We start from the raw sequence: 72,089 nt of genomic DNA, 5'->3' as shown, positions 1-72,089 counted from the left end.
CCTTACTCGTCTTTTGACATATGTATTTATGTTAAAATATTCTTAAATTTTTAAAAATATTTCTTTTCTTATTAGTTTTATAATATGTATATATGTGTTCCCATGATTTCATTCATTAATCATCTCTCTGTGTAATATTTTAATGATACTTCATTACTAGCAATACAAATTTTGTTCTAGAAATCATTGATGCATAGAAGCACATTTTATATCTTATTTTTTAAATTTATTTATTTAAGAAAGAGAGAGTGTGTGAAAGTGAGGGGACAGCCAGAGGGAAAGGGAGAAACAGACTTCCCCCTGAGCAGGGAACCAGGATGTGGGACTCAATCTCAGGACCCCAGGATCATGACCTAAGCTGAAGGCAGCTTTTTAACCAAATGAGTCACACAGGCACCACTATATCTTATTTTAAAATGTGATTCATAATTACCAAAACTGGGGCCCACTATTTGTGTATTTATGTCATTATAAAATATCAAGGAAATATTTGTATTTAATGTTGAAATATACATAAATTATACATATATAACTATCTATCTGTATATATCTATGTAGATATATAGGTAATAGACATGCAGATATACATAAACTCATTTTTAACTCAGGCATTTCCACATAAAATCCTAAGCATAACTGATATTTAGTAAGTTTTCTCACTTAACTTCCATAGTGTTTGTTAAACTCTATTTCAGTGTCCAGCTTGAGAACTCCATCTGGGATTCAACCTGCTTTTCAGAACTCCTCTGAAATGTAGAGCTGCTATTTATTTGAGATTTGTTAATGTCCTCACAGAGTCAATCCAAAAAATAAAAAATGCTGTGTTTGTGATTTTTGCATCAGAAAGCTGCTGGCACTGAAAAATGAAGAACAAACCCTTGCATTCTGGCAAGCTGCTAACAGAACTAGACTATTAACACCACATCATTTTGAGCCAGACTCACTTTCTTAAGATTTGATCTTTTTCCTGAAATGATGTGGTTTGTCCAAAAATATATACAGGTGCATTTTTAAAGAATGCAAGTAGATGTGAAATTCTTTTATCAAAGCGGCCATACTCTATATACTTTTATATTAAGATTCCTTAATATATAAAAGAAGCAAATGCTTCTTTTGACAGAGTTAGCTTCACTGTTGTAATCTTTTGATTTTGACATTGAAATTCTGATACTACTAAAAGTAGTCTCTCTCTCTTGCTCTCTTTTTTTTTTTCATCTGGGATGTTCTATTTTGCACGTTAAATAGAAAGCAACATGAAGTTGTATAGTTAGTATAAGCAGACACATGCCAATTCTATCAGAAAAAAAAACGTTGACTTTAGAAATAATCTGAAGTAACTTCTTTGTTACATAGCTGTGTGTGTGTGTGTGTGTGTGTGTGTGCGTGTGTGTTTGTAAAGGTAACTTTAAAAGGATTTTATCACAGCCGTGGTACCATTTAAAGTGCCCTGTATTCTGACTAGTCACAGAACAGCAGCCAAGTGGAAATGACAGTGAGTGACAATTACAGAAGAAATAAAATGGCTTCCAGAAGTGCACTGAGACCTGTAGACCTCAATCAACTGAACTACAAATCCATTAAATGACTTAATTTTGTGTATCCAACTGTGAGATATATTTACCACTACATCGACAGGAACTGTAGATAATGAATGCAGTTGTGATGCAATCCACCCACTAGAAAGTATGTTCTCAGTGTTGAATAACAGTTTTACATTGTTTATGAACAACAACTGATAATGGATGGTGGTGCTCAAAAGAAAATCATGACTAACTAAGGCAAAGGACTCCTATCACTTGTCTCCAAAGAAGGCAAACTTCAAGTGAAAAATGTTAATCACCACAACCACACTAATCACTAGCATCAAAAAGATAATGTTGAATCATTTTGTTTATTATTTACATTTTACAGAGAGAGAGAGAGAGGCATAGGAAGGGCGAGGAGGAGGGAGAGAGAGAGAATCTTAAGTGGGCTCCCTGCTGAGTGTGGAGCCCCACTCCTGGCTGATCCTGGCTGATCTTAAGATGCTGAGATCATGGCCTGAGCTGAAATCAAGAGTCAGATGCTTTGCTAACTGAACCACCCAGTTTGCTCTGAGTTAAAGTTGATTTTTTCAAAATTAATATTGATTAAAATTGGCAAGTTCCCCAAAGAGGAAGGGATGACCATTAACTTTGAAACAGGATTGTCTAAATTCCATGTGTCCTGGAGACTGGGACGTGTTGGACATTTGCCAAGGGATAGGTTCCCTAAAGGAGAGATAGCATATGCCATAATTTGTGCTAAAAGCTTCAAGTTGGCTATTTGTTCTTTAAACATCACATATAAAAGGAATTTACTTGTGGTAGAATAAGTCAACAGTTCAAAAGTTTAAAACAGAAAGAAAATCTTAATTCACTCACTCATTTATCCATTGGAAAATATTAATAGAGATGTCACTGTCTGCCAGGGTTTTGTAGGGGAGTCATGACTGAAAGAATCCATGTGAATACCTAATAGGATTTTTTAAACTGCTTTTTAAAATAACAATGAAATTTCATTCATTCAACATAATAAAAATTATGCAGAGAAAATTTAAATTTTAAGATTGTATTTTTTTTCAAGTATACACAATTCAAGTGCAAACAATGCAGACAGATGAAAACTCTGCTTGGCTTTCATCAGTATTCTTTATCAATAATTTTATTTGATGAATGTATCATTTTGGGTTAATTTATTTGACTATTTTTCCAAAATACCTATTCTAGAATTTTGGCAATTATCATCAATTTTTACCTCAAAACCTGCAAATATACAATTTACTTTGACATTGTTACTGCTGACTGGGAAGCAAAATAATCAGCCTGCAGCTAATGCACGCAGCTCCTACGCAGGAAAGAAGCATATATGATTAATTGTTATAAAAACCTTACAATAAAATGAGCTGTAACTAAAAAATGAGTGAAAATTGATCAGCATAAAGTTTAGGGAAAATCTAAAATAAGCATCTATTATAATCCCTTATAATCTTCCTTAATTGGAAGACAAATGGGAAGATATGAATGTTATAGTAAAAGTATGTAGTTAATTACAGAAAGTGAATAACTTGGAACCACAAAAAAGAAAATATAACAGGACCACAAAGTACATATATGATACATATTTCAAATAAGTTGTTTAAGCACTGTACTTGCATTTTCTATATGTTTATAAAAATACATGCTATATACATCATATATACACTATATAATATATAGAACACACACACATATATACACATACACACACATATATATACTATATATGTAGTGTATATATATATGTGTGTACATATGTACATATACATGCGTGTATATGTATATATGTATATAAACATATTGTATGGAACACACACACATATATATACACATATGTTTGATAATAACAATTTATGTTATGGCTATTTTATTTGCTGAACTTTTTTAAAAATACATTTTCTCTACCTGTCTTATATGTCTTTCTGGAGTGTGACTGCTTGAAAAGAGTAAATGTTCACCTAATATTTATATATTATACTATATAATCATACTTACATAACATTTTCTGAATGCTTTGCTAGGGAGATAATAGAGTTTTATACTTTTACAAATGATACTAGGAATAGGTGCTCAAAAGAAATAAGATGTTCATAAAAAATAGTGTTTGGTCTGCAATTAAATATCAAATCAAAACATGATGCAAATATTGTTTTAGAAAAAAAATATGAGAGGAATTCTCAGAAGAAGCTAAGTTTATTAAGTACATACTATTTTTTTTTTAAAGATTTTATTTATTTATTTGACAGAGAGAAATCACAAGTAAATGGAGAGGCAGGCAGAGAGAGAGAGAGAGAGGGAAGCAGGCTCCCTGCCGAGCAGAGAGCCCGATGCGGGACTCGATCCCAGGACCCTGAGATCATGACCTGAGCCGAAAGCAGCGGCTTAACCCACTGAGCCACCCAGGCGCCCCTATTTTTTTTTTATTTTTTATTTTGACAGAGAGAGATCACAAGTAGGCAGAGAGGCAGGCAGAGAGAGAGAGAGGGGGAAGCAGGCTCCCTGCTGAGCAGAGAGCCCGATGCGGGACTCGATCCCAGGACCCTGAGATCATGACCTGAGCCGAAGGCAGCGGCTTAACCCACTGAGCCACCCAGGCGCCCCAAGTACATACTCTTATTTGAAAATATTGCATAGGTACTTTCAAAAATATTTTTCAGGGAGAGCATTATTATTTTCTTCATTACATAGTAAAAGAAAGTTAAGCCTTGGAGAATTTAAATGACTTCTTGAATTTGATGGAGTTAATGCCTGATACAACCAGAAAACAAACAAACAAACAAACAAACAAATAAAAAACATTAATGAATTCTAGTTCATCAAATTGGTATCTGTTGTTAGCAGGTTTGTTGTCCTGACTTCTGTCAAAGTTCTGCTTGCTTTCTCCACTTCATTTCTACCATCCACTGAAACTGGGAAGCAGAACAATTGTGAAACAAAAATACAAAGATGGAGATACGAATCCTGTGAGTGCCCATGATCTGAAACTCTTCGAACAAGTGGGCTTGTTGATAGCAGTGATCCCCCTCAGGGCTCTTTCCTCACATCCTGCATGGAAATATGACCCAGAAAACACCCAATAAATAGTTGTATTTACAAAGAGTTTGTTTTATCTACACTGTACATTATCAGTAATTTCTATCTTGCTGTCAAAGATAAGCTATATTGGGCGCCTGGGTGGCTCAGTGGGTTAAAGCCTCTGCCTTCAGCTCAGGTCAAGATCCCAGTCCTGGAATCAAGTCCCGCATTGGGCTCTTTGCTCAGCAGGGAGCCTGCTTCTCCATCTCTCTCTGCCTCCCTCTCTGCCTACTTGTGATCTCTGTTTGCCAAATAGATAAATAAAATCTTTAAAAAAAAAAAAAAGATAAGCTATATTCATTACAAATGAATTACAAAAGACCAAGCTAACTCATATTATAATAAATGTCTATCTTTAATCTTTGATTCTCATTGGAAAATAGATTTTTCCCCCCCTGGTGTTACAATACTTATTTTAAAAGTCATTGTTTTTAAACCTTATATAGGGTATTGCCTTTATAATTAAAATTTGTATACATTATCTTAGCATGTACATTTACCTTTTATATATACAATTTAGGAATCTATGGAACTGAGCATAATTCTTTGATTAGTACATTTTTCAGTGTTCTTTATTGTTTATTCATCCTATTTAATTAACATACATAAGCAAGCATTTAGTACTAAATATGGTCCACAAATGCTTGTATGTAAACAGTCAACAATGTTAACCATAAAAAAGTTATGGTTAATAGTATAAATTAAAAACAATTTTATTTAAAGTTGTACTGAAAAAATAACCATCGTTAGGTACTTTCCCAATAATTGGATACAGATAGGACTATGTAATAGAGGATTTGACTTTAAAAGGGAGTCTTTATTTTAGGGGTGGTTAAGCATCTTTGATATAGCAAATTCCTCTCATAGTACTAAGTTACTAGGGAAGACAAAATGCTTGATTAAAATGTAGCTTTGTGAAAGGATGCTTTTGTTTCATCCCATAATTTTATACTCTAAGGAAAAAAAATTCCAGTTGCCCTATTACATATACTCCAACATTCATATCCACCAGCACATTAACCATGTAATAAGATAATGTCGGGTAAGTAGATATTAGCACTTTCAACCGATATCTAATGTATTTTGTAGTTCATGAAGAATATATTTATGTATACTGTTGAATGATATATCTCTCCTTGATTTTAGTAGACTTTTATATATGCTGAAATTCTATATTGCTTTGATGGATTATGTTTTATGTTTATTGCTTCTCCATAATCTACAATCACACAGGTGAATCTTATCAAATCTCAAAGCCACATAAATGGCATCTGTAAAGATACCCTATAAGTAAATAATCAGGTTCAAGATGCTTTCATGCTTTTGTTTCAAGGAAAATCAACCCACTCCTTCCTTGTTTTTAGGGTTTATATTAGTTTAGGGACTGTTTTCAGGTATTTAAACTCTGCAGTGATTTGTGTTGTCAGCTTGTCCCAAGGAGTGAAATTTTTGCATAGGAGATTTTTAAGTTTTAATTATGTTTTCAGCATGTGCAGTAATGACAGGAAAGCAAATTATCCTATGAATGGAATATATTAGAAGTTTTTCATAGTTTTTAGAAAGGAAAATGAAAGAGTAATCTAGGATAAGTTTTTTAAAACTTTGATTATATTTTGTTTTAATATGTATAATATATTGCAGAGAATTAGCTGGTCAACAAAAACAGCAAAGTAAGTATGGATTCCTATAATTTATTAAACTATTTCTAATAAGGTAGAATTGTTTTCTTTTGCTGTAACATTGGGACAGGGTCAAGCAGGGCTCCTCAGCCATTAACTCAAACCAAGAATCAGTTTTTGTCACCAGGAAAAGCACAAGTCTTCATTGGTAGCTCGTCTCATTGAGGTATCTCCTCGCTGGAATTGTAGTCCTCATTGCTTCTATAGACCACTAATGGATGGGTTTAAAAACATATTAGACATACAGAGAACATAAAAATAAAAATAAATAAAACATATTAGACACGAAAACAGTTTTAGTGAATTAAAAGTTGAGACAGGTCAGAAAATATACTGAAGCAAAGGAACCAAAATAATGAAAAAGTATGTACAGAATGAAAGACAGGGGTGCCCCGGTGGCTCAGTTGGTTAAGCATCTGCTTTTGGTTTAGGTCATGATCTCAGTGTCCTGGGATCCAGCCCACATAGGGAGTGAAGGGCTTGTGGGACAAAGCAAAAAGGTTCACTTCATGTAGCTTAAACTCAAGATGGAGAAGATGGAGAAAATGAGGCCAAAGCAATATACTGTTAAATAAGACTTGATGAAAAGTAATCAACTCAGGATTCAGGAAATTCTCAAAGAACCAGATGAGATAAATATATTGCACATCACACCTGGGTATATCATAATAGAACAAATGAAAACCTGAATCAGAAAGAAGCTTATAAAATGTGGTCAGAGCCAAAAAAAAAAAAAAGAAGGAAAGGTGCACTTTATTATCCTTTCCCCCAAAATAATAGTAAGTCTGACAACTGTCTTGTGAACAGAAAACATGAAAAGCAGAAGACAATGAAAAGACATTTTTAATGAATTGAAAATAATGTCAACAAGAAATTCTACTCCTACATCCCAAAAAGATCCCTGCAAAAATAAAACATTCTTTCAGATAAATAAAAAAATGGGGCGCCTGGGTGCTCAGTGGGTTAAGCCACTGCCTTCGGCTCAGGTCATGATCTCAGGGTCCTGGGATCAAGTCTCACATCGGGCTCTCTGCTCAGCAGGGAGCCTGCTTCCCTCTCTCTCTCTCTCTCTGCCTGCCTCTCCATCTACTTGTGATTACTCTCTGTCAAATAAATAAATAAAATCTTTAAAAAAAAATCTTAAAAAAAAAAAGAACATTATTTATCATTGTACTACCCCAAAATGTTAATCATCCTTTTGGCAGGAAAAAAAAAAAAGAGAAAAATATCTGAGAGAGAAATAGGAAAATAATGTATGAAGTAAAGGTAACACAAGCTATGAATATATAAAATAATAAATCAATATATAAATAGTTATGAATATATAAATGAAAATAAATAAATAAGAAATAAATATACTCAATATTTAGATATTGATAAAATAACACAGAATTAAAATTTATAAGAGCAATAATACCAAAGGCAACAATGAGGTAAATAAAAATCAAGTGAATTAAGCCTCTAGCATTTTGCAAAATAACATAAAATATAATTATTTATATTGAAATGTAGTCAGTCTTTATACTGTAATCTCTAGGCAACCCTTCAAAAATTATTTTAAAAATAAGAAATTGCAGTTAGTAGACAGAAAACAAAATAGTAGTGAAGAGTTGAATTTAAAGAGGAAAAAAGAGAGACTATTTAATACAAAAATACAGGTCAATTACTAAACAACTAGTTTTATAGTCGATATGAACTACATTATGTAAGTAACTACACAGAATATAAAAGAATAAATAATAAATAAATGAATAAACATTCAAGTACACAACTAAAATGGCCAAAGTAGGGAAGATACCAGAATCCATGGATCTGATGTACACAGGAGGCACATGGAAGGAAAGTCAGAAATAAAACTGGAAAAAGCTATACTTTCCAAACTCTACCTATCTCCTCCACCAAAAAACACAAAAAACAAAACTGGCATAAATATACTCATATTTGATATAGTAGACTTAAATGTTCATAGTATCATACCATGTGAACAGAGAGTATGTAATTAGACTCAGCAGAAATGTCTCACAACTTGAAACATTCATTCACACAATAACATACCTTCAAACACTTTTTAATTGACAGAGTTAAAGTGGATATAGAGAACTCAAGAATCTTAAGAAATTCTCTTCAAAGTAATACATGGGCCAAAGAATAGAGCACAGTGGAAACGAAAAAAATAGTTTTACATGAATGACAATATAGGTTTAACGTATCAGTACTTGCCCAATATACCTAAAGCAGTATTTAAAAGTAAGTTTATCAGTTTAAGGGTATATATTTGTATTAATTCAGACTGCCAGAACAAAATACAATACACTTGTGGCTTTAAAAACAGGAATTTATTTCTAACATTTCCGGAGCCTGAGAAGTACAAGATCAAAGTGTTGGCTAATTGGTTTCTGCATGAGGGCTCTCTTCTTGATTTCTTTCCTTTTTTATTTTTTTTAAGATTATATTTATTTGACAGAGAGAGAGCAAAAACAGCGAGAGAGCGAAAACAAGCAAAGGGAGTGGCAGAGAAAGAAGAAGGCTTCCCGCTGAGGTGGGAGCTGGATGTGGGACTGGATCCCAGGACCCTGGGATCATGACCTGAGCAGAAGGCAGAGGCTTTCACCCACTGAGCCACCCAGGTGCCCCAGGTCTAGGGGATTCTTAATGAAGAAGCAGTTTGTGGGGTCTCATATGGTATCAGGAGCTATAAAGTAGATCCCGACACAGGCATTAGTGGATTACCAGGTGATAGGAAGGGGAATGATGTGGGGACCTGCAATACATTTTTCTGCCCTTGATCAAAGGAGACTTATCACTACAAGTGTTAGAGACAAAGAACTGGCAAATTTTTGCACAGATGCTTGCACTGCCAGCCCCTGTGACCCTCTACTACCCTCCTTCCAAAGTTACTGCTTTTGGACATTGGATCTGAGTTGCAATGCCATTTCTTGAGGGAAGCCTTTCCTAATTCCCTGTCTTGTCCTTTGTTGTATGCATTCTTTGGAAGGTGCTCCATTTTTTTGTTACCCTTATCTCACTGTGCTATTACACCCTTATTTGTGGGATTAGCTAACTAATGCCCCCCCCCCACTTGTACTCTCCTGGCTTAGACAGTCTCCCCCACCTTATTTTTTTTATTAACATATAATATATTATTTGCCCAACAGATAAAGTCTGTGAATCATCAGGCTTACCCATTTCACAGCACTCACCATAGCACATACCCTCCCCAAAGTCCATAACACAGCCACACTATTCCTACCCCCACCCTCCAGCAACCCACAGTTTGTTTCATGAGACTAAGAATCTTTTGTGGTTTGTCTCCCTCCCAATTCCATCTTATTTTTTCCCTCTCTAGCCCCCACAACTCCCCACTCTGCCTCTGAAATTCCTCATATCAGAGAGATCATATGATAATTATCTTTCTCTGATTGACTTATTTCACTTATACCCTGTAGTTCCATCCACGCCATTGCAAAAGGCAAGATTTTGTTTTTTTGATGGCTGTGTTGTATTCCAGTGTGTGTGTGTGTGTGTGTGTGTGTGTGTGTGTATGTGTGTGGGTGTGTATACCACATCTTCTTTATTCATTTATCTATTGATTGACATCTAGGTTCTTTCCATAGTTTGACTATTGTGGACATTGCTGCTATAAACATTCAGGTGCACATGCCCCCTTGGATCACTACAGTTGTATCTTTAGGGTAAATACCCAATAGTGCAATTGCTGGGTCATAGGTAGCTCTATTTTCAACTTTTTTAAGGAACCGCCATACTCTTTTCTGGCGTGGCTACACCAGCTTGCATTCCCACAAACAGTGTAGGAGGAAAATCATCAAGATCAAAAGCTTTTAAGCATCAAAGTAAACAGTCAACAACATCAAAAGACAACTGACAGAATCAGAGAAGATATTCCCAAATGAAATATCAAATAAAGTCCTGGTACCAAAAATCTATAAAGAACTCATCAAACTCAACAACTTGAAGGCAGAAGATATGAACAGACATTTCTGTAGAGAAGACATCCAAATGACCAAGAGACTCATGAAACAGCTTTCAACATCACTTGGCATCAGGGCCAAACAAAGTAAAACCACAGTGAGATATCACCTCACTCCACTCAAAATGGCTAAAATTAACAAGTCAGGAAGTGACAGATGTTGGTGAGGATGCAGAGGCAGCTCTCTTTTAGGACTCTAATCCCATCATCAGGGTCCCACCTTCATGACCTTATCCTACCGTAATTAGCTCCCAAACATCCATCTCCAAATACCACCACATGGGGGATAGGGCTTTGTTGGATATGTTCACTGAGAGAATGTGACTGTTGGTAGACATGAGAGCTAGCCCTGACCAGTCAGGCTCTTGATTCTTTTCCCTGTGCTAGGAATGTACATTCTTTCCACCATGCTTGAACTAGATGCCACCTCAAGGATGCAGTCTTGAAAGAATAATGGATTATTGATATCATCTAGATGGCATATGCGACTGTATATAAACTCTTCTAAGATTCTAATGAACAGGTACAGAGATCTACTAGTCTTGCAGTGGCCCAAGGCAAACCTCATATGTAAGTCCTCCTGCTTATTAAAATCACCATTTACCAATCAAGAATGGTCAGCTTCTTACTTCAGCCTTTCTTTGCCCTCTGTATACATGGATCGATTTTAAATTTCACCCTGACAACTCTTAAGGTTTTTGAGCCACCAATTGATGAGGAAGCCAGGAGACTGAAGGAAAAAAAAGGGGAGGGGGGTCTTGGGAAAGGAATATCCATGGGGGAAATCTCAAGTTGGCCTTTGAACTCTCTGTGGGGTGGAGTGGCCTGTATGTTAGATGCTTGTGGTCCATTGCATGAGTATGGAGATGCTCCCCAAATGCTGGTGCTTTTTTGAGGAACTGCACAGAACTTGCTGTGGCAGGAAAGGGAAACACATAGCCACTGTGTGGGCAGTCTGGCAGCCAGCAATGCCCAAATAGAGGCTGAGGATGAAGCTGGAGTTAGAAGCTGGAAGAAGAGCTGAGGTTGGAGAAGAATGTGTGGTGTCCACTACTCTGCTAGCTTTGGGACTGACAGGTGGGGAGCAGGAGAATAAGTTGGAGATCTTAGTATTCTGTTTTGCAAAGCTAGATGAGCAGAAATGCCACACAGCCTGGAAAAATTAGGAAAATAAAGAGTAGGACGCTATGATGATAGTGAAATGGATCAAGAGGTCCAAGCCATCTTTCATCCTTAGGGCAACAGGTGAATAGCAATTATACCTGGGGAAGAAAAAAGTTAAAAATAAACATCTTTACTCTTGGGAAGGAACCAGTCCCAAAGATAAACCCACGGGTACAAGCTTTTTGTAAAGGAGCCCTTATATTTCTAGGTACTTTTTTCTGCACCATTTAATGTTGCCACAATAATCCTTTATAATAACCTACCCCCAAACTCAGTGGCTAAAACATGGAATATTTATTATTGTTCTCAAGAAAACTCTGGGGTGACTGATGGTGTTTCTGGTCTTAGTTTAGTTTCACTCACTCATCTGCAGCAAGACATTGATCTCTTAGATAGCTCTCCAGATCTTGGTGGAGTTTTTATTTGGGGATTTAGTCAAATCTTTAATTCTCTGGCAGCCCAGGCCAGGTGTCTTAGTCCAGTATGAGATATAATCATGGCAAGGTAGAGATACAAGAGAGAAAGCATAAGCCCATAAAAAGTTTTAAGATCTTTTAGAACCTTGAAAACTGGCAAATTGTCATTTGTTTCACCTTCTATTGACCAAGTCATAAGTCTAGTGTGAATTTAAGGGTTGTGGGACTAGATTCCATCTTGAAGACAGGAGCTGAAATTTCATGTGGCCAATCCCATTAATGCAGTCAGTAATTGAGGGAGAACTGTGTCATGAGTCTACCAAAATGTTGCCGAAATGGGGTTTCTTTTGTTAAGATAGAGAATGGAGGGGTCCATGAGGGCCCTTATCTGTTGCTGTGAATGCTATGTTTCTTGCTCTACATAATGCTCATATGAGCATCTTTACTTTGGAAAATTAATCAAGCTACAAACTTATAATTAGTCTGTTTTCTATAAAGTATGTTATACCTCATTAACAATATGTAAAAAGGAATAAAAACTATGTTATTGAAGAAGGATAATTTCTCATGATCTGAGATGAACAAATTGTTCAAACTGATGATGCCATGCACAGAATGCAGAAATAGTATAACCTTTGTATTAAAAAAGGAATAACAACTGTGGAGATCTCAGGTGGGCCTAAGAGTTTGTTTCAAAACAGAATGGCATCCACTACATTTCTAATAATCTCAGGCAGAGGAAATTTGACAAAAGCATAATACTGTAGGTACTTTGCAATTATAGGCATTTCAAAGAGAAATCCGTGTTTCTCAGTTTCCTCCAATGAAAATAAGTATATTCAGAGACAATACTTTACAGTATTTAATATAAATACATTTTTAAAACTATCATTCTGGATAATACTTTATTTACACTGCGCAAAAATGAACTAAGCAATTCTGGGAATGCAGGCAAATAGTTGATTAAAAAAGAAGGTGAATAGGCATTTCTAAAAGTCATGAAAAATATATGTATTACAAATATATCAGATGGAATTAATGGGAGGCATCCTAATATTCCAGAGTGTAAGTGATTTCAGATCAACAAAGCAAATTATTTTGAGTATGGGAGAAAATAGTTTTTTCTCAAGAAGACAGTTGAGATATTACCCCTAACAAGAAAAGTCCAGGGTCATGTATGAGTTCCAGATTAACTGAGTCAGACATTGATTCATCCCATTTCACATGGATCCATGTCTTCCGTTCTGCAACATTTCCTTGACATACTTAAATAAGCTATAATTCTAAATGATTTTTAACTCCACCAGCCATCAAGGAGATGTTTAAGACCTTCAGCTATTCTTTGCTTTTATTTATTTATTTATTTATTTATTTATTTATTTATTTATTAGTGTAATACTCCACACCCAACGTGGGGCTTGAATTCATGACCCTGGGATTAAGACTCAGACGCTCTACCGGTTGAGCTAGTCAGGTAACCCTGAGATTTTAAACCTCAAGAGTTTTAGAGTAACTCAAAAGCACTATAAACAACCATCCCTTTTCAGTCCACTTTTACAGGACACAGTAGCATCCTCTTAGTCTCTGAAATTCTAGTAGTACATCTATTCATCTACTTTGAATAAAAAGAGAATTATGGTCAATACACAGCTATGTACTGATGATGGACCATGACAGTTTCTACACCCAGATCATACAAGTTTTTGGGAGTTCATACTGAGCAAGATCAATACATAACTAAATGCCAATGAACTTAAATTGCTTGAATGAGTCAATAATTACCTCAAAATTGCTGTATGATAATGATGATAATAATAATAACAATAATACACTTTCAATGTGATATTGAATGGCAAAGCTAAAATATGTGGGCTCTAACTGTGCCATCCCTTGGAATATAATTTTATTGGGTTATAAGGGAAAATCATTTAGTAAAGTCATCTCAAAGCAAAATGGCTTTTTTTGACTATAAATCCTATTTTGATGGCTGCATAGTATTCCATTGTGTATAAATCCCATAGGTAAGAAACACAAGCTTGAACAACCTAATTACATTCTGGTTGTAAGTCCAAAAGAGAAGAAACTTGAGTTAAAACCCAGAAATGGCTCAATTCAGAGCCCTGGAAAAATAACTATTTTCTTTCTTTTTCCACTCTGATTTAGTAATTCCCCACAAAAACATTCATTAAAAGCAAACATCATAAATATCACTTGATACAGTGAACATACTTGATAGAAACAGTAAATTCCTATGCTTTCTACATTATAAATCTCAATTCACTATTTAAGATCTGGTACTAATGTATCTCCCACTAAGATGGATATATCTTCTTATTTCAATGGTTTCAAAAATACTTTACAAATTTAATTTTTAATTTTTTCACCTGATATTGTAACTGTTTATGGATTTTCTTATATTTCTTCTCCCCCACCCCAGTATAGTAAATAGAACATGGAATATAATAAATTGAAATGAATATAATAAGCTTTTTATCAAAGGCTTACTTTTTCAATAAAAATGATTTTGAGGGAATTTGCAAAATGAAAATAATTAAATCAACTGTGGTGATTCTACATGTGTGTCAGTGTGAGTATAAAAGTACTTTGTAATCTAACTAAAAAATGATTAAACATTAGATGTTTTTAAAATAGCAATTACTAAACTAACCCCATTAAATCATATTTTCCTAGAAACAGAACATTACAAAGTAAACTTAGGAGACAAATCAAAATCAAATACATATATATCTATATTCACCTGTGTATACATTCCCACATAGTTGTTGTATTGGGAAATATAAGTATTCTTTTCTTCTGAGAATTCCAAAAGTTATTAAGCTGAGTGTGCTATTACATGAGTTAGCCACTTTTTTCTTTATGACTCTCTATTTTATTAGTCTTTTAAATTTTGATTTTGTATAAATGGATATCAAAAACTAGCTTTATGTATACACATATGAAATGAGAGAATGAGGGATTTTGACAGCTCACATAAACCACTGAGACTGCATTTAAATAACCACTGAAACCCTGACTCTTTAATAGGTGGTTAGTCATTCCTGAAAATCAGATTTTTCATTTTGATTCAATGCAGCAGTCGTTCCCACAAAAGCTTACATTTCAGAACTTCTGATGGATTTGATAGATCATTGAGAATTGTATTATATGAACTGAGAAATGTAGTAAATGTGCATTATATTTCATTATTTATTTTGTATAAGTAGTTTTAAGTATGTGTGTGTCTTTTATAAAACATAATTGCATCATAAATATTTGTACTTAAAATCATAATTTCTTAGGAATTATTCAAGAGTAAAAACAAATAGTATTTTTGAGCAGCCAAAAAGAGTTTCCCTGTAGTTACTTAAATCAAAAACGCCAAAATACATTTCCCTCAAACTTCCTGAATTATTTTATTCTAGGTTAAGAACCAGCATGATGAAGTTTATCCCCAAAGGTACTCAGTGGAAAAGCTATAAGCCATGGAAAATGGGGTTTAAATTCAAAGTGCCATCTCAGAAAGCATAATAAAAATAGATTTTCAGTCTACCCCAAACACAAATAGTAATGCCATAAAATATGAAATATTGGGAGTATGGTATTGCCATCTTTAATTTTTATAGTCGAGTTTTTCTCAGATCTTCCTCTATGCTAGAAAATAACCTTATATCCTGTGAAAGTCATCCACTTCTTTTAGCAGACCGACAAACTTGGATGAAGTCTCAAAATATGTGAAGGAAAATATGTGGTGATTTTGAAGATTAGAATATACCACTTCAAATTATATTGCTATAAAAATAATTTAAAATGACAAAAATAATTGGAAAGAATCACTTGAAATGGCATCTTAATGGAGTAGTTCATTTTAAATATAATCAGCAAGGAAGGAATTGAAAGGACTGATAGACTTTATATTATGACTGTATGAACCTATTTCTGACCACTGGATGACACCCAATCAATCCCACATAGAGGGTTCAGTGATTCAGTGTTACATCACTTTGCTCTCTTTGGCTTGTAGTGACTCATCTGAATGAAGATTCTAGGTAGGGTTAAGAGAGTGAGTAATTACTTATACTATGGTAATTACTATAGAATTATTTATACAAGAGTAAGTATAGTTGATCCTGGATTTGTAGACCTATAACTAGAGTAATTGTGGGTGTCTGTGTACACGAATATGTGTGCATTTGTCTTTGTATGTTTATCATGTCCTATTAGAGCATAATTCTATTATTCTTTTGTTGCTTTCATAAATTTTGTCCTAAGTCGCTCTCATCTGCAGCCACACTTTCCTATGTAACCAAATTAAATTGGCTACTCATCAGTTTCTTATAAAAGGCAACCACCTTGTCTCCTTGTTTCCCTGACACCTATTTGTATAACATATGTCATAATGTTGTATGATTTTTCCTTAACAAGGTACAGTAAACACTTATATTGCAAAACTCAAACAAAGCAATATTGGCATGTGCAAGGTCTCATTCTATCATAATCACACATGTCAATGGCAACAGCAACTCTGATATTATTTACTACAACTGAGTTTATGATAAACTTGCACTTATGTTTTATTCAATGAAATGGACGCAGTTAAAGGATGGAAGACTTTACATCACTGGGTCTGCCGTTTCCATATTTCTAATTTGAAGAATAATTACTATCTATCAAATATGGGCCTTATTAAATGTATAATCTAGTTGATTTCTATAAAATAATTGTAGTTAATTTCAACAGAAATGATTTTTATTTTCTGTGGCTAATTATGATATTTAATCAATCTATTCTTTAGTAATGTCACTAAATCTTTAAGTTGTAGCCAAAACAATTTTTTTTTTTCAGAGGAGTTGGAGCTGAATTCTTTTTCTTTTTATGTCTCTATTCTGTTAAAACATCCATTCTTCACAAGAATTATTTCTCTGACCACAGTTTTGTACCAAGTGTCTACAGTAATAAAGGCCAAATAATACACATTATATTATAAAACAAGGGCTCTGACTGCCAGGAGCTAGACTTCTGCTGTCTTTTGGCCTGGGTCTATTATCTTTGAGGCTTTGTTTTATGTGGCTTTGGCAAAGGGAGTAGTTTCCAAATAAAGGGTATTCCTTAGGAAAGCAATCTCAAGATCAATTGGTACAGGGAGTTGATCTGAAGTTGCTTCCCAGCTCAACTTTATTGGCCCTGTATTTGAAACATATTGACTGACTTTGTTAGAAATATTGAAAATAGTACTGTGATTTGAATTGCCCCTCTCTTTAAGATGAAAAGTGAAGTTATAAACAGATATGATTTGATGCAATCAGTACTTATAGACATTTATATTTTTATGATTTTGTTCTCCCCATTGTGACCTAAGAATGAGGATATTACTGTACACTCCAAAGATTTCAAATGTCCTATAAAGTTTATAAATTGATTATAAATCCTCTGATTCTATAATATCAGGGACTCCAGTGAAAAATGTTTTGATGTAATGTTTTAAGATATGGAAAATTCTCTTTTTGTTAAAATAGTATCATTTTTTCTGTTAATTTTAAATTTGTATTTAGTACCTACTATATGCCAGAAGATCCCTTAATGATGAGGGTAGAGATATGTAAAATAAAAATCTTGTTTTCCAGAACTTATTTTCCAGAAAGAAAGGTAACAAACAGGCAAATGAGTAATATACAGCATTTTAATATTGGTAAGTACAAAAGAAAAAATAAAGCTGTGAAAAAATACTATAGAAAGTCAAGAAGAATGTAATTTGAGATAAAATGTACAGGGAATATACTTGATATTTAAGTTGAAAAGAAAATGATTTAGCAAGCCATGCTAAGAAATGCAAATAACAGTAGAAAGAAATGTCATTATATTTCTCAGATTGGTAAATTTTTACAAAACTGATAGCAATTTTACAAAGTCATCACACCCAGTACCGTCAGGAATCTGAGTGAAAGGATATTCTTACATTTTGCATAAATGCCATTTGTTACAGTTTTCTAGGAGCAATCTGGCAATGTAAATCACAGGTAAAACACACATATCCTTCATATTAGCAATCTCACTTTATAAACTCCTTCTTATAGAATTATGTATACATACGTATGCAAATATATATATGCATAAAATATGTTAAATGTAATTATTGCAATTCATAGAAAAAAAACAGAATTATATTAAATGGCTAGAAATGAAGGATTAACTGCATAAAATACTTTACATGTACTCCATGAAATATCAGTTAGTCAGGGCACCTGGGTGGCTTAGTTGTTAAGCATCTGCCTTCATATTGGGTAATGTTCCCAGTGTCTTGGGATCAAGCACTGCGTAGGGCTCCCTGGTCTATGGGAAGCCTGGTTCTGCCTCTCCAACTCCATCTGCTATCTTGCTTCTCTTGCTGTTTCTCTTTCTGTAAACAACAACAAATCAGTCAATAGTAATAATGAATTAAAGCTACAGCTGTTGCCTTTAAGATATCTACATTTTTAAAACGTTTTTAAAATAATTTTATTTATTTATTTGAGAGAGAGCACAAGTGGGGGAAGAGACAGAGGAAGAGGGTGAGGGAGAAGCAGGCTCCCTGCTGAACATGGAGTCTGATGCGGGGCTCCATCCTAGGACCCCGAGATCATGACCTGAGTGGAAGGCAGATGCTTAACCCACTGAGCCACTTAGGCAGCTCAGCTCTCCATGTTGTGTTTTGAGTTATTTATATTGAGCCAAGATTATATCTTCTATTATCTATGATTTTGGAACATTGATTCTGAAATAATAACTTGAGCTATACCCTGTGAAATCTCTTTTCATTACCTTAAATCAAAGAATAGATCCTTATATTAAAATATGGTAGGAATGAGAAAGACAATCCAAAATGTCAAGCCAATATGAATGGACATATTGAATTTTGGATCAAGTGATAGAAAACTGAGTCTTCATAAATGTGATAATGTGGTATTCTAAGTATAAAGTATAAATATGAAGTAGTCAGACTATACATCTAAATATATTTATATATACAGTGCAACTGAAATGTGACAGAGATTATGCTAAATCCTAGTGATGGAGTAGTGAAGACTGGAGTTTGCCTTTATGGAATTTAAATTTATCAGGGATTGTAAATGCAAGAAATGGGAAATATATGTTGTTAATGGAAAAATTTACCCCCAAAACCTACTCTAGTTATAAATGGCTGGGAATCAGGGAGACCAAACTGAAGAATTGATTCTAAAGTACTAGTAAGAATTAAATGGCAAGAAAAGAAATACTAGGAAGTTAATAGAGATTGTGAAAAGAATGAAGAAAGTCACATTGGAAGAGAAGTGAGATAATAATCAAGGATTATATGAGTGAACTTCAAAGAATGTAGACAGTAGTGTAACCTACAGTGATTAACGGCATCATTGAAAGGTAAAGTATTTTTATTTTTACACTGATAGCAGGTGGTATTACTTATAAGTATATAAAACAGTGGGAATAACTAGATCACATGTTTATTTTGGAAAAATTATTTTTGATTTTAAAAGAAGAAACTGTATTGAATAGAACCAGAGTTCATGTGAAGGAAGAAAAATAGTGTCATAGAAGTAGAAGGTAATTATAGGTCAAATGATCAAGACAGCGATGGAAATGTAGATGTGGATTCCATTTATGAGTTCAATTAATTAAGACTTAGTCAAGATTTAAAGATGAATATTGAACAACACATTTTTCAGGGCAACTGTCAGGTTTCTGGGAAAGGGCCAGCTAGACATAACACATGGAGGTGACTTGTTTTTCATTGAAATTGAAAATGGGGTAGTGATTCGAACAGTACAAGAAAGTAGAGTGAGAGGAGAGGAAGCACAGCACTCTAAGTAACTTCAACAGGATCTAAAGTCCTAGGAACCTACAAAGTCACAGTAGCAGAGGAGAATCAGGGTAAAGAAGAGGAATTAATCTAAGTTTCCATTGCTCTGTGTGTACTGCATTGATTAAAGAAAATGAGGCCCTATTAATGACAAGCATTCTCAGACTGCAGCATCAAACAAAACCCAAATACACTGTTTACGAGCAACATAAATGTCTGAGACAGAGAATGTGAGTAATCAGAAAAGCAGATACATTAAATGTGAGAAAAATGTGAAAAAGCGATGTTGGTGTAAGGTTAATAATATAAAAGTGGCACATAGGTGTGTTGAAATTGAACAGATGTACAAATTGGGATATAATAACCATAACTACTTATTTGGAATAAAATGACGTCGAATGTTTACTAAGAGAGTAGAACTTAAATGTTCACACACACCACACATAAATAAGGCAATGGCTGTGTTGATTAGTTCAGGGAATCATATCACAATGTACATATATAGTGAATCATCACAAGGTACAATTTAAAAACCTTATTATTTCATTTATTTCTATTTATTTTTCAATTATACATCAAAAAATCTAAAAAAATACAGAATATTGTATTAACAGAAGTAAACTAGCTGATGACCTCTTCCTTCATATTTTAGCAAATATATTACCATGCAGGCTTACATGATTTGAGTAGTTCCTATAAGAAAAAAATTCTAGATATTAATTTCTGAGGAAATTTTCTATTTTTCCCCAAACTTATCTTGTATAGACTCTCAGACCACTGTAATTTTTATTTTCTTTTTTTTTTTTTTTTTTTTTAAAGATTTATTTATTTATTTATTTGAGAGAGAGACAGTGAGAGAGAGCATGAGCGAGGAGAAGGTCAGAGAGCGAAGCAGACTCCCCATGGAGCTGAGAGCCTGATGTGGGACTCGATCCCGGGACTCCGGGATCATGACCTGAGCCGAAAGCAGTCGTCCAACCAACTGAGCCACCCAGGCGTCCCTGTAATTTTTATTTTCAACCTAATAAACCCATAGAAATAAAAATAGAACACCAAATATACAAAACAAAAAGAACAAAATAAAACAAATCAAAAGACATAGTAAAATAATAAAACATAGTATACACAAATAATTTCTAGAATAAAAAATACTCTTAAAAATATTCAGCAAACCAGGGGCACCTGTTGGCTCAGGCAATTAAGCATCTGACTCAGTTTTATATCACGTTATGATATCATGGGTCTTGGGATCAAGTCCCCAGTCAGACCCTGCACTCAGCAGGAAGTCTATTTGAAGATTCTCTCCCTCTACCTCTTCCCCCACAAACTCACATTCTCTCCCTCTCTCTGTCTCTCTAAAATAAATAAATCTTTTAAAAAAATATTCAGCAAGCCATGTTGTAAACAGAATTGCTGTGATCCAGGCTTTGTTTCATTTATAGCACACAGGCATAATTTTTAAGGTCCCAAGGGTTTTCAGAATGGTCAATGAGCAGAGGTCAATTTAAAGTTACCAGCAGTGTTAGCCACTAAGAGAAATAGCCTATCCTTTGATGCTTTGAAGCCAGCCATTGACAGCTCCTCTCTAACTAGGAAGTCCTAGGTGGCATCATCTTCCAACATGATGTTCTGTCTACATCAAAAATCTCTTGGGGTTCCTGGGTGGCTCAGTGGATTAAGCCGCTGCCTTCAGCTCAGGTCATGATCTCAGTGTCGTGGGATCGAGCCCCACATCGGGCTCTTTGCTCAGTGCAGAGCTTGCTTCTCTCTCTCTCTGCCTACTTGTGATCTCTCTCTCTCTGTCAAATAAAAATAATAATAATAATAATAAAATCTTTAAAAAATCTCTTGTTTAGTGCAGCCACGTTCATTAATTATCTGAGTTAGATCTTCTGGATAACTTGCTGCTTCACTTGGCACTTTTATGTTATGAACATGGCTATATTGACTATAACAGTTCATTCTATTTTTACTGTAATTTCTCAAATTTATATGCAAACAAGTCAACCAATCCTTCTTCAAACCTCATGAGTTAGTATCTGCAAGCTTCACATTTTTCCTCTGCTGCTGCTTTACTTGTCCCAGGCTTCATAGAACTGAAGGGGGTTAGGGCCTTGCTCTGGATTAAGCACTGGTTTAAGAGAATGCCATGGCTGGTTTGATCTATACAGTCTTGAAAACTTTTTTCCACAACAGCAATAAGGCTGTTTTTCCTTTGTTTATCTTTTGTGTGTCACTGGAGCAGCAATTTTAACTTCCATCAAGCACTTTTCCTTTGCATTCACAGGTTGGCAAAACTGATGGAAGAGGCCTAGTGTTTAGGCCTGTCTTGCTTTCAACATGCTTTTCCCACCAAGCTTAATCAACTGTAGCTTTTGATTTAAGGTAAGGGATGGAGATTTTTTTTTTTAACCTGAATAGGTAGAGGCTATTTTAGGATTATTAATTGACCTAATTTCAATATTGTTGTCTCCCAGAAAACAGGGAAGTGTGAAGAGAAAAGGAGAGACAGAGGGACAAGGCCAGTTACTGGAGCTATCGAGACACCTGCTACATTTTAATAGTTAAGTTTGGACTCTGATATGGGCACAGCTTGTGGTGTCCCCAAATAATGATAATAGTAACATCAAAGATTAGTGTTTACTCAGCACCATAGCAAATACAATAATAATGAAAAATTCTGAAATATTGTGAAATTGACAAAATGTGACACAAAGACATGAAGTGAGCAAATGTTATTAGAAAAACAATGCTGATAGACTGGCTCAATTCAGGGTTCCCACAAATCTTCAATTTATAAAAAACACAATCTGGCAAGCGCAACAAATTGAATTGCAATACAGTGAGGTACACCTGTGCTAGTCCCTTTTAGCACACCTGTGCTAAACCTCACATATGCAGGTAAAAATTTTCAAATAAGATGAAACCAAAAATTCCATGTTTATATTTATATAATAGACTAAATTAATTACATATATGAAGTTCCATATAAGGGCAAATTATTTTTCCCCAATTGTTTATTACATTTCACATAAAAATAGATATAATATTACCTTTTGGAGACAGACTTTTCAATTTGGCATTATTTTGATATGTAGGTCTCAAAATAATTTTTTTCCATTCCAAATTCTTTATAATGTGTAAATTTGTACTTACAAAATTATATTTATTCAAGTGAAAAGACTTGACAAACATTTTTAGTCTATATGAATATTTTTCAAATCCATTAAATAATATTTTGAGAAATGGTAGGGAAGTATACAGTCTATGTAATTTAGGACTTATCCCATAGTGAACATTATTGGACCACAATGCAGTAACCCTAAATTTACATACAAACTATAGTTCATGCTCGATTATAGATACTAACTAGAGTAACACCATTCTCACTTTATTTCAAGCAACAGATCTTTTTTTTTTTAAACTTTAAATTTCTGAAATATTTTCTAAAAGATAGGTAATTCCTCTCTGGCCTTGAGGAAAAGAGTAAAGTCTGTTTTTACTTTACTTCCTATGTGGGTGTCTGAAATAATTATTCTTGAATGCCCCTTTGAAAATAAGAGGTCCTCGCATTCTCCTCAATCAGTTGCGAGCAATGAAGCATTACAATCCTCTGCCTATCCTATGAATGAATTTGCAGCTGAAGCAAAAGAAATTCAACATTTTTTTTAGATCTTGGAGAATTTTACAACAGTCTCACCAGCAAGAGACCATAGAAAAAGAGTACACAAGAAAATTATACTTTTGATATGACAGGAGATTTAGTGTGCTTATCAAAATCTTTATACTGATGTGGTATGCTTTTTTTTCATTTCTTGAGCCAACAATACAATCCATAAATTCTCTTTTACGTTCTATTTTTTTAATTAAGAAAGAAAAATTTAAATGTTAGTATTCATCAGAGAATAAATGAACATTTTAATAATTCAAGAACATATAATTTGAAATGAGATAAATTTCTTTTGGATTTCTCTCCCATGAACATAAAATAATTTATTACTTGTCAAAATAAAAACTTATTTCTGAGGAAACAATGACTTTAAACTATACCACTTAATTCTGTTTTTACCACAATTTCTCAAATTTACATGCAAACAAATCAACCAATCTTTGCGAAGCTTTAATGCAATATAATTATAGAAAATATAAAAATAATGTTTCTTGGATTGGCTTTGCAAATATTCCAAAACTAAGCACAACTATCCAATATGTACTACTTGCTGAAAATGAAATATTTACAAAAATATAGAGATTAATTTATGTTGCCATTTGGAAATAGGATATTAAAAATTATAAATTCTAGTGGGTATATGATTTTTCCTTTTTACATCCATTCTCCTTTCTCACTAGCCAAACTTTATTATTCAGTGAGATGGAATTAAATCTGGTCATACAACTCTAAGGATGATCTCTAAGGGACTAAACTTGTGACAATCAATCCAGGCTGTACAGCAAAGTGTTTGATAGGAACATCTTAATGATTGCATGTCTTCAGGTATTGAGCAGGTTATGAGCAAATATCTAGCATCAATATGCTTTTTAATGTTCACAGGATTCTAAACTGAAGCCAGCAATGAAAATCATTGGATTTAAACTATTCAGGATAGTCTTAGCAATTTTGTCACTGTGATTAGTTTCACAATACACTTCCTAAACCAATCAGTGATACAGGATGCAGTATCCAGTCTGCAAAATCTGATTCAAAAGTGAAAATTGGTGTATCAGTCAGAACATTATCTGGTAAGTCTGGGTTGCAAATTATTTTTCTTGTTCTTAGAAGTCTGGTGTATAAATATGGTGCATGGGACTCCTGGGTGGCTCAATCGGTTAAGTGTCTGCCTTTGGCTCAGGTCATGATTCTGGGGTCCTGAGATCAAGTCTCACATCAGGCTCCCACGGGGAATTTCCTTCTCCCTCTGCTTCTCCCACTGCTCGTGTTCTCGCTCTCTCTCAAATAAATAAATAAATAGGTGCATGGAACTGTTTTAGTCATTCAGAGGATGAAGCTGGGACAAGGAGTGATGAAATCCCCAGAGAATGATATAAATATTAATTTAGTCTGAATATGCATTACTTGCAAGATATCTGACCTTGATGATTTTCCATTAAGCCAACAACAAAGATCCCCCTCTCTCTCTCTCTCTTTCTCTCTTTGATTTGAATGACTCTTCTCTTACATTAAACTTTAATTATCTGACTAAAAAAAAAATCCTTTATGCCTTAAATTGTCATTGTCATTTAATATTGCTGTTAATTTTTTTTATCTTACATGTTGCACTCATTCTTAATTATAAACTGTATCTTATTTCTTCATGAGGACTGCCATATTTAATCTAGCCAGAGAAGAACACTATATAAACAAAGTAAAAAATAAAAAGCTGTTGAAATATGACAATATTGCAGTAGCAAAATAGAAGCAAAATAGGTAGAAAAAACCCTTCCATGGACAGAAAATACATATGTGTTAATAAAAATGCATGTTCTTGCCACTATTATTCATCAACTATCTGACATTTGATCTGCTTCGCTGAGGAAAAAACACCACAAATATAAATATCAGAAGTTAAACACTTATAAATGATGTTTACATCAAATTAACTGTAAGTTATGATTTTTTAAAGATTTTATTTATTTATTTGAGAGAGAGAGAGAGCATGAAAGCTTAGAAGATCAGAGAGAGAAGCCGACTCCCCAGGGAGCTGGGATCCTGATGTGGGACTTGATCCCGGGACTCCGAGATCATGACCTGAGCTGAAGGCAGTCACTTAACCAACTGAATCACCCAGGCACCCTAACTGTAATATTATTTTAATTAAAATATTTTGGTAAAAAAACTAGAGTCTAAAATAATTATGAAAAATAATTGCCTTTCCATGTAAGCAGTGATGTAACATAACAGAATATAAAACAAAACAAGTTTAAAAAATATAATTGCTCAGCATATGTATGACAATTAAAAATAGGTACACATATATAAAGAGACCTACAGTAAAACAGAAATTTTAAGAAAAAGAAGGGTGCCTGGGTGTCTCATTCATTAAGCATCTGCATTCTAGTCCGGTCATGATCCCAGCATCCTAGGATCGAGCCCCACATCAAGCTTCCTGCTCGGCAGGAAGCCTGCTTCTTCCTCTCCACTTCCCCTGCTTGTATTCCCTCTCTCACTGTCTCCCTCTCTAAAAAAGAACAAGAGTTTTTTTTTGTTTTTTGTTTTTTGTTTTTTTAACTTGTGGATTTATATAACATCAGAAAATGATGCATAATAAAATATATTGCATGATTTTCACATACTATCAAAACCATCTAGGAAAAAAGCAAGCAAGAATTAAACCGAGATGAAATATTTGCTTACTCTCACTAAGCCTTAACAATTGGGATATGTTCAAAAGATACCAAGAGCTACTTCGGAAAAAAATGATAATAGAATTTATGCTATTCATTTTTGTGATAAAATGCAAATTCTCCATGAAGATACTATTTGTGCTTATGGAAATTATAATATTTATAAGTTAATAATATAGTAAAGTTTTCTGGAGACACATTCTCTCTTATACTGTGGGCAAAAGTCTATATCAATAAAATTGGGCAAAGTGAGACAATTGATAATATATATTAAATAATCCCATCAGGCATATACTTTGACCTTTTGCTCCATTCCCCATGGTGTGTTTTATCACAGACACCCACATGTATGTGCATGCACATCATTTCTTAAGAGTTTAGATTATACATGACTTGTTTTTTAATGTTTTATCCATATTTTTGAAATTATCTACATTATTATATTCTTAACTTGTATTCAGAATAAGCTTTAAAAATGAATTATTTCTTCCCTTTGACTCTTACATCGACTGTAACAGTGTCTCTGTAGATTTTTATCTCCACAGTATATTTGATACTGTTGTTTTCCTTCTATTTTCACTGTTTTTTTCTTAATCCAGGCTCCTACTATTTTTAATTTAGACAACAGCTAAATTATCTGCCTCCTGTCTTCATCTCTTCTAACATTCCAATTCATTTCTAAGAATCTCATCAGTTCAACATGCTGTCATGAGCCCACGTATGCCCTGGTAAACCAGATTGGTAAAGTCCCTGGCTTCATGTAATTTAGCATCAGGTCATTGAGACAATATAGAAGTAGAGTTTCAAAGCACAGCAATGTGCTGAGTACACTGAGTAATGTGCTGTGGATTTAACTAAAAGGATATTGAAATGGATATCAAAGAAAACGAATATTGGAATGGGAAAAATGGATAAAGGGGATTAAGAAGTATGAGCTTCCCATTGCAAGATAAAGAAATAAAAGCAATGAAAAGTACAGCATACAGATTATAGTCAATAATATTGTAATAATGTTGTGTTGTGACAATGACTAAAATTACATGGTGAGCACTGAGTAATGTACAGAATTGTCAAATATTTGTTTACCTGAAATATTGTACATCAATTATATTTCAATAAAAAAGTCATATCAAGGGGTGCCTGGGTGGCTCAGTGGGTTAAGCCTCTTCCTTCGGCTCAGGTCATGATCTCAGGGTCCTGGGATGGAGCCACATCAGGCTCCCACCCCCTCAGAACCGCCCCCGCCTGTCTCTCTGCCTTCTTGTGATCTCTCTCTCTGTCAAATAAATAAATAAAATCTTAAAAAAAAAAGAATTAGAAAAATAGGGATACCTGGGTGGCTCATTTGTTAAACATCTGCCTTCAGCTCAGGTCATGATCTCAGGGTCCTGGGATGGAGTCTCACATGGGGCTCTCTGCTCAGCGGGGAGCCTGTTTCCCCCTCTCTCTGCCTGCCTTTCTGCCTACTTGTGATCTCTGTCTGTCAAATAAATAAATAAAATATTTTTTAAAAAATCATATTAAATAAAAATAAATTTAGTGAAAGTTTAAGCTTTGAAAGATATAAAGACAGAAAACATGCGTACATATTAACTGATTTCATGTATATAAAACAGTATGCTAATTGTCTTTACTCTAGAAAGTACCACTGTAATCAGATGTTACTTTGTCTAGAAATTAATGAGTAAAGAATAAGTGGTATTTTATATGTTTAGAATAAAAATTACAGAATATGCAGAGTTTCATAGGCTGATCTCCTGATAAAATTATATATATATTTTTTTTTTCCTAAAAGCAAGGGAAAAATATTTAAGTATGAGAGAAGATGAAATGGAAACCATTCTAATCCATTTTAACAAATCATTCCCACCCCAGGGAAGTACAAGTGCAATTCTATTAACTTTCTTTGTTGGGCAACATGTATTTTGTGTGTTTATTATTCATCTAGTTTCATACTTAGATTTCTATATCATTCTTAGAAATCATTAGTTATAATAGAATGTACTTTTCTGATTTGGGTAATTATTTTTTAATGAATTCTTTAGTAACATTGATGACCTGTAGACAAAAATTTTTCCAAATTTAATGTTTTAGTATTACATTGTCTTGAATTTGTTCACCTCTTTAAGAAAATTCATAATAAATAGGTCACATGATAAGGAACATCCTTCAATTACTTTATCTTTTTCATCTTTCTTAGTATTCTTTCTTTAGGATATATGACACCTAATTTTCTAAGTAACTTTATGGAAACCAAATATTATATTCATTTATTTTACTGAGGACTTTATTACAGCTATCCTATTCTTTAACACTTATGAATATGTTAAGTGGTATAATTGTCTTTTTTAAAAGAGCATAGGTTCTTACTTTTAGATAAATTGCACTAAAATGTCACTGAGAATACAAATTAGAACTTTTTTTTTTTTTAAAGATTTTATTTATTCACTTGACAGAGAGAAATCACAAGTAGATGGAGAGGCAGGCAGAGAGAGAGAGAGAGGGAAGCAGGCTCCCTGCTTGAGCAGAGAGCCCGATGCGGGACTCGATCCCAGGACCCCGAGATCATGACCTGAGCCTAAGGCAGCGGCTTAACCCACTGAGCCACCCAGGCGCCCCCAAATTAGAGCTTTTATTTGGCAAAATTTCAATTAATTTTTTGAGTAACTGTGTTTTGCTGAAGATTATTTACCTTGAAATAAAAATTACAGAATGTCAAGAGCACCCTTCCATATATATACATAATTAAATAAAGCCAATTAGATCTTAAAATTTCCTTGGTTAAGTTTTTGTTCTTTAACAGATTTGGTGGGAATGGCAGGCTGAAGGAGACTTCCTATAGCTTTGGGGAGAGTGAAAAACATGGGCATGGTCCCCATGAATCCTTTGAGTTCTCTAACTTTCTTATCATTTCCAAGTGCCATGGATAAATTCTTTTAGTTCTGACCTCCACTTTCTTTGTACTGAGCTTCAGATTTAAACAGCTTTCCCTAAACAGCCTTAGCCTTTGTTTTATCCCCAGATTTCATGTTGAGAACCATTGGTGGCAATTGTAGCTGCTGTTTGCTTGAAATCAGTCTGTAGTCCCCATTCTTTGGGATCTTTTGGCTCAATCCTTTTCCCAAACTCCAGATTACACATAGGGAACTGTTAGTGGTTACCACCTGGAATGGAACTGGGTCTGGGAATAGACTGGGTTCCTTTTGGGCTGGACTGATACCAGGGGGAGGTCTTAGGTGACTATTATAAAAGAACTAATTGCTTACAGAAATCTCAAAAGTCAAAAATGCCACAATGATTCGTGGGCACAGGTTGAGAATTTAAAGGTTCTTAGAGCACTTGCCACCTCAAGAAGATTCCCATGATAGGCTCTTGAATGTATTAATTTGGTTCTGGGAAACCCAAAGGTCTAGCTAAAATAAATGGAATCCCTTATGTCCAAAGGGTTGAATGTGCCACATTGCGGCATACCTGCATATTTAATATTTGAGAAACATAATCCCAGAAGTTGCAGGCATCTAGCAAAATGACAAGACTTTACTAAAAATAACATCAAATTACAATGGCCAGGGGCACCTGGGTGGCTCAGTGGGTTAAGCCGCTGCCTTCGGCTCAGGTCATGATCTCAGGGTCCTGGGATCGAGTCCCGCATGGGGCTCTCTGCTCAGCTGGGAGCCTGCTTCCCTCTCTCTCTCTCTCTGCCTGCCTCTCTGTCTACTGTGATCTCTCTCTGTCAAATAAATAAATAAAATCTTTAAAAAAAAAAAAAGTTAGGAGTAGGAAAACAAATAGTCACATGACCATTAGAAAATTTAAAAAAAAATAAATTACAATGGCCATTGTGAGACATGTTCCAATTAAACAAGATGACTCATTTAAGAAATGCATTTAAAAGCAAGGTATCAAAAAAAAAAAAAAATGAAAGCAAGGGATCCCACTTTGAACAAACAGAATGATGTCCCTACTTTAAATTGGTATGCGGAAGCTTCCAGAAAGTTTCAAAATTCCAAAATAGCTTTATTAAAAGACTAGTTACAAATGGCTAATGAAAAATTAAACACACAAGAAGTACTCAAAGCCGAAGACCATAGAACAGTCACGATCCTTACTGCCGCCACCCTCCCCCCACCCCCAGTTCTTTTTCACCTGAGTACTCACATTTTACTGATTCTCTCTCTGAACTGCTTCTCCACTCTGAAAAGACTATTGGACAGTTACCTTTTAAAACAGAATAAATGAGGGATGCCTGGGTGGTTCAGTTGGTTAAGCATCTCTCTTCGTTTCAGTTAATGATCTTGGGGTTCTGGGATCAAACCTCATGTTGGGCTCCCTGTAGTGGGGATTCTGCTTCTCCCTCTCCCTCTCTCTTTATCCCCATCTTGTGCTCTCTCTCTCTCTCTCTCTCTCAATAAATAAAATCTTTTTAAAAATGGAATAAATGAAAATAATAACGTCCTTAGGTATCCTTCATCCGTCAATCAAAGACTGAACTAAGTGCCACAGTTAAGGAATTTCCTAAGCCTGAGGAGAAACCCCAAAAGGTTTTTGAAAAACTTAAGAGTCATTAATAGGACCTATAACTCTGGTCTGCCAGACATTTATCAGCTTATACACATGTTGGTAGGACCTGGTGAAGCCCAAAAATGGATGCAAGAAGCAAGATGGAAAAAAAAAATTACAGAAGGTCTAAAATAAAATGAAAATGAATCATGAATCACTATGTATTGTGAATTGTCATAAACAGTTAAACCAATAACCTTAAATATATGAACAAAACAGAAATAGTAAAATTTAGGAAATGAACATTTTTCAAATATAAAATAAAATAAAATTAAGAAAGGAACAATGAAAATAATTTTTAAAAAGAAAAAAATTAAGGTGTTTAAACATAAGAGCAGCATAAAAATAAATAGTAAATGTGATTTTAAATGATTAATCAGATAAAAACATCAAAATCCATTTTATCCTTTTTTTTTGTAGAAATGGTGCTCCCAAACAGTACCAAAGTATTCTTTTAACAATGTCTGAGAATACAAATAACATTTTGTTTATATTTTTATTTTAGTATGTGTGTTATGTTTACAAAAAGGAAATGGAAAACAATTTTTGAGATAAAATGTCAACACTCTGGTCACATTTGTCATTCCAGTTTATCTGAAACAAGACACATAGAATGACTCTAATGTACCTTGTATCACTTTATTGTTATTTTAAAAAATTAAGCACATACACACAGTATTTTTGAAGAAAGTTAAATAGTCTAATATTTAACTAGTGTACCCTCATAGTATAGACTACCAAGTAAACAAAAACTAATTAAGTAACAGATTTATATATTTGATACATATGTGAGAATTAACTGATACTCAAACAATAACTTTCAGGGAATTAAGTATTATAACTACAGAAAGGAAATTCTTGTGAATTAGCTATGGTTATTTTAAGCCCCATGAAAAGAAACTGGCTTGTAAGGGTTATAACAGAAGATAAAATATCCACAGGAGCTATAACTCCCAAGATATCACACTGGTAAAGATTACCTATAAATCCTGTGAACAATAGCCATTATGATCAAAAGAGTAACAACCACACTATAAGGTATCATGAGGCTTTAAAGGAGTTCAACAGTCTTATGAACCATATCCATTTGTATTATAAGGAGCATGTACCAATTTTGCTTTATGAGATTTGTGAGCATATAAGTAGAAAAGCATTATATAAATGCAAAATAATTGCAATAGCAGTTAATATCTTTAAAATTTTAATTATGCAAAAATCTCTTCTAATTTACTTATAAAATATACCTCTACCTCTAAACTCTTACGAATGTTAGTTAAACACATTGCCTTGCACCTTTTACACTATTCCCTATAGTTCTCCAGTAAATCTCTCTCCTCAAACCTTTGAGTAGGATAAATACTGTAAATTCAGCAATTAATATTAACACTTTTCCTCCAGAGATGCCAGTAGAAGTTATGCATCTTAAGAAACCATCATTTATTTTAAAATTTTACACATAGCCCTCAGATTTCAGAATCAACATTTATAATCATCAATATTTATTGAATATATCAATGCTTTACATAATCTAACTGATTTAATTTTATTTAATGTTTATAACAAGATTACTTAATTTATATTTACAATTGATTTAAGAGATTAATCTAATCTGAGGGAACCCCTTTCTTCTATCTGTAAAAGTTGAATAAATTACTTGATTCATTTTATAAATAAATTACTTTGAGAAGAGATAAAAATGATTCACTGAATAGTTATTTTTTCAGTCAGTGCATGGGTTAAACTATAATATGATACTTCCTTAAAGTTTTATGGGCTAGCCATGCCCAGTATTTAAACATTTATCTATATCATCAATAGTACAAAACATTCTTTTAGTCAAAACCTACATTAGAAAGTTTTACTTTTGCCTATTGAAGGTGAAAAAATTAAATTAAGCATTCCAAAATTATTTACCCCACTAGAATACATTTTGCTTCTATAAACAAATAATACACTTAACCATTATTTAAAAAAAAAAACTTTATAAAATAACCATATTTTAAATTTTTTAAATTTTTTTATAAACATATAATGTATCATTAGCCCCAGGGGTACAGGTGATTCATAACCATATTTTTTAAAAGTTGAGTCTTTGTAAAAATTCATCACATGTGGCATCAAAAGGATGCATCAATAACTAGGTGAGGACAAGGGAAAATGTTCATTCCAGGTAGAATAACAGGTGTAAAAGGCTCTGAGGTGGGTGTTGGCAAATTCACACAATGGAAACAAGGGAAAATGTGGTAAAGAATTTAGCTGGAAGGAACCAGTGATCATCCTGAGTCATGTTAAAGGGTTGATTTTTCTGCAAATTTGTTCTCCCATAAACTTCCTTAACATTTATACATGTATTTTTGTGGAAAAATTTCACACAATATTAAATTTGATTTATATAGAAGAATAATTTTCATAATTACCATTCAGTAAAATAGCAAAGAAAATCTATACTAGAATTATACATTAACAATATGATACTTAGCTGAACTCAGGAAAATATTTAGGGAATAAATCACATTTATAGGAAACCATGAAAAATCAGAAGGTATGAAATGAAATTTTTAGCTAAAAAAAAGACAATATGAACAATGAAATAAATTCAAAGAAAGTGGAAAATAATAAAATATAAACTAAAAGAGAAGAAAACTAAAACAATAATGTTATCAATTAAAAGCTGTTTCATTGAAAAAATAAATGAACAACAGACATATACTTTTAATGAATGCCATCAAACAAAGGAAAAAGAAGATGCAACTTTGAATTAAACACATATTGCATGGAGCACTGGATGTGGTACATAAACAATAAATTTTGGAACATTGAAAAAAATTAAATTAAATTAAAAAACAAATAGATGGAGATAGTGGCTTATTTTTTAATTAAAAGGGTGGTAACATCTTTGCATCAGTAAGTTAAAAAAACAATTGTTTCACAGGAGTACCATATAAAAATGTGACAGTAGTTAATACAGTATGAAAGTAATTCTATTTTTTCTTTTTTCATGAAGTAAAAAAAGATTTTCATAAAATCGAAGGACTTTTTGGAAAAAAAAAAAAAGCATTTCTTTAGCATCCAAAATGTAAGACCAGAAATATCTGAAAAAACAACAACAACAGCAACAAAGCTTTATATATACTTGGCCATTTATTTCAATCATTGATGTAAACAAAATTTTGAGCTTCTTATTCACAATCAAAATGAATTTGTATGCATTCTGATATACTGTTTTTATAAAAAATAACAAAGATAATTTTAATGGCTTAAGAAGGAAATGTGGAAATAAATATCGCATCTTAATTTATCACTTTATATTTATTTAAGAAAATAATTCAGATGCCAAATTTTTCTATGGCATTCTGAGCCCATGCATTTACTGAAAGTCCATTAAAATAACCACAGAAATGCAATGTTTAAAAAAAATTCAAATCCAGAAGCTGAAACTGGAGCAAAACCAGATAAGAGTATTGGGAGGTATTTGAAAATATAAAATATATATAAAAGTGAAAGAAATGTCAACTAGAGCAAACTGGCCTTTGTCTTAACACAAGGTAGAGAAACTGTCTAGAACACATGGATATTTGCTTAGGTGTAGAAAAATGTTGACATTACTCTCAGAGAAAAATGAAACAGAAAAAGCTTAAGCTATCAGCTTTTAAAAACTATCAAATAATGTATGAAATCGTGATATTCATCATATCCTTATAGTCCTAGAGGGACATAAATGTTAGCATTGTGTCATGAAAAGATAAAGACCTCCTGGTTTAGTCACCTCAGTAATGAGTTATCTAAATATTTTCAGCTAACAGTAGTGGAAGAGATACTAAAAAAGATATTCATACTATGGGATACTAAACACTGTTAAAAATCAATAAAATTAATCTTTGTATTAGTTTTCTAGGACTACCATAACAAGGTACGACAGATTGGGTGGCTTAAAAAAATATTCTTCCACAGTTCTGGAGGCTAGACATCTGAGATCTAGGTTTTAGCAGGATCAGTTTCTTCTGAAGCCTCTCTTCTTGGTTTATAGGTGGTTGACTTCGCCCTGTGTCTTCACAGGGTCTTCTTTCCTCATGTGTCTGGATATATTTTTTATAGAGGCCAAGTCATATTGAATCAGGATCCACTCCCATGACCTCTTTGTAACTTAATTATCCCTTTAAAGATCCTATTTCCAAACACAGTCACAGGAATTCTGAGATATGGAGGGTTAGCACTTCAATACACTAGTTTTGGTGAGATACAGCTTAGCTAATAACAATACTTTAAGTTTCAGTAACCTCTATCAGATAACACGTAGATGGGATGCCAGGGTGACTCTGCCAGTTGAGCACCTGATTCTTGGTTTCAGCTCAGGTCATGATCTCATGGGTCATGGGATCTAGTCGGAATCATGCTCCATGCTCAGCAGGAAGTCTCTTAAGGATTCTCTCCCTTTGCCCATCACTATACCCTGCCCTGCACAAATAAGTAAGTAAAGCTTAAAAAAAAAAAAATAGGGGAGCCTACATGGCTCAGTTGGTTAAATGTCTGTCTTCAGCTCAGGTCATGATCCCAGGGTCCTGGGGTTGAGCCTGGTGTCGGGCTCCCTGTTCCTCATGGAATCTACTTCTCCCTCTCCCTCTGCTCCTCAGCCCACTCAACGCCCTCTCTCACATTATTAAATAAAATCTTAAAAAAAAAAAGGATAAAATGTGGAAAATCAATTTTGTAAAATTTTGTCCAGTATTATACTGAATATGTTTAAAATACTCATTTTAAGTCATAACCAAAGGGGTTTTAGTGATTATTTTAATATTTTAATTTTATAACATTTATGTATTTTTGTATAATTAAAAATCATTAAAAAATCACCAATCATAACTTCTGAAGTTATTAAAAAATAAAAATAAACGAATTAAATAAAAAAGTGGTAATAGAAATGAAAATCGGAATAAACTCAAGTGAAAATACTAATAGCATCAAATATAGATTATTCAAAGGCAAACTGTTAAGAGTTAAAACCGGTAACTATTTTAAATATCAACAAAAATATCGAATGGCCATACACTCTTAAGGCTATTATTTTAAATGCTGTGATGATGAATTTAGTCTACAAACAAATAGGTCCCAGAAAAGTAATAATTTATTCAAATTATTACTCCCCAACTCCTGTGCTGTAAGAATAGTAATAAATTCAATATCCACGCAGTGATAGATTGAATAAGGGCCCCAAAATATCGATGTCCTAATCTTTGGAACCTATGAGTATGTTAATTCACATGGCAAATGAGACTTTGTAAATGTGAATAAATTAAGGATTTTGAGATGGGGAGATTATTTTGGATTATCCAGATGGGCCCACTATAATCACAAGAGTCCTTTACAGAGGGGGATACACTGATAATGTGATTAAGCAGCAAAGAGAAAAAGGTGATGTGATGATGGAAGCAGAGAAAAATTTGGAGATGCTATTTTCCTGCTAGTTCTCAATTAGTAGTAGGGGCCTTAAGAGAAGTAAGGGCAGCCTCTAGAAGCTGGGAGGGTAAGGAAACAGATTCTCCCCTGAAGACTCCAGGGTGAACTAACACTATCAATAGTCTGGGTTTGGACCACTGAGATAGATGTATTCCTGACTTCCAGAACTGCAATTTAATAAATTTGTGTTGTTTTAACACTAAGTTTGTGGTAGTTTGTTACAAATGGAATAGTCAATTAGTGCACTCAAAAATTGAAACATACCCTTTTCTGAAGGCCATATGAAAATGAAGGAGCCCTGCCCCATGCTTAGGGACACTGAGAGTCCTTAATTTCCATTCTATCATGGAAGATTCTAGATTGCAAATCTGAAAGCTTGTGGTTCTTTCTCCTGTCATTTCTTGGACTGAACTGAGAAGTCTTCAGAATGGCTCTATTTCAAACCCATGCTCTAGCTACTCTAGATAAACTGTAAACCATTCCTTCAGAGTTTATACCACCTATATGGGTACAAAGCCTGGCTCTATGTTCAGTTCTGAATCTTGACAAATACTCACTCCCTGGGTAGGTATTTCCTACCTTACTCTTTTTTTTTTTTTTTTTTTTTTTTTTTTTTTTTAATATTTCCATCAACAAAACACATTTCTCCAGTATTCCTCCTCTCCTCCTCTAGGATTTCTAGTCTAATCCTTTGAATTACTGAACAGGAACAAACCCATGTAATTTCTTATTGGTTTGCACAAGAACATTAAAGCTGGAAAAATCTTTCAACTAGACTAATAGGAACAACTAACACATATTCTAAATCCGAAGGGATATTGAACTTGTGGCAACTTTCCAGCAGTAGGGACAGCTAAAGCACCTGCAGTAATTTTGTAACATGGCTGAAGTTTATCTGCATCATTCATTATGAGTCTCAGAATTGAGGCAAACATTCTCCTACCTCATGGATCATCAAGCAAATGAGGATCAATGGGCCTGAATAGACTTTGTCTATTTTCTTCTTAATTGATTTAAGTAATATTTAAATAAATATGTTTCCAGATTTCAGGCTTATTTTTAGCATCCCATAAAAACAAATCTATAGGAAGAATCCAAGAGCTAGATATCATCTCATCCTGTATTTTTTGCTCTTTATATTTGTATGTTTAAAGGTCACTGCCTGGGGATGCCTGGGTGGCTCAGTTGGTTGAATGTCTACCTTCCACTAGGGTCATGATCTCAAGGTTCTGGGATCCAGTCCCACGTCAGGCTCCTTGCTCAGTGGGGAACCTGCTTCTCCCTCTGCCCGCTGTCCTCTGTGTTTGTGCTCTCTCTCTCTTTCTGATAAATGAATAAAATCTTAAAATAAAATAAAATAAGATAAAAGTCACCACCTAGACAATGCTTGTTTTGCATAACATCAGGAGTACTTTAAATAAATTGTCCTCACATTTGAACTTAAGTTCCCTTCTCTTGTGATCTCATTATGGTTATTGACCCAGAATCCTAGATATCATAATGGAGTTGAATTGGGGTAGACCCTGAGTCATCAAGGGTTAACATTCAAAAATTCTGAGTTTGAAATTCTTCAGCGTTACATCATGTAGCCAAGCACAGTGCAGTCGTGACATTTCAACGATATTTAAGAAGTGAGTTTATTATATTATGGATGTTGCTCAGCTGGTAAAACAATTTCAGCATCTTCTTTAAATAATAATTTGAAAATGTCTTTCTAATAAATCAATCTTAAACATATCAACATTTTGTGAAAATTTATATTTGTATATTTTTCACCAAAGTAGCATCTTTAATGAGATGATGAACTGAGCAACCGATTTTATTATTAATCTTTCATTCTGACATCCCCTTCTATTTATTTCAATCATAATACTTCATGAATATTATGAATTCTTCATATGATATATTAGCTTATAAATTTTTAACAAGATAAATTGTGCTGAAAAGAGGATACTATTATGATGAAAATTCCTTAAGCTGAGGGCAGAAATTCTGACATAACTATAAATTTTTCAAAGGAAATCAACAATATTTTATATTGGTTGGTCATTCTTAAGACCATGTTTTTACTAGCTTCTAAAATATTACAACAACTCATTAAATTCATAACTTTTTTATTAGTTAAAGTTAGTTTATATTACAAAAATAAAATAGCAAAACATAATTTAAGAATTGCCTAATGAAATATTTTTCTTTTATAATGCATTTATCTTTCATAATGACATGAAATTTACCAAGAACTGAGAAAAAATCAAACATTTACTAAAATTACAAACATTTATGTAAGACAGTAAAAAAATAAAGTGATAGCAGTTGCCCATTTAAGTATCTTTTCTGCCTTGTAGTTACTTCTGTCTGGGTTTCACCTTTTCATGCATGGAAATATGAATTCAAAGTTGGTTAATCGAAACTTATAAAATGAAAATATTTCCAGTAAAGAAATTTGATCATTTCAGGGGCACCTGGGTGGCTCAGTGGGTTGAGCCTCTCCCTTCGGCTCAAGTCATGATCTCACGGTCCTGGGGTGGAGCCCCGCATCGGGGGCTCCTGATGGGGAGCCTGCTTCCCCCTCTCTCCCTGCCCACCATTCTACCTACTTGTGATCTCTCTCTCTGTCAAATAAATAAATAAATAAAATCCTTAAAAAAAATTAACAAAAAAGGAACTTTATCATTTCAAATATGGTACATATTTGTGCATTTAATGAAGTCATTAATTTTTGCTGTTATTACTATTACTTAACATTGTCTTGTTAAGACAAATAGATTAAGAGAGTAAAATTAATATGAGGTCATGCCTGTAGAGAGAACTATATAAACACAGAATTTGTATAGGTCATTATACCTTCACAAGAACAACAAAAAACAAATGGGTGCTTGGGTGGCTCAGTTAAGTGCCTGCCTTTAGCTCAGGTCCTGATCTCAAGGTCTTGGGACCCGGCTCCATGCTGGGCTCCCAGTGACGAGTCTGCTTCTCCCTCTCTCTGCTTATCCCTCTCCCTCTGCCCCTCCCCTCTGCTTGTGCTTTCTCTCAATAAACAAACAAACAAACAAACAAACATATAAATAAAATCTTTAAAAACAAAACCAAACAGAAGAATCTATCACAAAGTCATTAAAATTACAAAGCAAGTTTTATCACAAATCTATTAAATTTCCAAAGCAAATTTGTTATTATGGTCAGTGGCGCAAAGGACCACAATTCTCCCCATCCTTTTCTGCACACCCTTTATAATGTGACTTTGCAACTTCTCCCATGAGTACGTTGGGCCTACATTTTTGCCTCTTGAGTCATGGTTTGGTCAGATACTAGATTTGACCAGAGTCAAGAGCAAATGTGATCTATACAGAAACTTGAAAAGCAGTTGTACATTAAAATAGTTCTTTCTGTGCTTAGGCTAGCCTGCTGGTTGGGGAGAGATATGTGGCCAAGCTGTTCCCGTTGCTTCAACTGATAAGAATGAAGCTAACCAAGAGAAATTTATAAGTAAGGTTGTTGTAAAAATGTTCAGCCCGATCAGCTTAACTTGGAGGCCAGCATCTTTTTGTGGTCTGATTTTGGTCATTCTAAATCGGCTTGTGATGGTATCTCATTGTTTTAATTTGCATTTCTCTAATGACATATGGAGTATATCTTCTTCAATGAAGTATTTATTCAGGTTTTTTGTCCATCCCACATTTTCGGTAAGTGATGTTTTCATTTTAATTTAGTCCAAAATAGCTTTAGTTTCAAAGATTTTTTTTTTTTTTGAGTCATGTGTTGATTTAGAAGTGTGTTTAATGTTCATGTATTTGGGGGGTTTTTCAGCTTTCTGTAGGTTATTGATTTTTAGCTCCATTCCACTGTGGTCTAAGAGCATAGATTGTATAATTTGTATACTTTTACATTTGTTAAGGTGTGAGAAAAATGTGCATTCTGTTGTTGGATGAAGTAGTCTTAGATGACAATTACATTAATTTGCTTAATGCTGCTCTTGAGTTCTGCTATGCCCTTACTAATTTTCTGCATTTTTGATAAAGGGGTGTTGAAGACTCCAACTATAAAGGTGGTTTCATTGATTTCTCCTTGTAGTTCTATTTTTGACCTCAGTACTTTGATGTTCTCTTGTTAGGCACATATAGATTAAGGGTACTTGAGTTTTCTTGGGGAATTAAACTCTTTACTATTATACAGTACCCCTTTTATTACTGGTAGTTTTTCTTGTTTCTATGCCTGTTCTGTTTCAAATTAATATTGTTACTTCCAGCTTACTTCTGATTAGCATTAACATGATACATCTTTCTCCATCCTTTTATCTTTAAAATATGTGTCTTTATATTTGAGGTGAGTTTTTTACAGAGCTCATATAAAGGTTTTGTTTTGTTTTGATTTTTATTAACTGATAACCTCTTTCTCTTAATTGGGGATATTTAAGCCATTGATATATAAAGTGATTATTGATCTGGTTTATTAATATCTACTATATTTGTAACTGCTTTCTATTTTTGCCTTTGTTTTTTGTTCCTATTTTTGTCTTCCTCTTTTTTCTGACATCTATGCTTTTTTTAAATTGTATTTATGTATTTATTTATTCATTTCATACAGGGGGAGGGGCAGAGGGAGAGTGAGAGAAAGAATTTCAAGCAGACTCCCCCCACTGTGGGCTCAATCGCAGGACCCATGAGAGTATGATCTTAGCCGCCAATCCAGAGCTAGATGTTCAACAGACTGAGCCATTGAGGTACCCCTGATATTTATACTTTTAATTGAGTATTTTATATAATTCTACGTTCTCTCTTTTTTTTTTTAGCATATCATTTATACTTTTTTTTTTTTTTTTACTTTAGTGGTGGAGTGGTAGCCATAGATTTTACAAAAATACTTATACATAGATTTTACAAAATACTTATACAATTAATTCAAAATACTTATACAATTAATTCAATACTTATACAATTAATTAATTCAACACTTTCAAATAACAATGTACAATTTCATGGATAGTGAAAATACTTTATAATAAATATTCCTAATTCCTTCTTCCTATCCCTTGTATCAGTGCACATTATATATACATATAAACATACATAATCAAATACATCTTCACTATTATTTTGAATGGGTTATGTGTTACTTTAATTACAAATAAAAATAGTTTTAATTGCCTTCACTTACTTCTACTTGTCCTTTCTTTAATGTAGATCTGAGTTTCTTATCCAAATTAATGTCCTTCATTTGAAGAATTCAGGAACTTCTTTTAACATTTCTTCCAAAGCATGTCTACTCGCAATAAATTTTATGCTTTTATTTATTTCTTAATTGACTGATTGGTCTGAGAAAGTCTTTACTTTTGAAGGATAATTTCTCGGGATACAGAATTCTATATGATGTTTTTATTTTCTCAACAATTTAAATATTTCACTCTTCTTTCATTGCTTGAATAGTTTCTGAGAAGACCAGTGGAATTCTTATGTTTGCTCTTCTTTAGGGAGGGTTTTTTCTTTCAAGATATTTATCTTTTTCTTTGATTCTGAAAACCAAAAAAGGTTTTGACCTTTTTTCTTCCTGGTGTTCTTAGAGATTTCTAGATCTGTGGTTTGGTATCTACATTAATTTGAGAAATTTTAAGCCATTATTTCAAATATTTCTTCTGTTCCTTTCTTTCTTATTTCTGTTTCTGGAATTCCATTATGTGCAAGTGATATTTTATAGTTGTTCCACTGTTCTTGAATGTTTTTCTCTTTTTTCCCCCAGTCTTTTTTCTCTTTGCTTCTCAGTTATGAAGTTTCTACTGACATTATTTTTAAGCTCAGAGATTCTTTCCTCTGTCATGTCTAGTCAACTAATGAACTTATCAAAGGCATTGTTTACATCTAGCTCAGTGTTTTTGATCTTTAGCATTTCTTTTTTACTTTTTCTTAGAATTTTTTTCTCTTGCTTACATTATCCATATATTTTTATATGCTACCTGCTTTATTGGTTAGAACCTTGACATATTATTCACAGTTATGTCAGATTCACAGTCTGACAATTCCAGCATCTCTGTCATATCTGAGTCTGGTTATGATGCTTGCTCTGTCTCTTCAATATACTTGCTTGGCCCTTTAGGTGAGTATTTGAATCAGTAGACTGAGCAAACATCACCCTCACCAGTGTGGGTGGGTATCATTCACTCTATTGAAGGCCTGAATAAAACAAAATGGGGAAAATAGGGTACATTCTATATCCGTGCTTGAGCTAACACATCAGTTTTCTCCTGCACTTGGACATTACCATTCTTGGTTCTTGGACTTTGGATGCTGACTGGGGGATAATGCCATTCACCCTCATTTTCAAATTGATATAGACAACTTTTAGGCAAAACAGTCATAATCTACCTTGCCAAGCTTCTTTCATAATTTCATCTAATGGACAACTTTCACAGAGAAGTTGCTCTTTGTATTCTTTTGTCAATAAGGGTTTCCAACAAAATATAAGTGAGTAATTTTGTTCTGATACATGGCTCCTGGTTGGGGCCTATAAAATACACTTGAGAAATTATTCTGTGTGCACAACCACTATCTCTGTTTATTAATGATTTTATTAAACCAATTAACTTACATAATAAACATTTGGAGTTCACAATTCTCTTTTTAGTCTTATCTGTGTGATCAATTACCATATGTTAAAAGAGTTATTAACAGATAAAAGGGGTACAATGGTTTTATACTTTTTAGATAGTAGTCTGTGTTTAATCTGAGTGAAGAAGGCTGAGTCAGAGTAAAATTAGCTGTCATGTTAATTCTTTCCCTTGGAATCGATCAATGTCTGGCTAGAAATTTGAAGATTATCAGTCACTGAGGAACAAAGATACTCTTTGATCACTCTCCCATTCCCAAAGTTAACATCCTGAATGATTCTTTCCTAGATAGGAGGTTCCATTTTGTCTTTTTTAATAGCGTGACATTTATTATGCGGTCTTCCCATTGAGAAGCCTTAGGTATTTCTGCTGCTTTTATGAGTTTCCAAACTAAGCACGAGATGATACTGGAAGTGACCACAGGGAAACAAATTTGGATTCATTGGAGTTTACTTTCTCGACTCAAACAGAAACACACAATTAGATCTCCAGCACTGATATAATTTGCTAATATCCTCAGAAGGAAATCTTTCATGATCATGTGAAAGATGAGTTCAGTTGAGTATATAAGTCTCATCTTTTTCTTTGTTTCCCAGAAATCTTACTCAAAGCTTGCTTTAAAGATATCTACAGCTAGATAAGATTAGATATAGGTATAGGTATAATATATAGGTAGATTAGATATAGAAATATATAGAATCTTCCCATCAATCTTTAGACTGTGCACATGTGGTGAAATAATGCCCCCACCCCCAAATTTTTCACATCCTGACACCAGAATCTCTAAATCTATTATTACCTTATATGGCAAAAAGAAAAAAAAATGTTGACGTGATTAAATTAAAATATTGAGATGCAGAGATTATCTTTGACTATTAGGTCTTTATAAAGGAAAAAGTCAGGAGAGACACTATGTGAGAAAGGGATGGTATGACAAATAAAAGTCAGAGAGAGATATTTAAGGGCTAAGCTGCTAGATTTGAATATGCAAAAGAGGAAATGAGCCAAGGACTACAGGCGGCCTGTAAGGCAAAGAAACAGATTCTTACCTAAAGCCTCTGGAAGGGACCAGCTCTGCCAACGCCCCTATATTATTAGCCCACTGAGATCAATTTTGTACTTTGACTTCCAGATTTATAAGATAATATATTTGTGTTGTTTTAAGCTATTGCTAAGTTAGTGGAAAATAGAGCAGTAATAGTAAGCTACTATAACGTGGAATACACATTTTTCTCAAGCATAAATACTTGACCCATATAATATCATGGAACAAGTATCATTAAATTTCAAAGAAATTCCACTTAAAAATAGGCAATTAACTTGAAAATCAATAATAAAAAGGATAAATAAATAAGATGCTTTTGGAAATATGAAAGCACTCTGCTAAATAACTAGTGAATCAAAGGAGAAGTAAAAATTGATATAAAAAATATTAAGACAGAGTATAGTGAAAATAAGTAGAAGGAAATACACAACTTCAAATTACATACAAAAAAAATAAGAAAACTTGGAAAATATTGAGTCAAGTCTTCACATTAAGAACTTAGAATTTAAAAATTAAAAAAAAATAAGTGCAAGAAATGCTGAAGATACATAATAAAATTACACACACACATAACTGCAATGGATTTGTTTCCTGGCCATCGAGAAGCTGATTCATACAAGGGTGGTGAGAAAGAAAGAATGAAAATATGTATAAATCTCCCCCCACAACATCACTTCTCCTTGGTCACTGTCCTTAGGAGCTTCCTTTTGCTTTCCTTTTACCCAGTTTATGTTCTTTGACCAGTCATCAGTTTAGTAAGATGAATTTTAGTTAAACATTTACTACATTCGTAATGGATTGTGCTTAAATGTAAGTGTATCATGGCAAGACATACCTTTCCCTTCTTTCATTAGGTTCTTCCCTTTTTCCTTCTCTAGAAAACTTTCTTTAAGGAAAACCTTGGTCGTTGTGCAGAAGACAATGCAGGACATCAACCAATTAACATTTCTTAGCTTCAATTATTCCCCTCCTATTTAAGTGCCTTACAGGGCCCAGCCTAAATCTCCTGATACCAAAGGAAGATGGCTTGGTTTTTGTGGTTCTTGCATATGCCTATGATTGAACCGTTTGCAAAATTTAGAGAAGGAATGAGGAAGAACGGAAGAAAGGAGGAAAGGACAGAAGCAAGGGTGGAAAGAAAGAAGGGAAAGAAAATAAAGTGCTGAGGCAAAACAATGTCCAAAGTATTCTCTGATAGCGAAAATAAGGAGAAAGTACACATAAACAATACTGTAGATGAATAATATGTCAGGTTATCAGACAGTTATGTAAATATAATAAACTCAGTATTAAGAAAAAGGTCAAAGTGTTGGGGTGTTTGAAAGATATTCAGAAGTAGTGTATTAATTAATATAACATTTAGTATACCATGAAATGTTACATTGCTATTAATCAGGAAAACAAACAAACAAAATAAACCTTTGTTTATCATTTTTTTTAAGATTCTTCCTAAAAGATGGCATGCATACAAATGTTGGGTAATAAACTTTCAACATTGTAGACAAATATTTGCCATCTAAATATATGTCAAATATATGAATTCATAAAATACCATTTTCATGTAATGTATGGATATAACTGAATAGTAGTCACCTCAAAATACAAGTTATTTTAAAAATCTTCTTTAAAGAATTGGTTTTATGCATCAATATAATATCAAATTTTATACATAAACCTATGCTATGAACCTATAGGCAATTTGCAATTTCTCTTTTTTCTTCAAATTAAAATAATGTCATACATTATATAGCATATAATAAATAACAATAAATAGATATCTGTTTTAAATACTTATTTTCCTTAAAGTTCACCACTCACTTTAAGTTTATATGACATGGGATTAAGCATATTTCTAAATACAGAATTTAGCTTTAATTCTATAAAATATTGTTATCACTACAGTTGTGATTATTTTTGCTTTCTTAGACTTCATTTTTTCCAGTTTCAGAATAGATGCATTTGTTCATTAGCATGAGTTACTATATTAGAAAAATTAATCACAAGGTATTTCTCTAAGAAAAATACAAAAGTGTATTCACTCATTTGAAATCTATTTACTTCTTATTGATTTTATAAAATCCCAAAGGTGCAGAACTGTGCTTCAAAACATTGTTTCATGCATTTTAATATTTCAGGTAGGTCTTAAGTTTAAGGAACGTGCATATGTATGTTTATTCTTTGCATCCACACTTAAATCTCTGGAAATCCAGTGAAATATATGGTTAGCATAATTAGCATCTCATTTATTTTGAGGTAAATCAGTTTGCTGACAATATAAACTTCTATTTACATCATACTTAAAAAAATGCTGAAAATAACAAACTACTTTTTAATAACTTTTTAGCCACAAAGCCAGTCATTATTTTAATTAAATTCTTATTCATTCACACATAAATTACTACATAAAATTTATAAAATTATATCATATAATTATAATAAAAAACTATACTTTATGTTGGAATTTGCTGATTTCAAATGACCTCTGCAATTCACTCAGATCATGATATCAGGGAAATAAAATAAGACTTGTGCCTAACAAAGAGAGAGAATCTCATCTCAGTTGCTTCCACTTCAGCTATTGCCATTTTTGTAAGCATGTCTCTTTGTAATCTTTCTCTTTTTGCACATTTCGAAAACATGATTTCAGTTTTTCTTTTTTTTTTTTTTTTAAAGATTTTATTTATTTATTTGACAGACAGAGATCACAAGTAGGGAGAGAGGCAGGCAGAGAGAGAGACGGAGAAGCAGGCTCCCTGCTGAGCAGAGAGCCCGATGTGGGGCTTGATCCCAGGACCCTGGGATCATGACCTGAGCCTAAGGCAGAGGCTTAAACCCACTGAGCCACCCAGGCACCCTGATTTCAGTTTTTCTTATTTCACTTACAAAAGAAAATAAAAGTTAAAGTTTTCTGACTTCTATTATTCACATTTAGTAGTTTACCTCATTCCAAGAGAAACTGCTCATGGTACAGCTACCCAGTCTCTATACAGTTTTCCAGCAGCATCTACCCTACAACAGACAATTGACTAGCAGCTTTAAAGTGACTGTGGATTTGTCATCCACCAATAGCCACCCATTCATTTTAAATAAGAGAAGCATCTCTTCAGTCTGCATTGTGTTCCTTCTTCCACAGAGATGGCATTTTTCAACATAGTAGATAGATTGTTCAAGTTGTATCAAAGAGAAGCAATTCATCTGTGACAAACCAAGATCCATAAAAGAGTTAAGACTCACACTACCTGCCTCTAATCCAATAAGAAAGGTTGGGTTTATCTTTCACGGATGAGAACAAAGAAAGTAACTGACCCATGAAATGAGAAATGTAACTGAATACCTTCTGGATGTGAAAGGAGAAAAGTTGTTGACCAAGTATCACAAAACTTTGAACATGTAGTGATATGGTGCAGTGAGGGAGATGAGGCACCCAAAATGCCCGAGTTGGTTAAGAAAATATGATATAACTTTTATATAAGGTGAATATAAATAAAATGACATTAAGCTCTGGTAAAAATAACTGTCTTTCTAGGATTTACTTTAATTTCCATTCACACTTGCATTTCTCTATCATTTATCTATCATCTAATTTTTAACAAATATATGTATTTGTGTGTAGCACTAGGAATAGGAAAATTATCATCTTTCAGAATTTAAAATATGTAAATTTGCCATGCATTTATACTCACCTGAATTAAAAGAATAACACTGAAAATAATACTAATATTATAAACACATCCAATGCTTTTAAAGTCACTAGGCAGACCTCTAGTGATTTTACCCATAAAAAAATTGTTTAATCATCAGAAAAGCTTTATGCAGTAGAAGCCATTTTTTTCCCATATTTTACAGTTGAGAAAACTGAGGAATAGAAGGTTTCAATAACTTTTCCCAGGTCACTGAACCGGTAACCTGTGGAAAGAGTTTTTTAAGCCCTGGAAGTCTGAATTCAGAGCACAAGAATTTAACTACTGTGATATATCACACTTCAGTCTGACTATCATCGATTCTGGAGTTAAAATAAATAATGGAAAGTATTATTTAATCTGCATCTGTTCCAATGGGGGGCAAAAAAAATCCATTCTACAGGATACTCCTAGAAAAATATATAGCACTAACAAATTCCCAGTAATTGTTGAGGGAAAACAAAACAAGACAAAACAAAACAAAATGAATGACTGTATAAATAATTCTTAAAAATGAAAATCAATCCTATTTTCAATAAATTTGATGAGTTGCAAGTCATGAATCCATGTAATATCCCAATCAATTTCTGGACTGCTCTGATAGTTAGAATGCAATTTCTTATTTTAGAAAAGATCTGGCTCCTACAATTGAAGTCAGTGATCATAATTTTATTCTCTATTTTTCATACAAGACTTTTCTAAAATTTGAAGAACTATTTTAAGTCTTCCTTTCTATTCTGAATTTGTATAGATGTCTTATTCTCTTAAGAGTATTATATTTTTTACAGTATACATTGCTTTTAATTTATAAAATACATTAACCTTCTGTTACGTGGTGAAATAGGTAGTACCAAGAAAACTCCCTTTGCAACATGCCACTCGTTAGTCTACCCCAAAGTATTTCAATTTTAACACCATAGATTAGGGAGTTGTTTTGCTTATTTTAAAAGTCTGTGTGCATGTGTTTGTGTTTGTGTGTGTATACACACTGATGTTTAGGTAATGTTATGTAGATGTATATATCACTATTTCACATCTAGTTTCATTAGCTAATACTATTTCATAAGATTCTACTATGCTGTTATGTTGTTTTGGGTGATAATAATTCCTCATTACTATATAGTATTCTGTTTTATAAGTGCATCAACATTTTTAATTATTTTGGTATTTGTGAGCATTTGGGTTGTTTCTCAGTTGGGAGTAGTAAAAACGGTTTTACATTTTTTAAAAGATTTTATTTATTTATTTGACAGAGAGAGATCACAAGTATGCCCCTGGTTTTACATTTTTGTCATTTTTTGCTGAATATATGAACATATTATTTTGGATATTACTCTTGGCATATGCATATTTATAGAAGTTACATTTCTGTCTCACAGTGCTGCATATGTGTAGCTAATAATAGATAGAACAGTAAAAAGGATTTCCACACTGGCTGTAAAAATTTGTACTCCCAAAAGCAGAGTATTGGAATTATAGCTGTTACACATTCTTACCAGCACTTAATATTAATATCTGATTTTTCATTAATAGAGCATGGATTATAGTAGGTGCCACATTGAGTGTTTAACTTACCTTTCTTTGGTGACTAGCAAAGATGAATACCTTTTTAATGTTCCTACTGATCATTTTGTAATCCTGCTCTTTAAAATGCCTTTCTCAGTCTTTTACCAATTTATAAAATTACCTGCATTTTGCTACTTGACTTGTAAAAGTTCTTTTTATATCTTATAAAAGGACATCGTATCAAATATATGTGCAACCATCTGTCTTTTAATGGTATCAGTTAATGCAAAGCAACTGTTTTTCTTTTTTTTTTTTAAGATTTTATTTATTTATTTGACAGACAGAGATCACAAGTAGGCAGAGAGGCAGGCAGAGAGGGAGGAGGCGGCAGGCTCCCTGCTGAGCAGAGAGCCAATGCAGGGCTCAAGCCCAGGACCCTGAGATCATGACCTGAGCTGAAGGCAGAGGCTTTAGCCCACTGAGCCACCCAGGCACCCCAGCAACTGTTTATTTATTTATTTTTTTTTAATTTATTTATTTGACAGACAGAGATCACAAATAAGCAGAGAGGCAGGCAGAAAGAGAGAGGAGGAAGCAGGCTCTCTGCAGAGCAGAGAGCCCGATGTGGGGCTCGATCCCAGGACCCTGGGATCATGACCTGAGCTGAAGGCAGAGGCTTTAACCCACTGAGCCACCCAGGCGCCCCTGTTTTTTTTAATTATATATATTTAAAGGGTATAATTTGGTAAGTTGATATACACATACACAAAGAAATAATCACCACAATCAAGCTAATAAAATGTCAGTTGCCTTACATAGTAAGCTTTTGTTTGTTTATTTTCTAATGAGAATACTGGGGATCTATCCTCTTACCAAATTTCAAGTATACACCACAATGTCGTTACCTATAACTTCTATACATTACCTCTCCAAGAATTATTCATCTTGCATAACTGACATTTCGTTCCCCTTGACCAACATTTTAATCTTAATGTGGTCCAATATATAAACTTTCTTTAAAAGTAACACTTACTTGTGTTCTATCAAAAATGTTTGCCCAGTCCACGCTAATTTATCAAAGGCAATATTTATGGGCCCATGTAGCTATAAAATTTTTATTACGCATTATACAATTTTAGTAGCAGAATGTAATTTGGTGGCTCTCTAAAAAAAAAAAAAAACTTTGATTCATTCTAAAACTAATCCTTTCTCACTCACAAATTCTCAGTTTTGAGGTAAGCATAGTGACACACAGTCTTTAAAAGTTTTAGAACTATTTCTTCCTCTTGATACAATATTTCACATTTGCTAAATTTAGGTTTTGTTAATATGCAGTATTACAATAAAAAGTGAAGAAAGCACTCAGATAGAGATTGCAAGCATATTTTCTTTCAATTTTATAATTAACTTTTACGACTTCAAAATGACTGTGTCCATTTTTCATCAACATCTAGAGGCACCATTTCTTTTTTATCCACTTCCAAACTAGTTTGAGTGGATTAACTAGTTGGTATATACAAAGGTTCCATGTCCTCACCAGGATACAATAATTTATTGATTCTTGAGAAATTCAGTTAGAAGTCAGTGTGGTTGGTTTAAAAATGTCCCACAATAATATCATTTTCATATTAAAAGGGAACATTCTAAAATCATAGTTATAAAATCACTATATATATATATATATATGCTAGTAATAGAGTATGGCCTCTTAAGCCTGTGTTCCTTGCAAGCTTGACTTTAAAGAATCAGTCACTTTTATGAAAACATGTGTATTTAAATGAATATGTATGCAAGTATATTTATTCTTCAGAAAGTGTCCATAAATATCATCCAATTTTGAGAGTGTGTGATTCACCCCATAGAGATTAAGAGCAACTGTCCTTGAATAATCTTCCTTATAAAAATAATGTTAAAAATCATAGCAAGTAAATAAGGCATGCTGCTGGTTGCTGTCTGCCTGTTTGTGATCACTGTCCTGCTAGGCTTATTTTATATCCTTCCGTTTATACTCTCAGAGTAAGCCATTTTTGAACAGTGATAAATAGAGACACAGAACAGCACTTCTTAATTCTTCCACGTTTTAACATTTAAAGTTTTAAGTGTCTTATTACTAAAAGCCACTGTCATTTTCCAGCAGAGGCTATTATTAAATCTTTTGCTCTATATGTATTTTAAAACAAATTATTAAAGTGGAAAAGAATGAATATCCACTTATGTTGGTCAAATAAATCTAATTTTCTTTTTTTTAGATATCGGTTTAAGATGGATAAACCTGAGATATGTGGAGACCCAGCAAAGGAAAGGAATGACTGACTAATTTGTATTCCAGGTCTGAATAACTAGTTTTCAAATATTAAAATTAAAGAAGTATATCACATTAGAGTAATATATTGACCTCAGAGAAGCTGGATGTGGGATTTATAGGCATATTTACTATGTTTATGTAAATGTAAACATATATTAAACTTTAAAAAATACAAAAACAATGAAACCCTGCCATTGAATACAATCTCTTGTGAAAAGCCATTGTGCAAAATTAAGATCTATCACTGAAAATGTATAAAAGTGCAGGAAGGGGAAGGGTTGGGAGTGTTTTAAGAACACCATGAAATTATCTTTAAACAAATTACGTAGCCCTTTGCACTTTCAGGTTAAGATGAAAGAAATGTTAAAAGAAAAAAAAATAGAATTTTTTTTTTCCCATGCATGTTGATCATTAGCTTTTGATGACATCTAGTACATTCATTTTTTTAAATAGACTTATAAAATGTGTGCTAGTCTCTACCGAGTATTTTGTGCAAGAGAGTCAATAGTGAAATAAACCAATCCCATCCCTCTCCTAAGAAACCTTAGATTCTTGGGAAATCCAGTAAACCATAAAATAAAGACATAACTAAGTGTAAATTTGCATCTATGGTTAATGCTGTAAGGAAAATGTATTCATGGGTATAAAAGTATGGAAGTGGTTTAGATGGAAAGGAGTTTTTCCTGTTATGGAAAACCATAAATTGTTTGAAGAAAATTAGTAATGATCTGGCTGTGTGTCTGTAGATAGATTGCTGAGATGAGCTAGAAGAGGACTTTTAAGGTGTCTTGGTCCATTAAGGGATGGCACAGAAAGAGTAAAAAATAATATTCCCAGTAAGCAAAACCATAAGCAGTTCATTTCACTGCCCCAATTTTTTTCCCAAAGGCAGTCTGAAATATGATATAAAATGATAATATTTTAGCAATAATTTATAAAAATAATCTGAGTCTAAATAGGAACATATGGAAGTAGGCTTTAAGAACATACATGTAGATTATTCTTTTGAAAGTGGTTTAGTCTTGAAATATGTGTCCTGTTGTCAAGTAAATGACTTCTGATAATCTCGAGGAAGAGTCCTGCTCCTCTAGGGGGAGCAGACCCTGATGTCAAGCCACTTAACACAACACTGGACCAAAGGAAACTTTACTCACATAGAAAAGAGAGCAAAATCAGATTCAACAGTGGGTATCAGTCTTTAATGGCCAGTGGGTCTCAACCCATGGCCAAGGCAAGACTATGACCTGAATGCAACCATCCTGCTGTAAGCAAAGAATCCTATGTCCTCCTTACTAGGAACATATACAGCACTGGGGCTGACAAGGTGCCATATGATGCACATGCTTAAGCAGAACACAGGAGAACATTAAGTCTGAAACAAGGAAAGATATTCACAAACAAAACAATAAGCCCAGTATAGGCTGTGAGGGGTTTATGTCTATCTAAGAAAGTGTTGCATGAGACTGCCTTTCCCATCACCCACGTAAATGTTTTCCAAAGGCCCTACTGCAGAAGAGGTTCTTAATCATCTGTCCTATAGATATCAATCAACTTTCTTTCATGATAGAAGGATTTGATCAATGGACCCATAAGTAGTGTGCCAGGATTGCTGAAAGATTGACTCTGTAGGTGTTCAGTATTATGTACTTCTCTCCAGAAATCTACCCTGGGAATTGCCTATACTAAATCCCCAACATGTATCCTGCTTCATGATACCTTAACCTAAAGGGGTTGGTCACTTCTCTTAGAGTGGTTAATGACATTGGGTAGGAGATGAGGATGAACAATCATCTATTCTGGTGAATGGCTTATGTATAACAGATTTAAGTTTCCTACTTCCATTAATTGTTACTTGTAGTCTTACCATCTGTGGTAACCCACACATGAACAAAAGGTGGGATTCATAAGAAAAATGTAAAACATCATGTCAATTCCCACAGATTAAATGGTCACTAGGTTGAGTTACACATCAGAAGAACTTGGACCTATACAGCGGTAAATGGTGTCTTGAAGATGTGATTATGGTGCCATCTGGAGCAAAATGCACCTTTGGAGTGTGGAGTATTGCCCTAAAGGAAATTTTATATACTCTAAGTTAATATTTGTTCCATTTGTTTTCATGTTTCATGTTTCATTCCATTTCATATTTGTTTCCATCTAACCAAAATATGCAGGAACTGAAACCAAGGAGATGGCACTAATAATTAAACTTACTGATCTACTTATGAGTTTTAAAATCTTCTTCATGACTGTGAGCCCTGCTGAGTTAGTGTTTTTTTAATACCCAAACTAGAATCTACCTATCAGGTACACCAGAAATTGTTTGTTTCATAATAGGTTTTTGCTGGAGATGTTTTTCATGCCAAGAGGAAATCATTAAAAAATAGAATAGGGGTACCTGGGGGGCTCAGTGGGTTAAGCCTCTGCCTTCTGCTCAAGTCACGATTTCAAGGTCCTGGGATCAAGCCCTGCATCATGCTCTCTGTTCAGTAGGGAGCCTGCTTCCCCCTCTTTCTCTCTGACTGCTGCTTGGTTTATTTGTGATCTCTCTCTCTTTCTCTCAAATAAATAAATAAAAATCTTCAAAAAATAGAATGTAAAAATGATTACCCTCTGCCTCAGAAAGCCAGAAATTTCACTAGATATACTCTGATAAAATTAAATGAAAGGAGCCCATAATAGAAAATCTTTATTTCTTCATGCAACCTATATTTTCATAATATTCTTCAAAAAATTAAAATCTCGGTGAACTAGTCTTCAAATCTCAGCTAAAGGAAGTTAAGCTAGGCTGAACTGAGCTTCTGTGGGAGTGCTTATATTTATCAGGCAAAATAAAAAATGACCATATTCTTCATGATTTTAAGATACTTCACTAAAACTAGGCAAAATATGATTCCATAAAAATCTAAAATGCTAGAAAAAATATGTATAGGCTAGCAAATTTAGGAGTCTTATTAATTTGACAGTGATTCTTTTAAGAAAAACAAATTAGTGGTATGATAGGTTATGGCCAGGTCTGCTATGGAGAAACCTTGAATAACCCTAATGGTATAGCATTGAATATTGTGGGCAGTGGATAGATTGCTTGTAATACATACTGCGAATTTGCACACTTATTTAAATAATGCATGTAAGTATCATATATCGTATAATATATTGAAAACTTAAGAATCCAAGAACCAGACAGTATGTGTGCATTAAGAAGTTTCAGTGGCATCCTTTTCAGTAATAATATACAGCCCCAAGAGCCCCATTTCTTCTCAGTGGGCTTCAGTGGTTTCTCAACTGAGGCATTTCCAAACTTTGTCCGACCTGGTGATGAATACGACATGTGAGCAATCTTCCTGGCAGTTTCAAATGATGGTATAAAAGATTGAGAGAGGGAAAGCTCCTGTGACAGGTAACTGAAAAGTGATACTGACAGTGAGTGAGAGGAAATAGAAATAAGGGTTTGGGTAGCTTTTTTATGCAAAGCTCTTCATAAAAGCATGTATGTCAACACACTGTTCTGCCTATTAGGCACTAGAGCTCAGCATGTCTCTGACAGCAAGGAAGACCATATTGTTCTATAAATAAGGTCTGCAGAGCATAATAAAGAATGAGGTCCATGCTTAATGTTATAGAGTGTTAAAACAATTTCAAGAGAGTATAAAGTGAAATCACTGGAAACTCCAACGACTTGGATGATGAGAATTTGGGAGGATGAGGATGAATGTGTAGACACCTCTGAGAAGGAACTAGGATGCCTCAATTTAAAATCATGTAGCTATAATTATGGTTTATCCAGAAATACAGGTAGAATGATGGAACCACCTTCTGACTCTGTGGTTTTGGTTATAGCCAATGTTCTATTGGTCTCATTTGGTTCTCATTTCCAATTTCTCTGTTTCAGGTCTATATTTATGATGATAAAAAATGTTATGAATTAGTTATTTTTAAGTTTCATAATTTTAATTTATTATATCCACAATTATAGCTACTCAATAGTGTGTGTTCATATGTGTGAACCCACTTGTAACTGATGAGCTTACTTCTGAAAAGGATTTCAACTGTTTCTGTAAAGTTACTTGGGAATATATAATGCAAGCTTTAAAAGAATAACTAGGGGCGCCTGGGTGGCTCAGTGGGTTAAGCCTCTGCCTTCGCCCCAGGTCATGATCCTAGGGTCCTGCGATTGAGCCCCGCATCAGGCTCTCTGCTCAGCAGGGAGTCTGCTTCCTCCCTCTCTCTCTCTGCTTGCCTCTCTGCCTACTTGTAATCTCCATCTGTCAAATAAATAAATCAAATCTTTTAAAAAAGAATAAAATCTCTTGATTTAACTTATTATTATTAGTTTTGAATAAGTTAGTCAGTGTTTTATCTTTGTAACAAGGCCATGAGATAGGAAATTCAAATTTTATAGATAGGAAGATGGGACTAATAGAGCCCCTGGGTGGCACAGTCATTTAATGGGCAGACTCTTGGTTCCTGCTCATGCCTTTGTGGGGCTCCGGGCTCAGCACGGAGTCTGCTTGAGATTCTCTCTCCCTCTCCTTCTGCCCCTCCTCCCCATGTGTTCTCTCTCTCTTTAAAATAATAACTAAATAAATCTTTAAGGGGAAAAAGAAGAAGAAGAAGAAGAAGAAGAAGCAGGAGGAGGAGGAGGAGGAGGAGGAGGAGGAGAAGAAGAAGGAAAGAAATGGAGCTAGAGAAAGATTGAGCCCTAAGCTGACACCTTCAGGTGACAGAGACAGGGTCCAGGGAGCACACCCCCAAACATTGGCTCCTCAGCCTGAACTTACACTCCATGCTACACAGCATCATGAGTTTAGCACTACACATGCTTTTTGAGATGTTTATCTTACATAGAGGTGTGTTATGAATATGAATTATATGGGAAATATTTATGATTGATATTCACTCTAATCACATATGTTAAAATGAACAAGAAAAGAAAATCCCTGGAAATATATTAACTATGGCTGCTGCTGGGTGACAGGATTATGGTGGGTTTTATTCTTTATACATTTGTGCATTGCCTGAATCTTCTCCTCCAATAAACATACATTATTTTATAAGGAGCAAAGCAAAAATAAAAATGCTTTTATCCATTGCTTTATGGCTTACTTCAGTCTAGCTAAAATATTAATTACCTTCCATGGCTACACAGAATAAGACAGCAACATTTGAAACCTTGTATTATTTTCATTAAGTAGGAACAAAATGCCTCGTATGGATAGTTTCTTAATAAATGTTAGTGAAAGGGTTGATTTTCCTGTGATAGATAACTGTGGCCAACTTCAGATATGGGATGATTTTCACCAAGAACTTCATTACGCAAGCCAAACTTGCCTGGTAGATGGAAGCGTTGTGCATATACAGACATCCTGTTTGGGAGTCTCTCATCAAAAAAATTAGGAAACTATTCTTTTAAAGTTATTTTTTGTAGTACGATATTTAGATTTTTATCAAATAACAAAGGCACTGTTTTTGCTTCCATGATTTATTTCCCTGATAATCTTGCCATCTTGATTCAGAAACAGAATTTGCAAGCACATTATATTTTGCAAGATTTTTCAGATTCTTGTCAATATTCTATTATTTTGCACTAACAATCCATTGTACGACTTCATGAATGAAGCATGCTTGAGGATAACTTAAAAAGATAAATTGTAGGGGCACCTGGGTGGCTCAGTGGGTTAAACCTCTGCCTTCGGCTCAGGTCATGGTCTCAGGGTCTTGGGATAGAGCCCCGCATCAGGCTCTCTGCTCAGCAGGGAGCCTGCTTCCCTTCCATTCTCTCTCTGCCTGCCTCTCTGCTTACTTGTGATCTCTGTCTGTCAAATAAATAAATAAAATCTTAAAAAAAAAAAAGATAAATTGTAGCCAAATTTAAGCTGATGTGTTCAAAATTAGATACATCAGGGGCACCTGGGTGGCTCAGTGGGTTAAGCCTCTGCCTTCAGTTCAGGTCATGACTTCAGGGTCATGGGATCAAGCCTCGCATCGGACTCTCTACTCAGTAGGGAGACTGCTCCCCCTCTCTCTCTGCCTGCCTCTGCCTACTTGCACTTTCTCTGCCATATAAATAAATAAAATCTTAAAAACAAATTAGATACATCATACTCATCAAATTTCAGTCAGATAGTTCTAGTCAGTGTGTGTATTATTATTAACAATCTTAAGATACTTCTAATCCTTTCTAGGAAACACACCACTAGAAATTTTACTGAAATTTGCATACGATATATAGTAATAAATCTGTCTTAATCTTAATTGAATTCTAAATTTTTTAAATATTGTGTTGAAGTATAAAGATAATTACAATGAAAGAAGATTCGTATCTGTCAAATTACAGTTATAAAAATTCCTGAAAGGGCCTTTAAGCTATAAACTAAACTAAGCCTAATTATTCTTTGGCTTAGAAAATCAAGGATGGAAATACATTCTACATGTACCCTTTGCCTTGAAAGACTCAGTTATTTGGTAAATATCTGGCATATATGAAGAAACTTGCTTGTGTTATTAGAATGCATTTATGTACTGTTTATATTCCTTTGGTTCAGTGTTTTGTCTTCCAGAAACCTACCAAGGTCCTGAGTCATCAACGGTCTTTTGCAGCAGAGCCTCTCATTTGTGAGAAGATATTCTATTGTTTGAATTCCCTCATAACTTGAAAATACTAGATAGAATTAAATGTCAATCTTTAGCCATCTGCTGGAGGAATTAAAAAAAAGTCAGCACTTCATTTTTTCCCCTCTTTTCTTGCAATTCATGTATTTATTCAACCAAAAATATTTTGAGTAACTACCATGTGTCAGTGACAATTCTTGGCATTAAAGATAAAGTAAGATCCAAAATATGCAAGTCTTTTACATCAATTATTTGTTTGAAAAATTAAATTATTATTGTTTCTCCATTTTTTACATAGATTTATTTTAAAATAACATTGTCATTACTTGAATATATTTTTTTAAGTTTCTGTCTTTACCTCTTTGTGAAGTTTTTCCTTTTACTTACATATTTTAAAATGCCTAGAAAATTCCTGGAAAGAAATGTCGGTAAGTTAATTATGATATTATAATAATGAGCACTATATATTTATTGCTATTTTACTAAAAATTAAATTTGCATTTTATCAAATGCCATTTAAGATTTAAACATCAGATAAAATATTTTCCTTATGTGTTTTATATGGTACTGAATATTAAACTATGCTGCCTTGTTTTTCCTCCCTCTGCCTAAATACTTTTCAGTACCACTCATTTGGCCAACAAATTCACCATTAAATGTTCATTACAGGCCTACTCGGTTTTGTTTTCATTAAACTTTAGCCTATAAGAACATTTTTTAAGGAGAAAAATCCTTTCAAAATATTTTAATTTGAAGAGCTGAATTAGTTAGCTATTGCTGTATAAAAATGATCTTAAATGTCAGTAGCCTAAAACAATAATCTCTAACAATTTGCTAACATGTCTACACAAGTTCTCTTCTAAGTTGGCAATTAACTGTGGGTCAAGTGAGTGATTCTGCCCATCAGATAGGGCCTCTTTGTTGACAGAATAACTAGTTAGAATAGTCCTTATTCAGGCTGTTGGATTCTCCTCTGCAAAATCTCACACAGAAAACTTTGCTGCTTATCTATTGATTTGAGTGAAAAAAGAAAAAAAAGGTCATTTTTAAAAATTAACATATAATGTATTATTTGTTTCAGGGTTACAGGTCTGTGATTCCTCAGGTCTGTGAATTCCTCACAATTCACAGCCCTCACCATAGTACATTACCCTCCCCAATGTCTATCACCCAGCCACCCATCCCTCCAATCCCCCCTCCACTCCAGCAACCCTCAGTTTGTTTCCTGAGACCAAGAGTCTCTTAAGGTTGTCTCCCTCTCTGGTTTCATCTTGTTTCATTTTTCCCTCCTATCCCCTATGATCTTGTGTCTTGTTTCTCAAATTCCTCAAATCAGTGAGATCATCTGATAATTGTCCCTCCCTGATTGACTTGCTTCACTTAACATAAAACCCTCTAGTTTGATCCAAAAAGGTCTTTTTTTTTTTTTTTTAAACTGAGTTTGGGCGTGTTTGTTATACAGCAACAGCTACCCGATTCAGGAATTGTTCGGGTGTGGATGATGCCATAACAGAAACCTAGAATACGTGGCATTAACTCGGTGACTCTCAGTACACAGAGGTTGAAAAACTGGAAAGTCCACCATTAGTGAAGTCTGCAGAATGGTGGGAAGTTGTATTTGGGGGATGGTAAAATGGCAACCTGTGTTATATAAAAGCAAAGCAACTGGTAAAACTTTTATCAGGAAATTTTAAAGATAGAAACTGTATCATAAATATTTGAGTTTGAGGAAGTAAGTTCTCCAGGTGGAATACTGAAACCATCAGCTAATTGCTCCTAACTGTATAATAACTACACGAAAAGGAGGAGCTGAAAAAAGCAGCTGGTTTGTGTTTATAATATAAAAGAAATAAAAAGAGGCAAGGTCTTGTTAGGTTAGAAAACAGTTTCTCATTTGTAGCCTCTCAATCCTCCTCAAGGTTAGAAGAGATTTCTTAACATTTAATTAGAAAATCACTTCATGTAATCACTTGTGTATATAATGATAGGACCTTAGTAATTCTCAAAGAAATGAATGATGAGATCAGATTTCCATTTTTTAACTACAAAAGATTAAAGCAGGATGGCTGAATGAGAAACTTTTGAAGTCTCTTCAAACATGTACCTGTATGACATAATTATAGTTAGTGACTGCAAAGATGTCTGTTTTTCATTTTGGCATTCTCTCTTCCAAAGAATCATTCATTCATGCATTCATTCATTCATATTTTTTTTTCAGTAGATATTTACTAGGATATTTTGGTAAAAATCAGTCACCAGAGAAAAACATATAAAATGAATAATTTTTCATTTTACGTTAATCATCCTGTACTCTAAATGGGGGGGGGCGGACAATAATGCTGTAAGTGCGCAGACAGAAAACTGAGTAGGGTCTAGCTAGTTTTCTGAGGGAAAGAGCAGAGTTAAACATTTATTACAGTTGTGGAAAAGCAAAAAGAAGCAAAGTGGCAAGCTGAAACACCACATGACTTTTATCTTAAAATTTAATTTTGCCTTTGAATCCATAAACATACAGGTTAATTTTGCTATAAATATAACTTTTTAACTCCAAGAGTATTACGACTTCAAGAGTGCATGAAAGCATACAGAAAATAATCTTACCTTGGAAATGAATATCTCATTTAGGAAATATCATCTGTTGAGGTGCCTGGGTGGTTCAGTCAGTTAAACATCTGCTTTAGGCTCAGGTCATGATCCCAGGTCCCTGGGATCAGGCCCTCCATCCAGCTCCCTGCTCAGTGGGGAGCCTGCTTCTCCCTCTGTCTGCTGCTCCCCCTGCTTGTGCTCCCTCCCTCTCTCTCTGGCAAATAGATAAAATCTTTAAAAAAAAGAAATATCATCTGTCTTTAATATTCTGATATGCAATAGTATAAAGAAGGCAGAAGCCAGAGCAAAATAGTAAAAATAATAGTAATAAAATGTATTGAACCACAGTTTTTAATGTTTACATGTGTTAAGTGATGATCCTCCACAAAATAAATTAATTAGTTATATTGATACAATTTTATAGATGAGAAAAGTGAAGGAGAGAGTGGGAAAGCATATGATAGAAATGAACTGAGTAGGAAGTAGAGTCTGAATCAAAATACAGTACAATTCTGGAGAATATTAAGTTTCATTTCTCTTTTTTATTAATCAACATAGTATACTTGTTCTGTGTGCAATAAAAGCCCATTTAAGCTGATTTTGTTTTAAATTTTCTCTTTTGACAAGTTATCAATTTCTCTGAACTTTTCTTCTACAAGGTTGTTTGTTTATCGAATATGTATGTATGTATGTATGTATTTTTAAAGATTTTATTTATTTGAGAGAGAGAGAGACAGAGATAGGAATGAAGAACAGGAGTGGTGAGGAGAAAGGGAAGCAGGTTCAGAGGTGGGGCTCAATCCTAGGACCCTGGGCTCATGACCTGAGATGAAGGCAGGCACCTTCCAATAATTATTAATTTCATTTTATTGCATTTTATATATTCTACTTCTCTTTTAATATACTCTATTTTATTACACATGTCACTCATTTTTTTTCTTTTTTTTTTTTAAGATTTTATTTATTTATTTGAGAGAGAAAGTCAGCATGAGCAGGGGGAGGGACAGAGGGAGAAGCAGCCTTTCCACTGAGTAGGGAACCTGAAGCAGGGCTCCATCCCAGAACCAGGATCATGATCTGAGCCTAGGGCAGATGCTTAACCAGCTGAACCAAACACATGCCCCATCTTTCCTCCTTTTAAAGTATTTTTTTTGATAATTCCAATGTCTACATCATCACTGAATCTGTATAGGTTAATTACCCATTTGTTTTTCTTATAATAATTCAGGGATCACATAACAAACATTCTCCAATACAATTCTTATTGGTTTGCTTGTTTAACTTATACCCATTTATTACTAACATTTAGGGCATAATAAGTAGGAAAATAATTAACATAAAAACTTTTTTTTTCCTCATAAAATAGTATTGGCCATATCCAATGTATTTTTATATGAAATGTTCTCACAGTAACAGCAGATTTTCTAGACCAAGAGCCAGTTTCAAGCAGGGTTGAACTTAATGCTCTATTTTCTGCCTATTTCTTGGGAACTTTTAAAGGATGAAGCACACAATGTATTCTTAATCTTGGAATACACTATCACTAGGCTTATTCTATTTTTTCTTTCCCTTTTTTTTTTTTTAATTTTATTTACTTGAGAGGGAGAGAGACCGATAGTGGCAGAGATAATGAGGGAGAGCACAAGCGGGGAGGAGAGGGAAGCGGACTCCCACTGACCAAGGGAGACTGACATACGGCTGGATCCTAGGTAACCAGGATCATGAGCTGGCACCACCCAGGTGCCCTAGCTTATCCTATTTTCAACCTTGAATATACGTTATGCTTTTCATTATGAAAATGAGGTTCCCCACTCTCAATCTGAATTTCCACAGATTTCTAAAAATGACCATATATTTTGTAAATATCAAAGTTTTACTGAAGAATGTATACCTAGATTTTCCATTATTTTAAACCCCTAATCTCTGAGTAGAAATAGAAAAAGCCATTACTTTATAAGGTTCCATTTTTAAGGTTCAGAAATGCCATGATTTAAAGACCCCATTTGTGTTGTAATTATTCCTCATTTATTTGTTTTAATGTTTTTCTTTGTTTTCTTCCAACTAACTCTATGCTCCAACATTCTGAAATTATTTTTCTCCTTAGATAATTTGAGGAGAAATTTCTTTGAACTTTTGTATTTTTCTGTCCATACATTAAATGTAAGTACAAAATTTAGAGTGCCTGTATGTGTGCTATCTACCTAATAATAATAATAAGCTATTTTGTACTATCTAATTTTCAGAAACTATACATATCACTAATTTCTTCTATAAATTCATTTTATTAATTTCATTATTCCTTCCATGTTTGTTTATATTAGCCACAACATTTTAGTTAAATCATATCTCTTTTATATTACTTTTCTCAAACTAATCATTGTATGTGTATTTGCTTCCTTCTTTTTAAAAATGAAAATATATTATAAGAATAACTATCCATTTTTGCAATATTGCCAATTCCAAAAATTATTACTATAACAACTATTTATCATAGTTTTAAAACAATCATTTTTCTGAAATTTTGATTTTCAATGTAACAGTGCACAAGGTTTCAATACTTCCTTGTCCTCACCAATACTTGTTATTTTCTGCTTTTCTAAAAATTACTATTTTTTTTATAATTATCATCCTAACAGATATGAGATGATATCTTATTGTGTTTTTGATTTGTCTTTCTCTGATTATTAGTTATTTTGAGCATCTTTCCATATATCTGCTGGCTATTTACATATCTACTTGGGATAAGTATTTATTCCAGTCTTTTGCCCATTTGAAAAATGTTTTAATTATTGAAGTATAGTCGATACACAATGTTACATATTATATAAACAGTAATTTTTCAAAAAACAGAAAATAATAAGTGTTGGTGAGGACAGGAAAGTATTGAAACCTTGTGCACTGTGGTGTGGCTTCTACAGAGAACAGTATGGGGGTCCCTTGAGAAATAAAAAAAATAGAATTATCATATGATCCAGCAATCCCTCTTTGGGATATTCATCCAAAAATAGTGAAATCAAGATACATGTACATCCATGTTCATTACAGCACCATTCACCTTGCAGCACTGCTTATTACCACCTAAATGGACATCATTGTATGAACAGATAAAGAACATGCAGTATGTACCTAGAAAGCAATATGTGTGTCTACAATGGCAATATGGAATTCAGCCATAAAAGATGGGAATCCTTCGCTATGCTACAACATGGATAAACCTTGAGGACATTAGGCTAACTGAAATAAGATAGTCACAGAAGAGTAAGTATTACATGGTTCCACTTACATGGTTAAAAGAATATTCATCTGAATCAATAATAGTCAACATCAATTAATACTTGAAAATAAAATAGAATATATTACTTATTATGGTGCTACCGGATCATCTATTAACATGCAACTTTAATTTAAAAGTAGCTAAATTGGGGGCGCCTGGGTGGCTCAGTGGGTTAAAGCCTCTGCCTTCAGCTCAGGTCATGATCCCAGGGTCCTGGGATCGAGCCCTGCATCAGGCTCTCTGCTCGGCAGGGAGTCTGCTTCCCTCTCTCCCTTTGCCTGCCTCTCTGCCTGCTTGTGATCTCTGTCTGTCAAATAAATGAATAAAATCTTAAAAAAAAAAAAGTAGCTAAATTATAAATCAACCTCAGAATTGTATTCTTTATATAAAACTTAGGTAGACAGTTTACCTGGAAGTTTCCTATAAAATCTAGAACAGACTGTTTCAAAACAGAATGGATTTTTTCTTTATTCAATATATAAACTGTAGGTGTACAGTTAACACTAGCGTTTAATGAAAATCAGTATCAAATTATGGAAATACTGAAATAGTATTATTTTTCTTCATTCTAGTTGAAGAGGCACCTAGATGGCTCAGTCAGTTAAGCATCCAACTCTTGATTTCAGCTCAGGTCATGATCTCAGGGTCATGAGTTCAAAGCCCAGGCTGGGCTTCATGTTCAGCAGAGACTGCTTGTTCTCTCTATCCCAATCCCCCTCCACTCATCTCTTTATAAATTAAAAATAAATCTTTTAAAAAATTCTGGTTGAAATAAAGATGCAATTAAATTAACGTCAAAAAAATTTTCAGGATTTTGTTGTATTTGTTAAGTTTCAGTGAGTATAGAGTAGCCAGATATCAAGTTGTATATAAGATGAATGTATTAAATGTACCCCTTCTATAAATTAAAAATAAAAGAATACAGAAAAACATTATTAATAGTGTCAAATTAATATACCAGTTGAATTTTTAAGGATATAATAAGGTACTTAATATGTAAAATGAGATAAATTATGTTAACATGTAAAAAATAGTTGCAATGCAAGCATACTATAGAATATTTATATACCATGAGAAGCAGTGAGAAAAAAAGATAAATTATTTATAATACTATAAAGCTATAATGGGTTCAAAAATATAATGGAGTATAATACTGTAATCAGTTATTGTGAAATTAAATGTCAGCAAAAACCATTAGATTGTAGCTTAATTTTCCTAGGTGATAATTCAAACACAAACTACCATTTTGCATATTAAACCTACATAAATAACACTGTAGTTATTGCTCTGAAAAATTATATGTTACTACTGAATAGATGCAATAGTAAATTACCTGCTTATTATTACTGCACAAAACTAATCTGCCATACATATACTCAACCATGATTCATAGAATTTGAAAGCCAAAAGTACTTTTAAAGTCATCTTGAGTGCATTTTACAAATGAGGATAAGATCCACAAAACATGTATGATCATAACATACGATATCACTTCATTATTTACTGTGAGAACCTGACTTCTACTTTTGTATCTTTAGGAGACAAAGAAAAAGATAGCCTCAGTGCCCTGAAGCTCTGCATTGAGAATTATCCCAGGCTCTTGTGTTACAACTTCTGGTCCTGATTTCCTCGCTATTTATTTTTCAAGAAGAGAAAATAATGGGAAAGGAGCCACATGCCTTTCCAACTGAGCCAGCCAGGCACCCCTAAACTAGTACACTTTTTTTTAAACTATTACACTTTTAAAAAGAAACAAATTATTGGCAAATAAACACCTATAAAATATATTTTTACAAACATTTTAGAAAGTCATATACTCATTCCTGCTGAAATTAAATATATATGAAAATAAATATATATATGCTATATATATATATTATTGATATATACATTTATATCAATTGACCCAGTAAATCTCCATTGAAAGTTTTTTTTAAACGCTTCTTTATAGAACTATCAATATTAAAATAATAAATTCATATATTCTAAAAACTACATGCATATTTATTAGTTTGCTTGGGCTGTCATAATAAATTACCACAGACTGGGTTGCTTAAAAAAATTCAATTTATTTTCTCACAAATATGGAGTGTATACAGTTGTGATAAAGGTATAGGCAGGGTTGGTTCCTTCTGAGTCCTCTTCCCTTTGCTTGTAGTTGTCCATCTTTTCCCTGTGTCTTCATATAATTTTCCCTACGCATGCTTGTATTCCAATTCTTCTTCTAAGGACACCTGACATATTGGTTTAGGGTCTACTCTAATCACCCCATTCTAACTTAATTACTGCTTTAAAAGCCACCTCCAAATCTAGTTAAATTTTGAGTGAAGGTTTCTTTTCACCATACACATTTTGGGAAGACACAATTCAGCCTACAACATGAATGCTTATTATACTGTTATTTTTATTTTTATATTTTTTAAAGATTTTTTTAAGATTTTATTTATTTATTTGTCTGAGAGAGAGAGAGAAACAAAGTGCAAGCAAGAGTGGCAGGCAGAGGGAGAAACAGACTCCCTGCTGAGCAGGGAGTCTGAAGTGGAGCTGGATCCCAGGAGCCCCTCATCACCTGAGCCTAGGGTAGATGCTTAATAGACTGAGCCACGCAGGTGCCCCTATACTGTTATTTTGGGTAGTAAAAGTGATGAAAGATTCTGCATTGCCATCAGTAGAGAACCACTGAATAAATGATAACTCATCTGTACTATAAAATATTCAATATTAAAAATATGATTTTTATTCACCCATATTAACCTGTTTGGATACTCAGGATGTATTGTTAGGAGTAAAATGTAATGAAACAATCTTCCTAAAGGAAAAAATTTCTTTAATTTGCTTGTTCAAAGAACTATGTTTTTTCTTCTTTAATCTAATAAATACATTTAAATGACAAAAATCATACATATTTTCCCATAGGATTTTTTTCCTAAAGTTTCATGAAAAATAAAAGGAATAAACTTCTTAACAATTTAACTAATTTGCTTTTCTTCCTACAATAGCTAAAATCCTCCAGTGAGCATATCAGATATTAAAAAAATGACTATTATTTTGACTATATAAGTAGTTTGATATTCTATTAACAGTTTTGATAAACATAGCAGTAAAGCAAAAATTGCCTTACAAGTTTTTAGGGAGCTGTGGTTTTTAAGTTACAATTAAATCTTAATTTTAGTATGTAGGGTTTATCATATTTACTGGTTATTATTTTGGTTTATGTTAGCTTTATAAACCAATTTACAAGTTATTTTATCTAATATCCTAAACAAACAGCACCTCTTCAATGAGAAAAGATGATAAAAGACATCAAAGTCCTCAAGAAATTAGTTTAAAAAAATAAAAAAAAAACAATGTACGGAACTTAGTTGTAAAAATTAAAATTAATGTATATTTTTCATTAAAATTTTAAAAAACAAAACAATTGAAATTGATTTTATCTGTTTTTTTCTAATTATTTTGGGATGTGAATATGTATAATTCATAGTCCATATAGTTAAATTAATGATTCACTTTAATATTTCAAAATGAAACTCTCTTTGCCAAATGAAAAAAAAAAATTAAATGCTATTTTAGGTATATTTCCCAGAGATGTCTCTGTCATGATTGACTGATTGATTAGCTATAATTACTCAATGACTAAAAGTAGGAGCAAATTTCTCTTAATTTGTATGAAAATGCTCCATTTCCTTCCCACAGCATGTTGGAATATGAGTGCTCAAATGTTAATACAGTTATCACACTTCTTAAACCTGTAATCATAAAGTCAACCAAAGCTTTATAAACTGAAACTTTGAGGTTTGTAGCCAGAAGTATCTTTACACAGTAGAAGAACCTTAAGAATAGAGGTTGACTTTTTTTTTTCTGTCTGTCTTTTAACCAACACAAAAGAATGCATTTTTGACCACTGTTGGCAATTTTACCAAGCTGTTCTACCAAAAGAAATAAAAATCAGAATAAATTTATAATGGAATAACTTTTGAAACAAACTGAGTTGAAATTACACAGCAAAACACAGTAGTTCTGACATTTTGGAAAACGCAATTAAAAATAAACTAGTGACTGGTGATGTAGGGTACATTTTAAGAAAAGAAATGTTTACTAAATGATAAAAAGAACTGATTACTTCATTTTAATGAAACTGTATTTCCCCTCTGTTTCTTTTGATTCAAATATTATGAAGTTTAGGGATAAAATAAAACATATTACATAATCATATTTCCTATGTATTTGGAAAGTGAGAAGGGAGGTACCTGAAACATACTTCCGAAATTGTTGTACCTCTGTGTATATTAGCAATACTTGTATTTTTAGCATTTTTAAATGTTACAATTTTCATGAAACTACACTGGGAAACTTTCAGCAAGACCTGCATTTTTAACATAAAGCCAGGAAAAAAAATATATATGTACACAACAAGATGGTATAGTCATCATAAACTGTAAACCTAAGTCTGTGTCTTAATCATAGTCTTGACTGTAACTTACCCTTCATGAGTGAATAAATAATGCATCCTTACCAAATCTTTGCTAGAACAATAATAAATCTAAAAGAACTAAAGAAATACAGAGGCTTTTTATTAAATACAATTTTCCATTGAATTACTTATAATAACTTTATTATACAGAGATATATTCCAAAAAGAGTAACTGAGAAAAATAATGAGATTGATAAAAAATCTCATTAGGGGGCAGTTAGAATGCTAGACTTCAGCCATTTTGGAACAGTGAAATTGGATTCTCCGGAGATGGTAAAACCACCTTCCCAAAGAATCGAAATCTACATCCAAAATATTATGTCCCTCAACAACTTTCCTGACTTTGCTCATGAAATCACTGGACTCAGTCTAAACACTCTAATCAGAAGATAAGCCAAATAAATAAATAAATAAATAAGTATTAAGAACATTGAATATTAGAGTATCCCTAAATAAAGCAATACATCTACTCATCTACTTACCTTGTAGAATGCTGATCAGTCAATAAGTTCTGTACGTGCTATTGGAGATCGCAAAGGATGATGATGTTCAGGTAGCTAAGGAAAGCAGGCAAGCCTCTGCCATAAAAGACAAAGAAAAAAAAAGGCAAAGAAAACCAGCAACAGCAACAACGAAAGAGGATTGAAGAGACCACCGGTAAATATCTGGGGGAAACAATGGAAAACAAGACAAAATAAAAATAAAAAATAAGTCTTGGTACTCTCTAATGTGTTTGTGGAGTAGCATCTTTGACGCCCAGAGTTGAAGGCCAAGAAAGAATTCTTGAGACATCTTAGGTGCAAAAAGGTGGTTTTAGTAAAAGCACAGGGACAGGAACAATGGGCAGAAATAGCTGCTGATCTGGGATTGTGAGGAACAATTGATTATATACTTTGGGGTGAGGGGACAGAAAGGTAAGGGAAGTTCCAAAAGGATTTTCATATGCTAAAGAAGACTCATGGGATACTGAAGCTTTTGCTTTTGTCAACTAAGGTTATTTTTTGCATTAACTTTAAGACAGTTGGGAGCTTCCTGGAGGAACACTATACAATGCCTGCTTCAAGTGCTTGTCAAGGGGCTGCAGGTTATAATGACATTTAATTGTTATCTACACTTCCTTCTGCCTTTGTTTTCCATATCATCTTTAAGATAAGACCAGGTATTCACAAGAGAGAAGAAAATGAAATAATAATTTAAAAAAAAAAACAATCTTTAGAGAACAAAATAACAATAAAACTACTTGGAAGTTAAATGCTGAAAGCAGAAAGTTAAAAGTTAAAAAAAAAATAGTCATCAGAGCAATTCCAATCATTGTTATAAAACTCCAAAGACATTATATACATATATATATATATATATATATGTTTGTGTGTGTGTGTATATATATAAATTTATATACAAGGAGATAAAAAATGTTGAAGTCAACTTTATTGTTTGTATAAGCAAATACTTGGAAATGACATATAAGGCAATCATAGGATGATTGATAAATCAATTTTTAGGTAGAAGTCAACATTATTGTTTGTATAAGCAAATACTTGGAAATGGCATATAAGGCAATCATAGGATGATTGATAAATCAATTTTTAGGTAGTTACAAAATTCAACAGTATATATCAAAAAATAAATAGAAAGATATATTTCAACCTGGATAAATATTTTATGTATAGTATCAACCAAGAATAGGTACTTATAAAATGATACAGGTATAGATTCAACTCACTTAAGACAGAAAGAAAAGGCATATATGGTAAAGACAAATACAAGTAATTCAGAATAATGAAAGTTGACAAGATGTTTCTAGAAGTACAATATTATTAGGATTATAGAAGAGACTTCAACTCAATTTTTAATATTTGGTCTACTCAGTATATGGCAAATGCTTCCATATTGGTTATTTTATTCCTAATAAACAAAATAAACTTCTTGATGAACTTCTTAATGAAACAAAATACATCTTGATGAAGTGTCTTACAATAAAAAATCATAATTTAAAATTTAATATTGAAAAGACAAATGGAGAAATCATTAAAATGTTGGCCATATAAAAAGTACAAAGAAACTAAAACAAATAAAAATCAAGATACTAAAATAAAACTTTTCTCCTAGTAGTAATTGAAATCTATGGATTGAGAACAATGGATGATAAATACAGGGTTTTTTTTTTGGTAAAACTGTTGGCCAACTTGAAGTATTGCACATCCACACAACAAAAACAACAGGAAATATAAGTCAAGCTTCCAACATGAAGAGGATGACATCTTAAATTACAATAATTCAGCAAAGTTTTAATAAAGGTACTATTTACAAAGTGTGGGCAGGTATAGGTGAAGAAAAGGGATGGGCAAGTTAACTGTACTTAGTTGCAAGAGAGTCAATACTGTCCTTAAACTGGAGGGAACAGGGAAGTAGTAGCTATCAACAACCAAAACAAAAGCATTTAAAGAACAAAGACTTGAGATAAGCAATCACCTTTGATTGAAAATTAAAGGTATGGGTCACCTGGGGTTAAGGCCCCAATTTTGGTTTCAGCTCAGGTCAGGATCTCAGGTTTCTGGGATCCAGCCCCATGTAGGGCTCAGCAGGGAATCTGTTTAAGAATTTCTCTCCCTCTCCCCCTAACACTACCCCCCCCATTAATGAGCACAGAGGCTCTCTCTCCCTCTCTCCTCTCTAAAACAAATAAATAAATCTTTAAAAAAAAAAGAAAAGAAAAGAAAGAAAGAAAGAAAAGAAAATCAAAGGTAACAGGTTAGAAATGATGTAAAAGGAAATAATACATTTAAAGCATATTCTGCGTGATTTCTACTTCATGAGTTTTGAGTTACTAATCATAACTGCCTTCTTCAACCACCCAGTCCCTATTGCTTTTACAGTCCCCTGACACCTAAATAGGTGTTTGGTTTGCTCCTAGAGAGATGACCCTAAAACTCATTATGCAGGGTATGATTCTTTAGGAGTTTTGTTTTTATTGTGCTGTCAGAATTTCTTTGGAGTAGAATTATTAAGCGGAAAAATTATCCACGATTCCCTTAAACTCCAAATATGATTATTCTTATCTAAATTATGTAGCTGCAATCCTATTTCTCCCTGAAAATCCAGATCAATCACAGTAATCAATAAAGTAAGCTCCTTTTCTGTGTGTTGATTCAGGGGTAGGGGGATTCTAAAATGGCTAGGGGACTAACCCAGCTTCCAATTCATCAAAGCTAAGATCATCTTTCCAAGTGAAGGCATTTTCCCTGTGAAATAAAATCTCCGAAACAATGGAAAGCTTTTCAACCATCAACCCAAGTGGCTTCTAGGTAATGACCAGTGAATTCTATGGTAGCAAATATATATATATATGAAAAAATATGCCCATAGACTACAGATAATTCAACAATGAATCATGGAACACTACATCAAAAAATAATGATGTACTGTATGGTGAATAACATAACATAATTAAAAAAGAAAAAGACTACAGATAATGTGGTATAGGATACCTTGTTAATAGAAAAGCCATTCTGGAAACTTCTAGGTGGTACTGGCTGAAGCACCGCATATGTACCTATCAAAGGGCCGAAAATGAACTGTCCTTTGTTACAATGGGAGGGTTCTAATAAAATCAACCTGAAAACACTAGTTTACTCCAAACAACAATATCATTAGGGGTTCAGTGTTGGCTCCTGAAAGTTGGAATTTGGGGCACCGGGCTGAGTTTTAACCAGTTCAACTTGGTTCGAGCAGGCCCATAAGTTATTGAGACTGTTACTAGCCTAATTCCTTGACATCATGGTTGTTTGCAGGCCCTATAAGGCATTATTAAAATGTGCAGGTAAAGAGGCTGATAGTCATCCACCTATCCCTATGTGATAGACCACCTTGTCCCCTAATTACTGAGTATTTCTACTGCCTCATATGCTCGTTGTTGGCATTCCCTAAAATCCAAGTATTTCTCCACT

The sequence above is a fragment of the Mustela putorius genome, unplaced genomic scaffold (assembly GCF_011764305.1).
Source record: "Mustela putorius furo isolate JIRA1106 unplaced genomic scaffold, ASM1176430v1.1 tig00000407_pilon_pilon_pilon, whole genome shotgun sequence".
NCBI lineage: Eukaryota > Metazoa > Chordata > Mammalia > Carnivora > Mustelidae > Mustela > Mustela putorius.
Note: the sequence above shows the minus strand (reverse complement) of the source record.